The sequence below is a fragment of the Phoenix dactylifera genome, unplaced genomic scaffold (assembly GCF_009389715.1).
Source record: "Phoenix dactylifera cultivar Barhee BC4 unplaced genomic scaffold, palm_55x_up_171113_PBpolish2nd_filt_p 000759F, whole genome shotgun sequence".
Lineage (NCBI taxonomy): Eukaryota > Viridiplantae > Streptophyta > Magnoliopsida > Arecales > Arecaceae > Phoenix > Phoenix dactylifera.
In genome coordinates, this window is record NW_024068130.1 from 72,736 (window position 1) to 144,824 (window position 72,089).

Genomic DNA, 72,089 nt, shown 5'->3' on the forward strand with positions numbered 1-72,089 from the left:
GGAGGTTATTCTACATATACCTCCTCATTAATATACCCATTTAAAAATGCACTTTTTACATCCATTTGAAATAGTTTGAAGTCCTTAGAGCATGCATATGCTAATAATAATCTAATAGCCTCAAGTCTAGCTACAGGAGCAAAGGTTTCATCAAAATCTATACCTTCTTCTTGATTATAGCCCTTTGCTACTAGTCTAGCCTTATTCCTTATTACGATTCCATTTTCATCAAGTTTATTTTTATAAATCCATTTGGTACCTATAATTGGATATTCAGAAGGTCTTTCAACTAGATTCCATACCTTGTTTCTAGTAAATTGATTTAATTCTTCTTGCATTGCATTTATCCAATTTACATCTTTTTCAGCTTCTTCTATGTGTTTGGGCTCAAAATGTGAAACAAAGGCTAGATGATTATTCAAGTTCCTAAGGGATGCTCTAGTCCTAATAGGTTGAGACGGATCATCTAGAATTAATTCCTTAGGATGCCCGTGAGCATACCTCCAAGCTTTAGTTAGCCCATGATCTACTATAGTCTCTTGGCTTGATGATGCATCTTCAATTAATTTTTGATTGTTATCTTGTAATGTCATCTCATCACTCTTTTCTTCAAGAATTTCCATATCATCATCAAAATTAACTCTCTTACTAGAGGAGATATCACTCGAGTCATCAAAAACAACATGTATAGATTCTTCTATGACTAGGATTCTTTTATTAAAGACTCTATAGGCTTTACTAGTTGTAGAGTACCCTAAGAATATGCCCTCATCAGATTTAGAGTCAAATTTTCCTAGATTATCTTTTCCATTATTATGAACAAAACACCTACATCCAAAGATATGAAAATAGTTTACCTTTGGTTTTCTGTTTTTTCAAAGTTCATAAGGTGTTTTCTTTATAATGGGTCTTAATAGAACTCTATTTAATATATGACAAGAAGTATTAATGGCTTCTCCCCAAAAGTACTTAGGGAGGTTACTTTCACATAACATAGATCTAGCCATTTCCTCTAGAGTTCTATTTTTCCTCTCCACAACTTCATTTTTTTGTGGTGTCCTAGGTGCAGAAAAATTATGAGTTATCCCCTTTTTACTACAAAACTCATCGAATAACTGATTTTCAAATTCGGTTCCATGGTCACTTCTAATGGCTATGACTGAAGAATCTCTAGCATTTGTTACTTCCTTATGAAACTTTTTAAAGACTGAAAAAGCTTGATCTTTATGTGCTAAGAACATAACCCAAGTGAATCTAGAGTAATCATCTACGATAACTATACCATATTTATTTCCTCCTAGACTTGTGGTTCTAGTTGGTCTGAAGAGGTCCATGTGTAGTAGTTCTAGAGGTCTAGAGGTAGAGACACAATTTATAGATTTAAAGGAGTTCCTTGATTGTTTGTCAAATTGACATGCTTCACATATTTTATTCTTTTCAAATTTTAATTTTGGCAAACCTATCACAGAATCTCTTTTAACTAGTTTAGATATTGTGTCCATGCTTGCATGACCTAACTTACGATGCCATAACCAACTAGCATCATTATCATTAGTTTCATTAACAACTAAACATGGGTTGTGTTTGGCAAGATCCTCAAGGTCTACAACATACACATTTCCACGTCTTATTCCTTTAAAAACTAAACTATTGTCATTTGGGTTTGTTATGATGCATAGTGATGGTTTAAACATGATATTATAGCCTCTATCACATAATTGACTAATGCTTAATAAATTATGCTTAAGACCATCAACATATCGAACATTATCTATAAAAGTAGAAGGAGTAATTTGTACTTTACCTATACCAATGATGTGACCTTGGTTGTTGTCTCCAAAAGTCACAGCACCTCCCTTCTTAGCTTCAAGGGTGAAGAATTGATCCTTGTCACCCGTCATGTGTCTCGAGCAGCCACTATCCAAGTACCAGCAATTTTTGTTGACCTTGGCTGCAAGACACTCCTACACAAGCAAATCATGTAAACTTAGGTACCCAAGTTTTCTTGGGTCCTTCATGGTTAGTCATGTTGGTTCCTTTTGGAACCCATACCCTTTTAACTTTTCTTTTTGTTTTTCCTTTTCTATAATTGCACACATTTGCTTTATGTCCTACAGTTCCACAACAAAAACAGGTTATTTTCTTAGTTTTACTTTCTCCTGCTTTAACAAAGAAGTTACTAAGAAGTTTTTGCTTATTTTTAGGTTTATACCCTAAACCCGCTCTATTGAATACCGCTCGTTGACTGTTAAGTATCATATTCAATTTTTCAGAACTATATGTAAATTTTTCAACTAAAGGTTTGTATTTTTCAAGTTCTTTAGTTAGAGTTTGTTTTTCGGTTTTTAGAATGTTTAAGTCTTTTATGAGATTCTCGTTTAAGATTGGTTTATTGTTTTTAAGTTCTGAAATTTTCTTAGTTAGTTTTTCATTATCTTTGCTCAAGGTATTAGTCTTTTGAGTTAAGAGTTGGTTATTTGTCTTAAGTTCTAGATTTTTTTTGGTGATATAGTCCTTATCCTTAACTAATTTATCGCATTTATGTAGGTAAGATTGATTAGCTAGTTTTAGCTCTTTGTTCTTAAGGTTTATAGCCTTATATTCTATCATTAATTCATTAAATGCATCATACAATTCATCAAATGTAAAATCTAGATGCGTTTCGGACGTTACCTCATTTTCATTGGCCATGAAGCAGAAATTGGTCTTTTCTTCTTGTTCTTCATCCGATGATGAAGATGATGCGTCGGAGTCCGATAAGGTGGTGACAAGGGCTTTCTTCTTCTTGTACTTGCTGCTCTTCTTTAGTAAGGGACACTCAGCTCGGATGTGTCCCGGCTTTTTGCACTCATAGCAACCACTCCCCTCATTTTCCCTTTCCTTACCTTTATCCTTGCGATAGGAATTTGAGGGGCCTCTCCTTTGATGATAGGACTTCTTGTGGTTGATGAATTTTCTGAATTTGCGCACAAGAAGAGCCTCATCATCATCTTCCTCATGATCCTCTTCTTCACTGCTGCTACTGCAAGATAAGTCCTTGTTAGATGATGTAGATTTAAGAGCTATTACCTTTTTCTTATGGGAGGACTCTTCTTCGCTGTGCTGCTTCATTGTTAGCTCGTGAGTCATTAGGGATCCAAGGAGCTCTTCAAGTGGAAGTTTGTTCAAGTCCTTAGCTTCTTGGATTGCCGTCACCTTGGCTTCCCATGACCTTGGTAGACAGCGAAGAATTTTCCTGACAAGATCACTGTTAGTATAGTTTTTGCCAAGGCTTTTTAGGCCATTGACAATGTCAGTAAACCTAGTGAACATGCTAGTGATTGTCTCATTAGAATCCATCTTAAATAGTTCATACTTATGAACTAATATATTTATTTTGGATTTTTTGACTTGATTCGTGCCCTCATGGGTCACTTCAAGTCTGTCCCAAATCTCTTTTGCAGAATTGCAAGTAGAGACTCTATTGAATTCATTCCTATCTAATGCACAGTAAAGCACATTCATTGCTTTAGAATTGAGTTGTGCCTTTCTCATATCATGTTCATCCCAATCCTTTTCTAGTTTGGGTACAGTGACCCCCTCTACATAGATGGATGGGATGTATGGTCCATTTGATACAATGGTCCACATCTCATAGTCTTGGGCTTGGATGAATATTCTCATCCTAGCCTTCCAATATGAGTAATCGGATCCATTAAAGAATGGGGGTCTTTGGGTGGACTGACCCTCAATATGGGAAGATCCAAATGGGGTTGTCATTTCGATCTTTTACTCTTAGGGTAGAAGAGTTTAGGCTCTGATACCACTTGTTGCCCAGATAGACAACCCAAGAGGGGGGTGAATTGGGTTTTAAAATAATTTTACAATTAAAACTTTTGTAGATGACTAATTAATACTTTTGCAAGGTGATTAATTAGTTGCTATGTGCTGTGAGTGAAATGAGAATGAGAGAAAGAGAGACAAGCAATCACAAACACGATGTTTATAGTGGTTCGGAGCTAACCCTTGCTCCTACGTCCACTCCCCAAGTCTCACTTGGGAATTCACTATAATTCCTTGGATTACAGCCGGTTGTTTTCCAAGCTCACAACCAAACTTGTTGTTTTACGAGCTCACAACGAACTCGGTCGGTTTTCCCAGGCTCACCGACTAGAACCAACCCCGATTGTTTTTCCGGGATCACAATCGAACCCTTACACGTTGGTTTTACACTCGGCTCACCAACCAACCTCTACACCCTTGATTCAATCCCCCGATTGAATCAAGCAAAGACAATATGGAAAGAATAAGAAACAAACAGAAAAACTGAGCTTCTTAAAAAGCAGATTTGCTACAATATAAACTAGAGAGAAGTTAAGAGCCCTCAAACACTTTTGCGTTGGAGTAGAATAAGGCTTCTTGAACTTTGAGTCTCCTCTGGAACGTCTGATCGACTTCAATGCAGGAGGAGACTTCTTTCAATGCTGGGAAGAGGTTGTTGGATTGAGTTAATGGCGCTCTTCCTTCTTTTTCGTTGAAAGCAAGTTTGCAAAGAATAAATGCTTGATCTCTTTGAATGGAATGGTAGTTCTCTCCCTTGCTACAGTCCTCTGTGGCTATTTAAGCCATCCCCCACGGAAACTAGCCGTTAGACACCTATTTCTGCCCGTTCTGCACACTCTGCACAACCTGACAATGTGTCCGTTGGGGTCGGAGTCGACTCGCGCGATCAGGAGTCGACTCGGCTGTAGCGGGAGTCGACTCATGCTTTTCTGGAGTCGACTCGGCAACTGTTCCGGATTTGAATTAAAGTGCTCTTCTCGACTGGGAGTCGACTCGCCAACTTCTGGAGCTGACTTGGCATTTTCGGAGTCGGCTCCTCCCATGAAATCCGTAGATCAACTTTTCAATTTGGTCCGCTCGAGTCGACTCGACAGTCCTGGGAGTCGACTCGGCGCTCAGAGCCCGAACTCCCGATCTTCTGTCTTTTGGCTCGTCCAGTCTTGGAGTCGACTCGAACTTCCCCGGAGTCGACTCGGCTCTCAGTTTCTGAAACTTAGTCTTCTGCCTTTTTGGTGTACCGCTGCCTTGGAGTCGACTCGAGCTGTCTGAGAGTCGACTCGGCTCTCAGAGACAACAAATTGATCTTCTGTCTTTTTGGGTCGCGCTGTCTTGGAGTCGACTCGCGTATTGCGGGAGTCGACTCGAATCTCAGAGTCCGAAAATGGTTCTCTAACTTTTGCCTTGTGTTCCACTGAGAGTCGACTCTCACTTTCTTTGGAGTCGACCTGCCAACCATCGGAGTCGACTCGCATTCCACAAGAGTCGACTCAAATCTCAGGGTCGAAAAAACGCTCTCTAACTTTTCTGTCTGTAGCTTCTTGGAGTCGACTCATATTACTCCGGAGTCGACTCGGTAAGCATCGGAGTCGACTCGCGCACTTCAGGAGTCGACTCGCTGACAGGTTTTGAGTTGATGCTTTCTGTTCGTCTGTCTGTTCTCAGTCGGAGTCGACTCGTACTGGTCTGGAGTCGACTCGAGCCCGTGCCAGTGATTCTGATACGCTTGGAGTCGACTCGTAATATCCTGGAGTCGACTCAAGTCTCAGACTTTGGTTCAAACTGACTTCATACCTTATCCAAAATATCTTGAACCAAGTCTAGAAACACTTAGACACGATTTTCACTGAAACACTTAATTGAATTCATTAGTAAACATAAGATATACTCAAACGCTTTGAGCTCATCAAAATCAAATAGGAGTTTTAATCAATCACTCCACAGGAATAACACACAATTTTTCTGCACCTAGGACACCACAACAAAATGGAGTTGTGGAGAGAAAAAATAGAACTCTAGAGGAAATGGCTAGAACTATGTTGTGTGAAAGTAACCTCCCTAAGTACTTTTGGGAAGAAGCCGTCAATACTTCTTGTCATATATTAAATAGAGTTTTATTAAGACCCATCATAAAGAAAACACCTTATGAACTTTGAAAAAATAGAAAACCAAAAGTGAACTATTTTTATATTTTTGGATGTAGGTGTTTTGTTCATAATAATGGGAAAGATAATCTAGGAAAATTTGACTTTAAATCTGATGAAGGTATATTCTTGGGGTACTCCACAACTAGTAAAGCCTATAGAATCTTTAATAAAAGAACCCTAGTTATAGAAGAATCCATACATGTTGTTTTTGATGATTTTAGTGATATCTCTCTTAGCAAGAGAGTTAATTTTGATGATGATGGTGAAATTCTTGAAGAGAAGATAGATGAGATGACATTACAAGATGATAATCAAAAATTAATTGGAAATGCATCATCAAGCCAAGAGGCTATTATGGATCATGGGCTGACTAAGGCTTGGAGGTTTGCTCACGGGCATCCTAAGGAATTAATTCTAGATGATCCATCTCAACCTGTTAGGACTAGAGCATCTCTTAGGAACTTAAACAATCATCTAGCTTTCGTTTCACATTTTGAGCCCAAACACATAGAAGAAGCTGAAAAAGATGTAAATTGGATAAATGCAATGCAAGAAGAATTAAACCAATTTACTAGAAACAAAGTATGGAATCTAGTTGAAAGACCTACTGAATATTCAATTATAGGTACCAAATGGATTTATAAAAATAAACTTGATGAAAATGGAATTGTAATAAGGAATAAGGCTAGACTAGTAGCAAAGGGTTATAATCAAGAAGAAGGTATAGATTTTGATGAAACCTTTGCTCCTATAGCTAGACTTGAGGCAATTAGACTTTTACTAGCATTTGCATGCTCTAAGGACTTCAAATTATTTCAAATGGATGTAAAAAGTGCATTCTTAAATGGGTATATTAATGAGGAGGTATATGTAGAACAACCTCCTGGTTTTGAAAATCATCAATACCCTAATCATGTATATAATTGAACAAGGCACTTTATGGTTTGAAACAAGCACCTAGAGCATGGTATGAGAGGCTTAGCAAATTTCTATTAGAACATGAGTTTTCTAGGGGTAATGTAGATACAACATTGTTTCTAAAGAAGAAAAACAAAGATATGTTGTTAGTGCAGATTTATATTGATGATATTATTTTCGGTGCTACTAACAATCGCCTCTGCGAAGAATTTGCTGACTTGATGCAGAGTGAATTTGAAATGAGCATGATGGGAGAGCTGAATTATTTCCTCAGGCTTCAAATCAAACAATCTGAAGAAGGCATCTTCATCAATCAAGCTAAATACATCAAGGAGATGCTTAAGAAGTTTGATATGGAGGGGAACAAGTCAATCAGCACCCCCATGAGCTCATCATGCAAATTAGACCAAGATGAATCAGGTAAATCTGTAGATCAGAAACTATATAGAGGTATGATAGGATCTTTATTGTATCTTACTGCAAGTAGACCTGATATCATGTTTAGTGTTTGCATGTGTGCTAGATATCAGTCTAATCCTAAGGAATCTCATCTAATTGCAGTCAAGAGAATCTTTAAATACCTAATAGGAACAAAGAATATAGGGTTATGGTATTCTAAAGAATCTAGCCTAAACTTAATAGGATACACAGATTCAGACTTTGCTGGATGTAAACTTGATAGAAAAAGCACCAGCGGGTCATGTCAATTCCTAGGAGAAAACTTAATCCCATGGTTTAGCAAGAAACAAAACTCGGTTGCATTATCTACTGCTGAAGCTGAATATGTTGCAGCCGGGAGTTGTTGTGCTCAAATCTTGTGGATCAAACAACAATTGGAAGATTATGGCATTAAACAAGATAAAATTCCCATTAATTGTGATAATACAAGTGCCATTAATCTAACTAAAAATCCAATTCAGCATTCAAGAACTAAACATATTGAGATAAGACATCACTTCATGAGAGATCATGTACTGAATGGTGATGTGACACTTCAATTTGTTTGCACTGATAATCAATTAGCTGACATTTTTACAAAACCCTTAAGTGAAGAGAGATTTAGTGTGCTTAGGAGGGGATTGGGAGTGATTGATCCATCCTAGTGGTATTTTCCACTAGTTCATTGATTTTGATGATTAGATTGTGGCTAATTTAGAGTTTCTTTACAATGATCATCAAATCAGATCATAACTTAGTGATTTTTCCTCATTCGGCACGAACATAGCATGACTTTTCGGTGCGTGCCAGAGTTCGAGACGACTCGAGCAAGGTTCAGAGTCGGCTCGTAACGGGGAGTCGACTCGCACATTTACGAGAGTCGACTCGAGATCGATGGCAGCAGAGGGGAAGTCGACTCGCATTCAGTCGGGAGTCGACTCGAGGTCAATAGGCGCATAAGGAGAGTCAACTCGTGCATACTTTGGAGTCGACTCGAGGTCGAGTCGACTCGCGACTCAGAGGAGTCGACTCGCAGTCGGGATCCGATTTTTAACCCTAACTTCATCGTTTACTCAACACTTCTATTCACCGCCGCCACTGTTCACAAGCCCTAGAGCCGACTCCTAGAGCGTCTCCGGCCGACCTTAAGGTTTTTTTTTTCCGTCCATCTTCCTCGCTTCTTTAGGTTCCTTCCTCTTCCCTAGGTCAAAATGCCTCGTAAAGCCGTTGTCCGGAAGAGACCCCAACCCGCGACCGGTGCCGAGCGGCGTTCCAAGGCTCGGAACGATCCCGCGAGGCCACAACCTCCGGCTCGTTCCCCGCCGAGGGAGGTTCCCTTGAGGCCGTGCGCCGGGAAGGCGGTCTCCACCGGGAGATACGTCGATTTCGACTATCTCTCCCGGAGGGCTTAACGATAGGAGAGAGACTGCGGGCCCAGGGCTTAGTGTATTTTTGTTTCCTAGATCTCCCCACATACCCTGGCCTAATTAGGGAGTTCTACGGTACTGTACATAGGGGCGATGGGGGTATCGAGGGCACGGTAGCCGGTGTCCCATTGTTCATTTCGGAGGATATCATTGCTCAGGTCCTCCATCTTCCACAAGTAGGGGTGGCTCCCACACACCCCGAGGATAGGACTGAGGCCCTCACGGCCATTCTAGGACATCCACCTCAGTCCCCCTTAGATGAGGTGTCCGCTAGCTCACTTTCAGTTGAGATGCGGCTCCTCTTGAGTATCATCTCTAGGTCCCTCTTTCCGAAGACTGGCCGCTTCGATTTTGTATCTGAGAGAGACCTAGCTCTTATGTTCTACATCCTCCAGGACACCCCAATCAACTTTCCCAAGATGATGTATAGATACCTATGTGAGCCACTAGATAGACCTAGGCTCACCCTCCCCTATGGCATGATGTTCACTCTTCTATTTAGGGAGGCCGAGATTCCCATTCCTGAGGGGGAACCCTCTCGCGCATTGCGATGGATAGATCGCATGCGTCCGGGAACCCTACACAGGATGGGGTTTCGGAAGGTCGAGGGAACCTGGGTTAGGAAATCATCCACCTCCACACATACCACCATACCTTCCCCCAGTTCTGACCCAGACTCAGACTATCCTACCTTTCCCTCCACTTCTGCTCCCACCACCTCAGCCGGACCCTCCTCCTCAGCTCCACCTACTCAGCCCATGGTGGTCCGGATCGCTCCTGAGCAGCTCCGAGAGTTGCGGCAGGAGATAGTTAGAGATCTCCGGGACGACCTACTTAGGGAGCTCCGGGGTTCAGTGCCTGCTCCTTCTCCTGCACCTTCTTCAGAGTTGGTCCCTTCCCTGTCAGCCGTGGCTGAGATGACGGCCCATGTGCGGGAAGAGATCTACAATGTAAGGTTCCTGATCCAAGCCCAGTTCCACAGCATGAGCGAAGTCACGAGCACCACTCGGAAGATGCGCGATGACATGCGACACGACATGGGCACCACTACCCAGGGGGCCGAGCGCTTGGCGAATGTGCTCATTGCCAAGCTTGACACACTTCAGCAGTCGGTGACCGAGCTCGATACGACACATAGCAGGGCCACCTCGGCCATTATCCGACAGCTTGAGCACGTCACCAATGCAGTCACACTACTTGCAGAGCGCATGCCCCGGGGAGCCGCATCCTCCTCGAGGAAGCCTTAGATATCGTTTTGTATTTTGACATGTATTCTTTTTGCTTTACTTATTGTATTCACAAATGTATTTACATACACATCAATACAATGAGTAGACATATTCTCTTCAATTTTGTGCAATTTGCTCTCTAAATGATTGCGTGTTATACTCACTTCCTTTTTGATACGATGACAAAAAGGGAGAGAAATATTTAATAGATATGTAAATGGAATCAACATACAAGAAATCAAAAATTAAAACATAATTTGTTATTAGTGGATTTGGTACCTCGAGGCTCATTATCTCTCTGTTGGGGCTCCTAATGGAGTAATCTCCAGAATCTATTCAAGGGATATTCGGAGATTAGTTGAATCCTACTCAAGAACAAATTGACAGATTTTCCCTCTAAAAACCAAAAATTTCAGTTCAAAAACTTCAATGCATTAAAAGAAAATTCAGAGAATCAAAACAAAGTAGAATGCATATGTTGAGGGGGAGAATCTGAATTTTTAAGAAAGTCAAATCATTAAATATATATAAGCCAAACAATTGAGTGCATGACATGAAGGCTTATATAATTCCAAATGAAAGGGGGAGCTTTAACTCCAAAATTTATTGTTTCACACCTTTCAAGTTTGGATAAATTAAAAAACCAGACACTTGAATTCATTTATAGATTTCATTTCCTTGTTTATTGAGCAATTCACTTTACATATACTCAATGTTTTGTCATCATCAAAAAGGGGGAGATTGTGGAGTGATTGATTAAAACCATATTTGATTTTGATGAGCTCAAAGCATTTGAGTATATCTTTTGTTTACTAATGAATTCAATTGAGTGTTTCAGTGAAAATCTTGTCTAAGTGTTTCCAGACTTGGTTCAAGATATTTTGGATAAGTTAAGAAGTCAGTTTGAACCAAAGTCCGAGACTCGAGTCGACTCCGGGATATTACGAGTCGACTCCAAGCGTATCAGAATCACTGGCACGGGCTCGAGTCGACTCCAGATCATTACGAGTCGACTCCGACTGAGAACTGACAGACGAACAGAAAGACTCAACTCAAAACCTGTCAGCGAGTCGACTCCTGAAGTGGGCGAGTCAACTCCGATGATTACCGAGTCGACTCCGGAGTAGTATGAGTCGACTCCAAGGAGTTACAGACAGAAAAGTCAGAGAGCGATTTTCAACCCTGAGATTCGAGTCGACTCCTGTGGAACGCGAGTCGACTCCGATGGTTGGCAGGTCGACTCTCAGTGGTACACAAGGCAAAAGTCAGAGAGCAGTTTTTCAGACTCTGAGATCCGAGTCGACTCCCGCAATGCGCGAGTCGACTCCGAGACAGCGCGACCCCAAAAAGACAGAAGACTGAATTATTGTCTTTGGGAGCCGAGTCGACTCCCAGACAGCTCGAGTCGACTCCAAGGTAGCGCTACATCAAAAAGGCAGAAGGCTGTGTTTCGGAAACTGAGAGCCGAGTCGACTCCGGAACAGTTCGAGTCGACTCCAAGACTGGACGAGCCAAAAGACAGAAGATCGGGAGTTCGGGCTCTGAGCGCCGAGTCGACTCCCAGGATTGTCGAGTCAACTCGAGTGGGCCAAGTTGAAAAATTAGCTCCATGGACTTCATGGGATGAGCCGACTCCGAAAATGGCAAGACAGCTCCAGAAGTTGGCGAGTCGACTCCGGGTTAAGTCGAGTCGACTCCCAGTCGCGGAGGTCACTTTAATTCAAATCCGGAACAGTTGCCGAACCGACTCCAGAAAAGCATGAGTCGACTCCCGCTACAGCCGAGTCGACTCCAGATCGCGCGAGTCGACTCCGACCCCAACGGACATATTGTCAGGATGTGCAGAGTGTGCAGAACGGGCAGAAAAAGGTGTCTAACGCCTAGTTTCCATGGGGGATGGCTTAAATAGCCACAGAGGACTGTAGCAAGGCAGAGAAGCACCATTCCACTCAAAGAAATCAAGCATCCTATCTCTGCCAATTGGTTTTCAACAGAAAAGAAGGAAGAGCGTGTGCGGCTTCCACTGAGCCTTGATCAAATACCACGTAAATCAGATTTGCGGAGACCATCTACCCGCACAAGGTGAAGATCTGATCTTCTTAATGATTTTAAAATAGTTTAAAATAATTTAATTCTAATCTATCTACAAACGAAAGGTTTTAAAACACGTTCATGCGATGAACGGATCCCGCATAGTTTTTCCGCTGCAACATAAAAATTATTTCGAATTTTCATGGCATATGTGGGATCCTAACAGTGGTATCAGAGCCATGGTTATGTAGATTAAGATTAGAATTAAATTTTTCAAGGCATTTTAGATCTGAAATTTAAGGGATTATGCTTGCTGAAAATTAAGTATGCAGAATTTTCAGCTTGCTGTTTTTCCTGCATACTAATTAATGGATGCTTAGATTAATGATTCTAATGCATTAATAATGTGATTACAAATGTATAGAATCAAATCATGCATGATCAGCAAGTCATAAGATGATATAATCAGTTAAATTACAGATCTGAAAATAATTTTTTTATGCATGTGATGCGTATGGTGATGATCATGGATGGACCCTTTGAATGTGCTGAAATGTTCTGCGATGTTCTGTGATGTTCTGTGATGCATGTAATTTTAATTTTCAGATGCCTGCGTGCATCTTAAATTCATGTATTAGAGACCTGCGTGTCTCAATGAAAAGGGTTGTAATTTTATTTTTATTTTTATTTAATTTTTAAAGCAATCTGGGATGTAAACTGTGATGTGTGTTGCACGTCGATGGTTGATCGATATGTACATCAACAAGCTCAACATGCGCGGATCAAGATCAAGGGTTGATTGAAGATAGATCAAGGAGTTGATCACAATTGGACCTAGAGGATCAAGATCGAGTCAAGAGTTGAAGACGATCAAACCAATTGACGTGCATGTGCTTGTAAAATGACCCCATCTTGGATCCATGATCATCACCATTTAATTTTATTTTTGATAAATGCCTGGATGTTTAATGCTTATGTCTATGCGGGTAGACTTATATTTGCATGAGATGTGAATACGCGATCGAGTGAGACCTAAATCGAAACCTCCCTAATCAGTCGAGGGTGAACCAACATGAGTTAGTCATATTAGATTAATTGATCTAATTGGTGTCTAGGCAAGCCTATAAGGTGGTTACTTAATTAGGACCTTACTCTCTGAGTAAGGGGAGCCTCCCACCTGCTTACCTGGCCAATTGTTCGATTACCTCTTATGAAGAACTCAAGTTGCAAACACTAAGACTTGATTATGCAATATTAAGTCCATAGGTCTTCCACCGTAGTAGAGTTGCTAAGGTCTTTCCGGCGTTGATTTGTCTCGGCTGGACACAGTGGGCAAGTTGCATCGGGGGACTGGACCTCTCTATTAGACATGAGATGTTGTGGGGTAAAGGTGGGGTTGGGCACCAATAACTGTTAGGTGAGGACCCAGTGACGACTTTATTTCCGCGGTTATACGGTGGGTCTGACTTAACTAAGTAATGGGACCAATAACTGTTAGGTGAGGTCTTCATCACTTAGAGACCAAGTACCACTGCAATATGCTTGAGAAGCATTGTACAAGAGTTGTACACTCATCCATTTATATGTCACCAATAACTGTTAGGTGAGGCGGCATGTAAATCGGTGAGACCGCAGTACCCACTAGAAATCCTAGTCGCGTAGGGTTTTCGTTTCTCCATCAGGGGAGTATGAGGGATTCGAGAAAATAGTGGGAGCATATTTGTTTTAAAAGTCCCTAGAACAAATTAAGTTCAAGTACAAAGTCTAACTAGAATCTTTACTCTCTACAGATCACAATGTCAGCTTCAAACCCTTTGACCCGAATCCTTGAGACCAACAGACTGACCGGAACCAACTATAAAGACTGGCTTAGGAACCTGAAAATTATTCTGAATTGTGAGAAAATAGGGTATGTGCTCGAGAATGATATCCCTAGGCTACCAGCACGTCCTACTGATGATCAGCGTGAGACGCATCAGAAGTGGACTGATGACGACATTAGGGTCAAGTGCTACATCATGGCATCCATGACTAACGAACTTCAATGCCAGCATGAGAACATAAAGACTGCTAGGGAAATACTGGCTCATCTGCAAGAGTTGTATGGTGAGCAGAGCCGCACTGCATGCTTTGAAGTGTCCAAAAGGCTCTTCAAGGCAAAGATGCGTGAGGGGCAGTCTGTCCACGATCACTGTTTGACTATGATCAAGGACCTCGAGGAACTTGAGAAGCTCGGTATGTCCATGCATAAGGAACTGCAGATAGATCTGATCCTGCAATCCCTTCCTGATTCATTTGGCCAGTTTATAGTAAACTACCATATGAATAAAATTGAATGCACAAAGACCGAATTGTTGAATATGTTGGTAACTGCTGAAGGGGCCTTGAAAGGTTCAAGGGGCTCTGTTCTGGCTGCTGAGCTGACTTTTGGTTCCAAGAGAAAGTCTACTTGGAAGAAAAAGAAGCCTGCAAAGAAGCACAAGAAAGACAAAAAGCCTAAGAAGGAAGTTCATAAGAAAAGGGCTGATGACAAAGGAAAATGTTTCCACTGCAACGTCAACGGCCACTGGAAAAGGAACTGCCCTTCATACCTCGAGAGCCTGAAGAACCAAAAAGACACACCTTCTGAAGGTATGTTAGACTTGCTCGTGATTGAAACTAATCTTACGGTTTCTTCTACTTCTAGTTGGGTTATAGATTCTGGTTCTAGTGCTCATTTGTGCACTACTATGCAGGGTCTAAAGAAAAGTAGGAGGCTGGCGGAAGGTGCAGTGACCCTTCGGGTTGGCAACGGGGCAAGAGTTGCTGCTGTAGCTGTGGGCACCTACCCTCTGCGATTACCGTCTGGATTTAGTTTATTGCTTAGAGACTGTTATTATGTCCCTGCTGCTAGCAGGAATTTGATTTCTGTTTCGTGTTTAGCACAGGATGGTCATGTTTTGACCTTTGACAAAGACTGTTGTTCTATTTATTTCAGAAATAAATTAGTTGCACGTGGTTTCATGATTGATAGTCTCTATCACTTGTATATTGATGTGTCTGTGAATGTGTCTGAGCAAGTAGTGAGTGCCATAGGATCTAAAAGATCCAGAGATAAGATAAACCAGAAGTATTTGTGGCACCTCAGGCTTGGCCATATTGGAGAGGACAGAATGAACAAAATGGAGAAAGATGGGCTTCTTGAACCATTGACTTCCGAGTCATATCCAGTTTGTGAGTCCTGTCTTCAAGGAAAAATGGCTAGATTACCCTTTGTAGGTCATGGGGAGAGGACCACTGAAATACTTACCCTGGTACACACTGATGTGTGTGGCCCATTCGATGTGCTAGCCAGGGGTCGTTATTCATACTTCATTACCTTTACCGATGACTATTCACGATATGGGTATGTGTATCTTATGAGATACAAATCTGAGTCTTTTGAAAAGTTCAAAGAGTTCAGAAATGAAGTAGAAAAACAGACTGGAAAAACCCTTAAGGTTCTTCGATCAGATCGAGGAGGAGAATACCTTAGTGGGGAATTCCGGAATTATCTCAAGAAAAATGGCATAGTCTCACAATGGACACCTCCGGGTACACCTCAACTCAACGGGGTGTCAGAAAGGAGGAATCGGACTCTATTGGATATGGTCCGATCCATGATGAGCTTCACTGATCTACCTATGTTTCTTTGGGGAGATGCCTTATTATCCGCAATTTATTTATTGAATAGAGTTCCCTCTAAATCCGTTCCTACCACACCGTATGAGATATGGCATGGCAAGAAGCCGAGTCTTGGTCATCTCAAGATTTGGGGATGTCCGGCCCACGTCAAGCGACTACAGGCGGACAAGTTAGAGCCTAGGACCATAAGTGCTCGTTTCATTGGATATCCTAAAGAGTCATTAGGATACAATTTTTACATCTCAGAGGATTACAATGTGTTTGTGAGCCGACATGCCGTCTTTCTAGAAAAACAGTTTATCCTTGATAGAGGCAGTGGGAGAAAAATTGAGCTTGAAGAGAGAGTCTCTGAAAAGCAACGAGTCATGGATCCTATAGAACTTATTCATACAGAGCCAGTACACGTAGTACCTCTTCCACCTCGTAGATCTAGTAGGGTCTCCCATCCTCCCGATAGATACTTAGGTATACTAGTAGAGGACACCGAGGAAATGTTCCTCATGGGAGATAGGGAACATGTACAGGATCCCAATACCTACGACGAGGCGATATCTGATATCGATTCCGAGAAATGGCTGGAAGCCATGAAGTCAGAGATAGACTCCATGTATTCCAACCAAGTCTGGACCTTAGTAGATCCACCAGAAGGTATAGTACCTATTGGATGTAAATGGATCTATAAAAGGAAGATAGGTTCGGATGGAAAGGTAGAGACCTATAAGGCAAGGCTAGTAGCGAAAGGGTATAGTCAGCGCGAAGGCATTGACTATCAGGAGACCTTTTCACCTGTAGCCATGCTGAAATCCATTCGAACATTGCTTGCTATTGCAGCATTTCATGATTATGAAATATGGCAGATGGATGTGAAAACTGCTTTCCTGAATGGATATCTTGATGAAGATATCTATATGGAGCAGCCTTTGGGTTTCACTTCCAGTGATGGTGATCACAAGGTCTGCAAGCTGCAAAGGTCCATCTATGGACTAAAGCAAGCATCTCGGAGTTGGAACACTCGTTTTAATGATGCGATCAAATCATTTGAGTTCATCAAGAACGAAGAGGAACCGTGTGTTTACAAGAAGGTTAGTGGGAGTGCTGTCGTGTTCCTCGTACTGTACGTGGATGACATCCTCCTGATAGGAAATGATATTCCTATGCTAACCTCGGTCAAGGTCTGGTTATCAAAAGAGTTCTCCATGAAAGACCTTGGGGAAGCATCCTACATTTTGGGGATAAAGGTCTATAGGGATAGATCTAAAAGGATGCTTGGCCTATCACAAAAGATATACATAGAGGAGGTACTGAAGAGGTTCAGTATGGAAAACTCCAAGAGGGGTCTATTACCCCTTAGGCATGGAATTCATCTCTCCAAAAAGATGTGCCCCAACACATCTGAAGAGATTCAACGCATGAGCAGGATTCCTTATGCTTCTGCAATAGAAAGCCTCATGTATGCCATGCTGTGTACACGACCTGATATAGCCCTTGCTGTGAGTGTCACTAGCAGATATCAGTCGAATCCAGGTGAAGAGCACTGGACAGCTGTGAAGAACATTCTTAAGTACTTAAGAAGAACTAAATATTTGTTCTTGGTCTTTGGAGGAGCATCGGAGTTAAAGGTAGAAGGATACACAGATTCAGACTTTATGACTGATATTGATGATAGAAAGTCTACATCTGGATATGTGTTCTTGTGCAATGGTGGTACGGTAAATTGGAAGAGTTCCAAACAACCGATCATTGCTGATTCTACCATGGAAGCTGAGTATATCGCCGCCTCTGAAGCTGCAAAGGAAGCCTTCTGGTTCAACAAATTCATTGCAGAGCTAGATGTAATGCCATCGGATGCCATCACACTCTACTGCGATAATAATGGCGCCATAGCTCTTGCTAAGGAGCCAAGGTCTCATCAGAAGTCCAAGCACATAGAGCGGCGCTTTCACCTCATACGCGAATACCTCGAGAAGAAATATGTCGAGGTGCAGAGAGTAGACTCCGCGGACAACGTGGCAGACCCGCTCACTAAGCAGTTAAATCAGCAGAAGACAGAAGCCCACCTTGAGAAGATGGGACTTAGATATATGTCTAATTGGCTTTAGTGCAAGTGGGAGATTGTTAGATGTATGCCCTAGAAGCCAATCTGGCGGACACATTATTACTTCTAGGACATAAATTTGTACTTGACTTTATTATTATTGAATAATAAATGGGCATCTTTTTCATTCATATTTTTTATGTGTCTATGAATCGTCCAAGAAATTAATAAGATGATGATACATATTCTCAAGAGTTGAGAATTTGAGCCATGTATCATTGGTGATTAATTTCTAAATGCTCCTGATCAATGGATCATCACGAGGACGGTGATCGATCCGATCAGTGCACAGATCACTTTTCTTCTGGATGGACGAGACTCGAGTCTACAGTGTAGGGACACTGAAGTGATAGTGCAGGTGCTTGTTAGAGAACAAGGGTACTGAGCGTGACCAAGACAAGAAGTCACTTGGATGTCTATCCACTCGTCAGTGACTTGCTTGATGTTGCAGTAGTATGACTGGTCCTTTGACCTGCGGTGCTTCGGCTACTCACAGTGAGGTTATTGTAGTTTGACTACACGTATACATAGTCTCTAGCCATATGGGTCCTTGTAGTGTAGATTGGCTGCAGTAAGTTCACTGTAGGAGTAGGGTATGCACTTACATGGAATCTATCGACCTTGATAGAAGAGGAGTGATCCTATGTGATTTATTAGACTGAGTTCTAAGACCTTGGCCAGGGCAGTAATATAAAGTGGAGAAAGAGTTTTTCACTATCGAACTCAAGTCAAATAAATCTAGACATATGACAGACGACGGAGTTTGACGAGTTATCCATGACCTCCGGTCTGTAGGGATCCACGATAGAAGGACTGTATCATACGATTGCTGCACCTAGAGGTTCATCATTCTATTCTGCTGGGTGGCCACTACATACTGCTAGGTGTCACTGGTGGATGGTGAGACTCACAGGGATCATCTCGATGGTCGATAATCCCAGGTGAGTTGAGATGGAATTGTTTCAACCCATTGAAAGGAGTTTTCAATGATATTGTGATAGAGATCATAATATATCTCACTACCAGTCAGAATGGAACCTATGGGGTCACACACATTAGAGGTATTGACCGATCCAATGGTTGAATGTGATTAGGAATCACAAATAATCAATTAGATTGATAAATGAAAACCCGCTAAGAGTTAGTGGCTAGAAGAAGGAACAATTGCAATCGAATTGCAATTTAATTTAATTAATTAAATTTAATTAATTAGACTTGATCACGAGTCCTACTTGGAGTAGGATCTTTGGATTCCTAATTGGATTAGAATTTCAAATTAAATTAGAATCCTATTTGGAATAGGATTTCTAAAGTCCAAATTGTCTTAGGGCTGAAAATTGAACAAGTCCTGATTAGATTAGGATTTTCTTAAGTCCTAATTAATTTTAAATTTAATCTAATTAATTTCATGACTCCTAATTGGATTAAGATTGAAGAGTTCAATAGAGTCATGGCTCAATTAAATTCTAATTGGATTAGAAATTGGAGGAAATTGAAATGGGTTCATAAAAATCCTATTTTGACTAGGATTGGACTCATGCAATGGACCCAAATTAAAACCCCCTTTAATTTATTTAAATAGCAGATTTAAATGAACTTGAGGGAGGGGCCCACGCCCCTCCCCTTGGGGTGTGCGTGGGAGAAAGAGGAGGGGCGCACGCCCCTCCTTGTTAGCCAAAAGAAGAGATAAAGATGAGTTCCTAAAAAATAGGAACTCATCCTTATCTCTTAACTAATTAAAAGGGAGCATGGAATTTCGAAAAAGATGGATGTTTTTCTCCTCATTCCAGCCGTGAGCACCCTCCTCCATCTTCCTCCTTTGAGCCACAATCAAGAGAAGAAAAAGAAAAGCCTAAGACGCCCTCTTCCTTCTTCATCTTGGTTCCAAAAGGAAGAAAAAGAAAAAGGCTGCAGGGCTTTGTTCTTGTTCCTTTGGTTCTTCCTTCTTCTTCCTCCTCTCAAGCCAATCAAAGGTTGATTCAAAGGAGAGGACTTCAGCCATCCATAGCCATCTCTGCAAGGGAGCTAGCACCCCGGTGAGATCCAAAGGCTTCGATCGAGTCAGTACTTCGTGTGGATACCTGTAGAGGCCGGACGCGTGTGCGGCTTCCACTGAGCCTTGATCAAATACCACGTAAATCAGATTTGTGGAGACCATCTACCCGCACAAGGTGAAGATCTGATCTTCTTAATGATTTTAAAATAGTTTAAAATAATTTAATTCTAATCTATCTACAAACGAAAGGTTTTAAAACACGTTCATGCGATGAACGGATCCCGCATAGTTTTTTCGCTGCAACATGAAAATTATTTCGAATTTTCATGGCATATGTGGGATCCTAACACCAGCTACCTCTTCCCAGCATTTAAAGAAGTCTCCTCCTGCCTTCAAGTCGACCAGACATTCAAGAGGAGACTCACAGTTCAAGAAGCCCTTCTCTACTCCAACTCAAAAGTGTTTGAGGGCTCTTAACTTCTCTCTAGTTTATATTGCTGTATATCTGCTTTTTAGAAGCTCTGTTTTTCTGTTTGTCCTTGTTCTTTCCATCTTGTCTTTGCTTGATTCAATCAGGGGATTGAATCAAGAGTGTAGAGGTTGGTTGGTGAGCCGAGGGTAAAACCAACGTGTAAGGGTTCGATTGTGATCCCGGGAAAACAATCGGGGTGGTTCTAGTCGGTGAGCCTGGGAAAACCGACCGAGTTCGTTGTGAGCTCGTAAAACAACAAGTTGGATTGTGAGCTTGTAAAACAACCGGCTGTAATCCAAGGGGTTATAGTGAATTCCCAAGTGAGACTTGGGGAGTGGACGTAGGAGCAAGGGTTAGCTCCGAACCACTATAAACATTGTGTTTGTGATTGCTTGTGTCTCTCTCTCTCACTCTCATTTCACTCACAGCACATAGCAACTAATTAATCATCTTGCAAAAGTATTAATTAGTCATCCTCAAATGTTTTAATTGCAAAATTATTTTAAAACCCAATTCACCCCCCCCTCTTGGGTTGTCTATCTGGGTAACAAAATTAGAGTCCTAATTGGATTAGGACTAGAATTAAACAAATCCTAATTGGATTAGGATTTCTTAAGTCATAATTAATTATTAATCTAATGAATCAACATGACTCCTAATTGGGTTAGGATTGAAGAGTTCAATTGAGTCATGGTTTATTCAAGTTCTAATTGGATTAGGACTAGCATAGATTGAATCCGATTGATTCATGATTTGGTTAATCCTAATTAGATTAGGACTAAACCATAAGAATGACACATAATCCTCCTTGGAGGAGGATTAGGTTAACCATGAAGGAGGGGCACACGCCCCTCCTCCTTTTCCTTGCTTGGTGCGGCAAAGAAGAGGGGCCGGCGCCCCTCTTGGAAGTTTATCAAGGAGCTCCTACAAAGTAAGAGCTCCACATGCTATTTAAGAGGAGGCGTGGGGGCTGACCTAGGGCATTATTGAAGCCCTCTCCCTCTCCAATTCGTGGCCCCCTCTCCTCCCCTTTCCTTGGTTCAGCCGCAAGCAAAGGAAGAAAAAGAAAGGTGGCCTCTTCATCCTCCCTTCCTCCTTCCAACGCAAGGAAAAGAAGGAGGGCTGCAGGGATTTTGTTCCTTTACTATTCTTCATCCTTCTTCTTCCTCCTCTCAAGCACATTCAAGAGTGGAAAGAAAGAGAGGAGATCAGCCATTAAAAGTTATCTCTGCAAGGAGCTAGCACCCTGGGGAGACAAAGAAGCTTGATCGGTTCTTGCTTCGTGTGGATACCCGTAGAGGCCGGGCACTTGAACGGCTTCAAGCGAACCTTCATCCAACAGCACAATCATCAATTTGCAGTGATCATCTACCCACACAAGGTGAAGATCTGATCTTCTAATGTTATTTAAAAGTTTTTTATCCTAATCTATCTACGAACGGTTTTAAACAATGTTCATGCAATGAACGGTTGATCCCGCGCATGCCTCTTCCACTGCATCTGAATTTTTGAAATTTTCTGCGGCATGGGCGGGTTCCTAACTGTGGTATCACAGCCTAGGCATCGTAGATTAAGGTAAGGATTAATTATTAATAGGCTTATTAGATCTGAAATTTAAATGATTATGCATGCTGAAAATTTTCTGCATGCAGATTTTTTCTAGGGTGCTGATTTTTATGTGATAAAAAGATTATTCTAATTGCATTGTTAATGGGATTACAATGTTTAGAATCATGATTAGCATGATCAGCAACCTATGTCATGAGATAATCAATTAGATTTCAGATCTGAAAATTATAATTGCTGCATGTGGTGATGATCATAGGATTCAAACCCTTTTGGTATCAAATGTAATGACCTGCGATGTGATCTGTAATGTCATGTAATTTTTCAGATACTTGCATGCATCTTATTTGATGTTTTGGAGGCCTGCGTGCCTCTTAAAAGGGAATGTAATTTATTATTATTTTTATTTTACATCTGGTTGTATTTCTGTGATGTGATGTACGTCAACGATCAAGTTGAAGACAAGGTGGTGCAAAAATAAAACTGCTCTCCCAAGTGCAGGAGAATCGCACAAGTAATATAACTCGGGAGTCCGAGGTCGATTCCTCAGGAAACGATCTATAGATTATTAGCGTAATTTTTAGATGTAATTTTCAGTTGATTTTTAAAAGTTAAAAGCAGAGGATTAATAGATAACTAAACAGAGTTCAAGAATATAGAGAAGGCTAGGGATCCGGAATCCTCCTTGACAATATTACTTTCATCAAATAAACTTGGCGATTCTTGATTAAGGATTAATATGATAGGGTAGTCCTAATCATGGAATATAAAATCTGAAAATATGAATTAAACATCCAAGTATTTATCGTGCCGGTTACGTCTACGACAAATCAAGCATCGAAACAATCCATGCATCAATAAATATAAACCATACAAGATCTATCTAATAAATAAATATGCAAGAACCCAAAACATACCAATGGATATAAAACAATTAAAATTTAAAGTTTAGAGTGTACTTGATGAAAACAACATGACAAGGGTTCATCCATCACCCTTTGCCAAGGGACTTACAAACATCATAGACTCTCCCCTGTTACTCCTCTCTCTATTTTTTTTTTTCTTCTTTTTCTTTTCGGAAACAGGGCATCCCCTGTTTCCTTATTCTTCTTTTCCTTCAACCGCAGCAGCCGACTCCTCTATTCTTCCTTTTTTTTGTGTGGGAATGAAGGACCACCTCCCAGTCGACCCCTCCCCTGTTTTATACAATGAAAACCTCACCAAAAAACAAGATTTCCTCACAAATTAAAACCAAAATTTCCAAACTAAAGATGCTGGAATTTTGCTGGGAGGAGGAGATCGTCCGGGATGCCCATCTCGGCTGGCAGCGGGATGCCCGGTCGCCGGATCCGGCTGTGACGAGGAAATGGGTGCTGCAGAGGCGGAGGGCGTCAATTCGTGGCTGGATTTCGGGCTGGAGGTTGGCATGCGGACGCGGTTGGACGCGGTTCACGGACGCATGATGCTGGGAGGTGATCGCGGAATGATCACGGAAGATTGCTCGCGGGGGAGAAGCTTGGACGGACGCCGTGGAGGAGGCGGATGGCTGGGCGGTGATCACGGGCGTTGCGTTGCTTGATCCAGAAGCTGGGATTACGGGGAAGGAAGATGATGTGGGGTGCTGCTCGCTGGTTCCGCAGGAGAATCAAGAGGAAGAGGATGCGGTGCTTTGGGTGTTTTGGGAAGCTTCACGGGCGCTGGGATACGGGGTCGCACGCGGAAGGAGGAGCTGGGAAGCGCCTTAAACGGGCGGAAGATGAGGGCGTTGATCGCAGGATCTGGATGAGGGGTTGCGGGAGATCAAATCACAGATCCGTTGCGGGGTTTTGGATCCTCCCGGATGATGAAATTAGACCCTTAGTGGATGCATCTTGCGCTGCCTCCGGATGGCTGCCATGTGTCCCTCGGGTGCAAGTGTGCTTGACCGGGTTCAATTTTGTTCCAGTGTAATCAAGCTTGAAGTCAACCAAATGCACATTTAACTCTGATTTACTATAATCTGTGCCAAATAAAATATAAAATTAATGCAGCCCTTTTATCATTATTTGTTAGCAATAATATTAATTTAAGCAACGTGTATAATGCACTTTTATGCTCTCATCATACCCCCCAACTAGCTTATTGCTAGTCTCTAGTAATTAACGAGCAAACAATAATGAGGACACAAAAAATGTGGTCTAACTTATGACTTTTTATTGAAGCTAAAGACATAAAACTAAGATACGTACCCACTTTCGTAGGGCATCACGATTGCACTTAGCATGTGCAACAAGCCGTTAAACCCCTAGGTTACCCTAGTGGACGAGTATTGTCTCGTGAGGGTTTTCAGGGATGTTACCCACAAACATCATGAATGATATGACACGAGATCCTAAAAATATGAAATAAAGCCTAAGCTAATACACATGTAATTAATTAATATACGGCAACTTTCAAAGCAAGGAAAATATGAAAGTGTAGTGTGCATAAAATAGTATGACTTTCTCAGAGTACTAATACCTCCACCACAACATGGTACTGCTTGAATTTTAGGTGTACTACTCAAGTTCACAAGTGTTTACTACAGTTTATTAGGGCCTGATCCATCAAATTTCGGAATATCTCATGTTGTCTAAAATTGTCAAGAATGGTTTGCATAAAAAGAATGAGCTATCAATCCCAACTAAATATCCAAAGTACACAAAAGTCCAATACAATGGAGTCAAACCAGCCATTACCACATGTCACTGGGTTCAGCCCGACCAACCCTATTCATGTTTTTTTTTTTTTTTAAATATGGTGATTACAATAGTCCAACCCCCTTAGGCTCTAGCAAGGTCCATGTAGCGAGTTTTCGGCCAATGACTCCTGATCCAGTTGGCTCAAGGCATTAGGTGTAAACACCCCTCGGGCTTAATTACTCGAACCAAACTACGCCACGAGGTTAGACTTGTCATCTCCTCATTTATTTATTTATTTAATTTTTTTTTTTTAAATAGAGAAGGTAAACTGAACCATATAATGTGACTGCAACGTGACTATAGGTCAACCAAGATCGGAACATAAGGCACTTAGATGATCTAGCCGGGGTATTCAACCTCGATCTTTATGTGAAAAACCAAATCAAGAACCTTATAGTACGGACAAGGATACTCGTACTTCTTTTACAGATATAGCTTAATAAAAATGCATTAAACAAATGTGAACTCCTGAGGCCTTCCTATAATCATTAAATACATGTGCGGGGATCTAATAATAGGTCTCTAATTAGTCATAGTACGCATGTATTCTTGCCTTAATAGTTGCCACAAACTCAATATGAAAAATACATGTGCATTTGCTAAAAAAAAGAATGCAAAAACTTTTTTTTTTTTTTTTTTTTTGCAAAAATACTTCCCTCCCCCCAACTAAAACATTGCATTGTCCTCAATGTAATAGATACAAGAAAATTATAAAGAAAGACAATAGAGAAAATAATATTGGAGAGAAGAGGAATACCTTGAGCTGTTGATATCCAGAAAATAAAACCTACAAAACTAGAAAAATAATCCTAACTAATATACACATACCTTTGCCTTCATGTTCAGTCATAAGAAGGCTTCCCCCAAAAAAAGGAGTCTTCTTTCATCTGCAAAATTCTCAAAGAAAGGTTTAAGTCTGTGTCCATTACCTTAAAAATTCTACCATCCCGTGGATTCTCAATCTCAACCGCCCATGTGGAAAAAACAGTTTTTATAATGTAAGGACCTGTCCATCTCGATCGCAAACTTACCGAGGAAACAGATGTAAGCGGGAATCATATAAAAAAACTTTTTGCAAAGGTTCAAAAGATTTTTTAAAAATTGATTTATCATGTAAGATCTTCATTCGTTCTTTGCAAATTTTAGGCATTGTCATAAGCATCTCTGCGAATCTCATTAAGCTCGTTTTAATTGCAATTTTCTAGCTAGACCGGCATCTTGTAAATCAAAATTCAATTTTCTAATTGCCCAATACGATTTATGGTTCTATTTCTACGGGCAAATGACACGCTTTTCCGTAGACTAGCCGGTAGGGAGACATGCCAAGATTGGTTTTGTATGCAGTACGATAAGGCCCATAATGCATCTGATAGTTTCAAGGACCAATCTTTCCGTGATGGGTTCACCGTTTTCTCTAAAATACGTTTGATCTCTCGATTGGCTAACTCTACCTGGCCACTGGTTTGCGGATGATATGGGGGTAGCAATTCTATGGGTGACACCCATATTTTTTCAATTAAGGTTTCGAAAGGCTTATTACAAAAGTGTTTTCCACCGTCACTAATTATGATTTTAGGCATCCCAAATCGTGAAAAAAATATTTTCTTTTAAAAACTTCAGGACAGATTTGTGATCATTGGTCTTACAAGCAACAGCTTCTACCCATTTGGACACATATTCGACACCGACTAAAATGTACTCATATCCAAAAGATGGTGGGAATGGGCCCATAAATCGATGCCCCAACAATCGAAAATTTCGATAATAGTAATGGGTTGAAGAGGCATCATTTACCTACGAGTTAGGACTTCCAATACGTTGACATGGATCACATGTTCTGCAGAACTCGTGGGCATCTTTGAACATAGTAGGCCAATAGAAACCACATTGCAAGACCTTTGCAACAGTTTTCTTAGAGGCAAAGTGTCCACCGCAAGCATCAGTGTGGCAGAAAGAAAGTATGCTTTGTATATCATGATCCGGTATGCATCGTCTAAAGATTTGATCATTGCAATATTTAAACAAATAGGGTTCGTCATAGTAATAATTCTTTACTTCGCGCAAGAAAAATTTTCTATCTGTCGACCCCCAATGCTCCGGCATCCGGCTTGTAACAAGAAAATTTACAATATCTGCATACCATGGTATACTAGAAAGTGCAAACAACTGCTCTTCAGGGAATGAGTCCTTGATGGAAAACTGTGGCACTGAATCATGAAAAACTAATCGTGATAAATGGTCAGCAACCACATTCTCTACTCCTTTTTTATCTTTGATAGTGATATCAAATTCTTGGAGTAGAAGTATCCATCGTATTAAGCGTGGTTGGCTTCTTTCTTATCCAACAAATATTTTAGTGCCGCATGGTCCGTGAAGATAACAATAGGAGCACCAAGGATATAAGAGCGAAATTTATCTAAGGCAAATACTTACTGCAAGCAATTCCTTCTCGGGTGGTTAGTGTAATTCATTTGAGCATCGTTTAAGGTTTTGCTTGCATAGTAAATGACATATGGCTTATTATCCTTGCGTTGTCCTAGGACAGCTCCTATCGCATAGTCGCTAGCGTCGCACATAATCTCAAAAGGTAATGACCAATCGGTGGTCGAACGATGGGTGCAGTGCTAAGCATAGACTTTAACTTCTTCGAATGCATCTTGGCAAGTTTCAGTCCAAGTTGAACGATGTATCAAGGGATAGGAGGTTACATAATGGTCGAGCTACGACACTAAAGTTCTTGATGAAACCTCCTATAAAATCCAGCGTGACCCAAAAATGATCTAACATCTCTAACCGTCTTGGGTGCAGGTTAGCTTAGCAATTAAATCAGTCTTAGCTCTATCTACTTCCATTCCTTTTGATGAAACAATGTGTCCTAGGACAATTCCCTTTGGCACCATGAAGTGACATTTCTCCCAATTCAGTATCAAATTCTTTTCTATACATCGAGCTAAGACTGCTTGTAAATGTGACAGGCAATCATCAAATGAGTCGCTCAAAAAATGGAGAAATCGTCCTATGAAACACTTCCAAAAAATTTCTCGTTCATGTCTTCAAAGATGCTGAGCATGCATCTTTGGAATGTTGCAGGTTGCATTACACAACCCCGAATGGCATTCGTGCGGAAAGCAAATGTGCCAAAAGGGACAAGTGAAGGTAGTCTTCTCTTGATCTTCCGGTGGAAATTTCAATTTGATAATATCCCGAATAGCCATCGAGAAAACAATAGAAATCTTGCCCTGGCAACCCTCGTCCAATACTTGGTCTAGGAAGGGTAGAGGAAAGTGATCCTTTCGTGTGGACCAAATTCAGCTTTCGGTAGTCAACCACATGCGCCAACTCGTCGGGACACGAGTTGGAACTAATTCACCTTGTTTCATTTTCTACTACCGTCAAACCCGATTTCTTAGGAACGACTTGAGTAGGGCTTACCCACTTGCTGTCGAAAATTGGGTAAATAATAGCCCACGTCAAGCAACTTTGACTATTAAAAGACTAAATTAAGAAAAGATAAAATAGATCTTGATAAGATTCTTGCATAATTAGAAGTAAAAATCACCTTTATCATTTATTTGCTTTACGAGCGTTATTTTCTATCAAATGAATGTGTAGAACACACTCTTGTGTGGTTATTTCATTAAAAAGGGAGATCTATGTAAAATAACCACCATACTTAAAAATACACATTACATATATGATAAAGCAATATGAGATTTGATACAACCATCAAAAACTTAATATATAAAAAGCTTTAAGTAAACTTTTTGATAGAAAGCAATAGTGATAAATCTATGGATCAAAAAGAAGAATTTGTAATATTTTATTTTGCTCAAAGAATGCATTGATGACATCAGTTTTGGTTCTACTAATGAAGAGTTATATGAAGATTTTACTTAGCTCATGTAGGGTGAGTTTGAAATATGTGTGAATGAATGAATTAACATCTTCTCTCAAACTCCAAATTAAGACAAACAAGAAAGGGGATCTTCATTGACCAATGTTAGTCCACAAGAACACTCTTATAGAAGATTGGCATGAAGAAGGTACATCTAAGACCCCATCTTGTAGAATTTGAATAGGATGAGCAAAGTAGATCTATTGTTTAAAGTTGTATTGAAGATTGATAGAATAATTATTTCATCATACAGCTAATAGACCAGAATGTATGCTCATTATGTGCACTTGGGCAAGACTTCAATCTAACTTTAATGAATCTTATTTTATTGATAACAAATAAATCATAATCTGAATTTTTGATAGAAACAACTGTTTAAGATAAAATTGATTAAAACTTAGCTAAAATATCTTATTGATAATTATCTTAAACAAATAGAATCTAAACTAAATTATTTTTGAAAATAAGAATTGAATTAACCTTGATAAATCTTTTATTGCCTCACATGCTTGTCCTTGAACTATCTTGGTTAATGAAACTATCTCTTTAGTTCAAGTGAAATGTGCTTGCTTATATTTAGGCAATCTCTTGAGTAAAGTGATTCAACATTTGATTATTGTCATATCTTATGATTGAGTCATCTAGTTTAAATAAAAATATGTTGGTTGAATGTTTTGTATCTTGAAGAAACTAATGACCTTCTTTCAAGAAAGAAAAGGAGTTTGTTAATAATGCAGGATCCTTGAGCAAGAAAATGAGAGATCTCAACTTGAAGGATATCCTCCATGTAAGATACAATAAACATTCACATGCAAACAAGAGAGAAGGACCTTCTTCAGCCAAAAGTTCATACATAAGACATCTAGTAGGTATTTGACTGAAGAATGCAGAATGAAATGGTAATTCTAGATACTTCTCTCATAAATTAATTGAGCAAAGTCAATAACTTAAATCTTATTATGGCATGATTAAGGTCTTTAATTATTAATTGTTGATATCATGTCTATAATTGATTGAATTATACTTTTAGAGATTGTTTCATGGTTTGCCCAAATTAGAAAATATCTTTGCATATGTCATAACCATGAAATACACAAGTTTATGCTTAAAATTTTGATCTAAATAACTTGTGTGAAATTAATGAATCCATGAGCATAATGAAAATGTTGTTTGCATGATACACATATATATATGATGCACAAGATCAATTCTTTATTCTGCTCTTTCATGTAAATTACTTGAGAATAAACAAAAAGAGAGAGAGATAAAGAGAAGAAAATGAATATTATTCAAGAGGTGTAGAATCTAAGCAAAGGCAAATACTCTAATCTTAAGGAAAGGTAAAACAACATAATATATTCGGGACTTTTGGAAGGGATAAAATCCACAATTAATTACACTAAAATAGGGAGAATTTGAAGTAAACATTTTAACCTTTCTATATTGCTCATCATAGGGATGGTGCCAATGGGGAGGCTAGTGGTAGCTACCCGGCACTATTTGACCCAACTATTCGGTGTAGGGCCATATTAGGGACGGCACAAAAGGGAGGCTAGTGGTAGTACCTCGTGCCCCTTCCCAACTCCACCGGATAGGGAGCAAATAGAGTATAGAGCATAAGAAAGTAAAATGAAAGACAAAGTAAATGAAAGTATATAAGAAGAATCCAGTTTTTTTTTATCACTTGAAAACATAATTTAAGGATGAAATCAATGCAAGATAATATTTAAATAGGAAGAGTTTATTTGAAAAAGAATTGATTTTGATCCTTGACATGCATGTTCTTATTATTTTAATGTATGACTTAACACTTAATATAGTGTGCATATGGTATGATGTCTTGATTTATGGGTTCTCAATATTTTGTAATGCTCCATGCTTGGACAACTTGATTGAATGTTTGGAATATTACATAAAATTTTTGTTTGGCATTATTGAAAAGAAATTTTCAGATTGGTTGTTAACAATCATCATTAAAACCTGAAAGTTGAATAAAGGAGAAGAGAAGGATATCTCTATTTAGGGAAAATAAATTGATTCTGTTCTATCCTTCAACTTGCCTAAATTTGGTATATAATGTTCAAATTCGTACCAAAACTCAACATTTAATACAAAGATTCTGAATATGCTCTTATATGTTTGAAATATGTATTTCAATCGTAATGATTTAAGATGAGCCTATAATGTGGAAGATACATATCTCAAATTATGATTTTGAAAGCCTCAATTGAAAATCCTATGTAATTCAGAATCTGATTTTGTATACAAGCTTAAACTCAATATGATTTCTAAATAAAATCTTAATGTAAGAAAAACAGAATTTAATTCTGATGCCTTTGGTTGATTGCTCCGATACGCATCCGAAATATATCATTTCTTATCTTCAAAGTGTACTAATATTGGTCCAAATGACGTGTCTTTCGATGATCTTGATTGCAAACAAAAATTCTAAATATATGATTTTATTTTGATATTAAAAAGATTTAGTGTGTTTCATGAATACATTGGTGAAAAACTATGATTAAGAAATTGAGTTCTATAAATATATATACCTCAATGATCATCTATATGTTTTCTCTCCTACATTCTTAAAGATTTCCATCAGAATATCAATAGAGTGAATGATCTTAAAACTAGAAATATTTTAGTTCACTCAAATGACTCTAAAAGAAAGAAAATGTAAATGCTTTTGAAAGAAATTGAGCTTCAATTGAATCATTTTCTGATTAATACTTTTATACATTTTCTCTAAGATTAGGAGAAAGCATAACTTGTTCTTAAAGGATTAGAAAGAGTGATTACTATAAATTCTGAATAATTCTAGATCACTCTACATTCTTGATATTACAGAATTTCAGTGTTATTCACGTTTATCACTAAAATCTGAAATTCAACAATTTAAAATGATTAAAGAAGAATGCATCTTTTGAGGGGGAGCTTTAGATATTCAGTATCCTATCCCAAAGACACTTTATTTTGATGCATACTTTGAATTTTATGGATTGATTTTGATGAACCTCCTTATATTGCAAGACATGCTTTAGTTACCTTGAGATGAGTTCTATAAAGGTTGTCTTATCTCAAACCTTGAGTCTTATGAAAATAAGCTGAAACTTATAGAAAATATATTTTTGAGATTGACAATTTTGTTGAACATTATCTTAGGATTCTAAACTCTTAAATGGAATGACCAATTGAGGGGGAGAAAGAAAATTTCAGAAGGAGAGGTCTTATGGAACTTAATTACATGATCCTAATACTCTCCAATATGTATCATCTGAAATTTAAATCTGAAAATCTTTATGATACACCTTGAGGCGTGTTATTTGGTTAGTATATCTTATGCATCACTCATGAACCAAATTACAAATCTTAAGAGCCTCTAATTTAATAAAACAGGGGGAGAACAATGTATTAAATTTTCTTGAGTATCTCTTAGAAAATCTATTTTGAACCTCACTAATGAGTTTTAATTGGCTTGCTCTTTAGAACTTCTATTTTGTGCCAATTCATTATTTTATGTATCAAATTGTGCTTATTTTCTAAAGGAATAAAAGAAAGTCTTTAAAAGAGCTCAAAGATGTATCAAAAATTGCATAAACTCATATTTTGGTATTTGTGCCCCAATGCTCTTATTATCATAAAAGAACTTTGAAGTCATTAAGAATTAATGATCCAACATGATGATATGTTTTTCCAAATATATAAGTTTTGATCTTTTACTCTGAAAATTAATTAAATTGCTCTCATGTTGATAAAATACTTAATAGATTGGGCAAAAGGTCTTAAATGAACAAGCTTTCATACTTAGTGAAGAGAGGTTAGATTTCCACTCAGATTTCCACTCATACTTAGTGAAGAGAGGTTAGAAAACTATCTGTGGTATCAAATTAAAAAAACCTCTTGAATTCACACTCGATGTGTTCTGCTCTGATCTTTGTACTTAATGTTTCACTATCTTTTTGATGTTGTCAAAAAGGGGGAGAAATATCTAAGTATATGCTATATACTCAGAATGCTTTATTACTTTGAATTGAATACAAATCAGCTTAAAATTTAAATATGTTGATTGTGTTAAGCTGATTAAATCTAAAGCATTATCATGAAGTATATTTTTAAATATATATGTTTTCTACTTTATGCAACTTACCTATGTATTACTTCTAGAATCAATATCTTTTATATTGCATATACTCCAAGTTTTGTCATCATCAAAAAGGGGGAGATTGATGACCCAAAGATTGATTCATAGATTGATTTTGATGATCACAAAACCTTGAAGTATAGATACTAATGTTTATGTTGCAAGGAGAAAGATATTTATTTTGCAAGGAACATAGCAAGTTGGAAGAACACAAGAAGGCCTCCAAAGCTCTCAAGTTGGAAGAAAGCTACAATTTATTGGCCCAAGCTTAAAGTTCAAAGGATTCAATTTGGAAGAGTAAAATCAAAGAAAAAATTCAAAAGAATAGTCTTTGAGTCGACTCCTAGGAGTTACAGGCAGAAAAGTCAGAGAGCAGTTTTCGGGTCTGAGATTCGAGTCGACTCCAGTGGAACGCGAGTCGACTCCGATGGTTGGTAGGTCGACTCCAAAGAAAGCAAGAGTCGACTCTCAGCAGAACACAAAGAAAAAGTCAGAGAGCATTTTTGGGACTCTGAGATTCGAGTCGACTCCCGCATTGCACGAGTCGACTCCGAGACTCCGCGACCATCAACAGACAGAAAACCAAGTTACTGCCTCTGAGATTCGAGTCGACTCCCAGACAGCTCGAGTCGACTCCAAGACAGCTTCACATCAAAAAGGCAGAAGACCAAGTTTCGCAAACTGAGAGCCGAGTCGACTCCAAGGAAGTTCGAGTCGACTCCAAGACTGGACGAGCCAAAAGACAGAGGATCGGGAGTTCGGGCTCTGAGATTCGAGTCGACTCCCAGGACAGTCGAGTCGACTCGAGAGGATAAAATTCAAAATTGGATCCACGGACTTCAGTGGATGAGCCGACTCCGAAATTGCCAAGTTAGCTCCAGAAGTTGGCGAGTCGACTCCGGGTTAAGACGAGTCGACTCCCAGTCGAGGATGCACCATAATTCAAATTTGGAATAGTGGCCGAGTCGTCTCCAGTAAAGCACGAGTCGACTCCTGCAACAGGCGAGTCGACTCCTGATCGCGCGAGTCGACTCCGATCCCAACGGTAATATTGTCAGGAAGTGCAGACTGTGTCCAACGGCTCTATTTTTGTCTCTAACGGCTATATTCTTATTTCCACGCCATCTAAAGCTATAAAAACAAGAAGAGAGCTAGGGGAGAACTTATGGAAGTGGGAGAGATCATCTAGGAAAGAGATCTCAAAGAGATTGCAAAGGAAATCTCCCACAAGCACAAAAGGGCCATCCAAAACGAAATAGAGAGAAGAAGAGCATCCAAGTGAATCCGAAAGCTTCCTCTCCATCCGTGTGCTGCCTCGGGGATCCTCTACTTCATGCCAAATCAGAGGAGGATTAAGTAAAGAAGAAGCCGAGCTCCTCCATCTTCAAAACTCGTTTGAGGGCTTCTCTTTACTCTATTTGTTTATATTGTCATATCTGCTTGTTTAAGAAGCTTTGATTTGTTTTTATTCTTTGTTTTAATATCTTGTAACTTGATTCAATCAAGAGATTGAATCAAGGGGTTAAAGGTTTGTTGGTGAGCCAAAGGGAAAACCAACGGGATTAAGGTTTGTTGGTGAGCCAAAGGGAAAACCAACGGGGTTTAGGTTTGTTGGTGAGCCGAGGGTAAAACCAACGTGTAAGGGTTTGATTGTGAGCCCGGGAAAACAATCGGAGTGGTTCTAGTCGGTGAGCCTGGGAAAACCGACCGAGTTCGTTGTGCGCTCGTAAAACAACAAGTTGGGTTGTGAGCTTGTAAAACAACCGGCTGTAATCGGTAGGATTATAGTGAAATTCCCAAGAGGTCTTGGGGAGTGGATGTAGGTGCTGGGGTGCACCGAACCACTATATGTCCTTTGTGTTTGTAATGCCTCTAGTTATTGTCTAACTAACATACTTACTTACTTAGATAAATTGCTTGCTTAATTCTTATCCGCACATCTTTTAGTTGCAAGCATATTTAATCAAGTCGAAGTCTATACATCAAAACCTTGCTAAGTTTAACTTTCACTGTGTATCTATACAACTTAGCATAGTTAATCAAAAAGTCTTAGAAGTAGCATAAAAATTTTAAAAGACCCAATTCACCCCCCCTCTTGGGTTGTATCTACTGGGCAACAAAATGACATATGGCTTATTATCCTTGCGTTGTCCTAGGACAGCTCCTATCGCATAGTCGCTAGCGTCGCACATAATCTCAAAAGGTAATGACCAATCGGGTGGTCGAACGATGGGTGCAGTGCTAAGCATAGACTTTAACTTCTCGAATGCATCTTGGCAAGTTTCAGTCCAATTGAACGATGTATCAAGGGATAGGAGGTTACATAATGGTCGAGCTACGACACTAAAGTTCTTGATGAACCTCCTATAAAATCCGGCGTGACCCAAAAATGATCTAACATCTCTAACCGTCTTGGGTGCAGGTAGCTTAGCAATTAAATCAGTCTTAGCTCTATCTACTTCCATTCCTTTTGATGAAACAATGTGTCCTAGGACAATTCCCTTTGGCACCATGAAGTGACATTTCTCCCAATTCAGTATCAAATTCTTTTCTATACATCGAGCTAAGACTGCTTGTAAATGTGACAGGCAATCATCAAATGAGTCGCCAAAAATGGAGAAATCGTCCATGAACACTTCCAAAAATTTCTCGTTCATGTCTTCAAAGATGCTGAGCATGCATCTTTGGAATGTTGCAGGTGCATTACACAACCCGAATGGCATTCGTCGGAAAGCAAATGTGCCAAAAGGACAAGTGAAGGTAGTCTTCTCTTGATCTTCCGGTGAAATTTCAATTTGATAATATCCCGAATAGCCATCGAGAAAACAATAGAAATCTTGCCCTGCAACCCTCTCCAATACTTGGTCTAGGAAGGGTAGAGGAAAGTGATCCTTTCGTGTGACCAAATTCAGCTTTCGGTAGTCAACACACATGCGCCAACTCGTCGGGACACGAGTTGGAACTAATTCACCTTGTTCATTTTCTACTACCGTCAAACCCGATTTCTTAGGAACGACTTGAGTAGGGCTTACCCACTTGCTGTCGAAAATTGGGTAAATAATACCCACGTCAAGCAACTTGAGGACTTCTGTCTTAACCACATTTCTCATTGTAGGATTTAACCTTCGTTGCATTTGCCTTGTGGTTTTGGCATTGTCCTCCAAATATATCCGGTGCGTGCAAATTAAGGGGCTAATTCCCTTCAAATCGGCAATAGACCATCCTAAGGCTCCTTTATGATTCTTTAGAACACCAAGTAATTTTCTTTCTTGGTCATGATTAAGATCAGACGAGATAATTATAGGGTAAGTGTCCTCGGGTCCAAGAAAGGCATACTTGAGTTCCTTCGGTAAGGGTTTCAATTCGAGCTGGGGTGCTTGCTCACGGGATGGTACTATTTTCATCTCTCGAGGCGACAACCTCTCAAATTCTCCTACTTTTGGTCTCCACCCATTGACCATCTTGATATCCAGATTATCCACAATAGGTGTGACTGACAAATCATCGTCATCGGTTCCATTAGGACACCAATCAATTAAGCTATCATTGGATGGGTCGTTAATTGCTTTAGCTAACAAATATTCTTCTGCGATGGTTTCAACCCAATCAACCTCCTTACTCTCTTCGGAATCATTTGGTTGTTTGCACACATTAAATATGTTCAGTTCTAAGGTCATATTACCAAAAGAAAGCTTCATGACGCCTTTCCTACAATTAATCAATGCATTAGAAGTTGCAAGGAATGGACGTCCTAAAATGACCGGAATCTGAGACTGTGAGTTCGAAGCCGGATGTGTGTCCAATACAATAAAATCGACAGAAAAGTAGAACTTGTCTACTTGGACTAATACATCCTCGATAATCCCCCTTGGAATTTTAACTGACCTGTCAGCTAATTGCAAAGTGACGGAGGTTGGCTTCAACTCACCTAAATCAAGTTGCTCATATACAGAATATGGCAATAAATTCACACTCGCCCCTAAATCTAACAATGCTCGCTCTATCCTAAAGTCACCTATGATGCATGAGATGGTTGGGCAACCTGGATCTTTATATTTAGGGAGAATGTTGTGCTGCAAAATAGCACTCACATTTTCAGTTAAAAATGCCTTCTTCTTAACATTTAATCGGCGTTTGACAGTACACAAGTCCTTCAAAAATTTGGCATATGAGGGTACTTGTTTGATTGCATCAAGAAGAGGTATGTTGATTTTTACTTGTTTAAAAAGCTCAAGAATTTCAGAGTTAGGTTCGAGCTTTTGCAACGGCTTTAACCGTTGTGGAAAAGGTGGAGGAAAAGGACATTCAACTTTCTTAGTAGAAGTTGGGACCTCAACTTCTTCTTTGTCCCTTTCATCAACTTTGGGAGCATCAGAATTAGAAGTGACTTGCGATCTCAATTGGACGGTTTGATCAATGACTTTCCCATTACGCAAAGTCATGATGCTTTTTGCATGCTCTGTATGTGAACTAGAGGAAGCCGTATTATTACTACCGTGCACTTGTGGGTTAGGTTGGGGTTGAGCTGGAAGCTTACCCTTCTCTTGGGTACTTAGGACGGTAGTCAACATTGACAATTGGTTCCTTATGTCTTCAAAATTTCGAGTATTTTGAGCATTGATATTAGCTTGACCTTGTAGAAAAGTTTGTATGGATTGCAAGGTATCCTCGATATTTGGCTTTTGAGAGGGTGGTGATGCAAAAGTAGGATGTGCAGGTGAAGGAGCTGAATGGTGTGACTGTTGAGGATGATCATTTCTCCACCTAAAGTTCGGATGATTCTTCCAACCAGGGTTATAGGTATTCGAGTATGGATCGTTATAAGGCTTTTGGTAGGAGTTCATAGCATTTGCTTGATCGTGCAAGACTTCTTTAAATGCCGGTATGGTGGGGCAATCTGTAGTGGTATGACCCGACATATCGCAGATACCACAACACTCGTTTCTAACCTCTATAGTTTTGACAGGCTCAGCCTTCCTAAGCTCAATTTCTTCTACCTTCCTAGTGAGGGCTGCCATTTTAGCATGAAGATCATCCTCAGTTCTGAGGTTGTAAAGGCCTCCCTGTACAGAGCTAGTAGGCTTAGGCAAAGACTTGTTGTTTCTATCCCCGTTATCCCAAAGTTGGGCAGTCTCAGCAAGGGAATCCAAATATTCCCACGCCTCATCAGGGTGTTTTTCTAAAAATCTACCATTGCACATGGTCTCTACAAACTGTTTCAACTGGGGAGATAAACCTTCATAATAGAAACTAATGGTTCTCCAAGTTTCGAACCCGTGATGAGGACATGAGAGAAGAAGGTCTTTAAATCTTTCCCAACACTCATAAAATGTTTCATTATCTTTTTGTTGGAAATTGCTGATATGTCTTTTCAAAAAGTTGGTCCTTTGCGTGGGGAAGAACTTCTTTAAAAATTCTCTCTGCATATCTTGCCAAGTTCTTATTGATCTAGGTCGCAACGAGTTTAGCCATGTTTTGGCCTTATCCTTTAGAGAGAAAGGGAACAATGTCAACTTGAGGACATCCTCGGTGACATTTGGCACTCTAAATGTAATGCTCAATTCTTCAAAATCCTTTAAATGAAGATACGGACTCTCGGACTCTAACCCGTGGAACTTGGGCAGCAATTGGATTACCCCGGGTTTGATGTCAAAATGTCCTACATTATCAGGAAAAATTATGCATGAAGGTTGACTAGTCCTAGCCGGTTGTAGGTATTGTCTTAGGGTCATAACATTGGGTTCTCGTTCTCGATTGTGGTGACTTCCCGCATCTTCATTTAAATCAGCCATCTCACAAGGTGTGAGATACTGCGAAGGAATTTCAAGGGTATGTCCTAAGGGATGATCTAAAGTTGTACGACTTAATCGACCGGTGTCGTCCCTATTCCACTTTAGCATGCAAAATATTTTCCTTTTTTTTTCTTTTTTAAATATAAGTACTAACTAAAGATACCCTAAAACAAAAGTCTATTCACAATCAAACATGCAACAAAACATTACACCTCAATTTCTAATGTTTTTCTTAAATTTCTAGACAGCTCCTAACTGGTTTGAAGAGGACACCTAAGCCTCCAATCCGGTCTAATGAACCGAGTTGACCAGGTAAGCTCCCAGGTAAGTGGAGGGGTCACGATGCGTTCGCAAAGGTCCCACTTAAAACCCACTTGCCTCGAACAGATGAACTGTCTCCCTTATACGGACAAAGCTTGCCTAGACATCAACTAAGCCACAAAGCGAAATTGGTGCAACTTTCGGTGGTCTTCGTCCTATTGAGCTCGAATGTCCTTAGGGGCCAACATCTAGTTGATTTTAGTTAAGCTTAGGATATTTGTGCACTGGAGTGATTTTTGGGCTAAGGACGAGTGATGAAATCCCGACCTTATCTTTTTAAATGGGTTCAGCCCTTAGAATATTTTATGCTGATGCCTTATACTATATGCAACAATCAAGAGATTTTTTTTTTTTAATGTTTTATGACATGACATTAAATTTCATTGAATAGGTGATCAAGCAAATTAATTATTTTTTTTAAAAATTTTATGAGTTGACGTTTGAAATTTGAATTCTGAAATTTGAAATTTGAAATTTTAGGTTTTTCCTCTTTTTTTATTTTTGAATAATCACCCTTGATCTGTTCTTAAGGTTTCTTTTCTTCAATTTTTAATTAGCAACAAGGGTTAATGAGATATAATAACAATATAATTCTGATTCTAAAAAAAATAAATGCAGAAAATTTAAAGTAGAAAGCAGCAAGGTTTCGTATTAATCTGATGGTCTTAAAAATGTCAGAATGTCAATCAGACCGTTCCGATTATCTAACAATGTGTCTTGCACTAGCTGACCAAATTTGAGTCAAATCAGACGGCTAATTTCTATGATATCGGAGTTTGATGCCAACTATGTAGGGAATTAAAAATAGTAGTAAAGATGCAATTTTTTTTTTTTCAAAAGAAAAATACTAACTACTAAGGTAAAAATTAAATCTAAAATTATGCTAATAACTCAGCCGTTCCCCGGCAACGGCGCCAAAAACTTGGTGCAAAAATAAAACTGCTCTCCCAAGTGCAGGAGAATCGCACAAGTAATATAACTCGGGAGTCCGAGGTCGATTCCTTAGGGAACGATCTATAGATTATTAGCGTAATTTTTAGATGTAATTTTCAGTTGATTTTCAAAAGTTAAAAGCAGAGGATTAATAGATAACTAAACAGAGTTCAAGAATATAGAGAAGGCTAGGGATCCGGAATCCTCCTTGACAATATTACTTTCATCAAATAAACTTGGCGATTCTTGATTAAGGATTAATATGATAGGGTAGTCCTAATCATGGAATATAAAATCTGAAAACATGAATTAAACATCCAAGTATTTATCGTGCCGGTTACGTCTACGACAAATCAAGCATCGAAACAATCCATGCATCAATAAATATAAACCATACAAGATCTATCTAATAAATAAATATGCAAGAACCCAAAACATACCAATGGATATAAAACAATTAAAATTTAAAGTTTAGAGTGTACTTGATGAAAACAACATGACAAGGGTTCATCCATCACCCTTTGCCAAGGGAATTAGCAAGCCATTACAAACATCATAGACTCTCCCCTGTTACTCCTCTCTCTATTTTTTTTTTCTTCTTTTTCTTTTCGGAAACAGGGCATCCCCTGTTTCCTTATTCTTCTTTTCCTTCAACCGCAGCAGCCGACTCCTCTATTCTTCCTTTTTTTGTGTGGGAATGAAGGACCACCTCCCAGTCGACCCCTCCCCTGTTTTATACAATGAAAACCTCACCAAAAAACAAGATTTCCTCACAAATTAAAACCAAAATTTCCAAACTAAAGATGCTAGAATTTTGCTGGGAGGAGGAGATCGTCCGGGATGCCCATCTCGGCTGGCAGCGGGATGCCCGGTCGCCGGATCCGGCTGTGACGAGGAAATGGGTGCTGCAGAGGCGGAGGGCGTCAATCCGTGGCTGGATTTCGGGCTGGAGGTTGGCACGCGGACGCGGTTGGACGCGGTTCACGGACGCATGATGCTGGGAGGTGATCGCGGAATGATCACGGAAGATTGCTCGCGGGGGAGAAGCTTGGACGGACGCCGTGGAGGAGGCGGATGGCTGGGCGGTGATCACGGGCGTTGCGTTGCTTGATCCGGAAGCTGGGATTACGGGGAAGGAAGATGATGTGGGGTGCTGCTCGCTGGTTCCGCAGGAGAATCAAGAGGAAGAGGATGCGGTGCTTTGGGTGTTTTGGGAAGCTTCACGGGCGCTGGGATACGGGGTCGCACGCGGAAGGAGGAAGCTGGGAAGCGCCTTAAACGGGCGGAAGATGAGGGCGTTGATCGCAGGATCTGGATGAGGGGTTGCGGGAGATCAAATCACAGATCCGTTGCGGGGTTTTGGATCCTCCCGGATGATGAAATTAGACCCTTAGTGGATGCATCTTGCGCTGCCTCCGGATGGCTGCCATGTGTCCCTCGGGTGCAAGTGTGCTTGACCGGGTTCAATTTTGTTCCAGTGTAATCAAGCTTGAAGTCAACCAAATGCACATTTAAACTCTGATTTACTATAATCTGTGCCAAATAAAATATAAAATTAATGCAGCCCTTTTATCATTATTTGTTAGCAATAATATTAATTTAAGCAACGTGTATAACGCACTTTTGTGCTCTCATCACAAGGCATGAGATGAACGGCAATCTAAGCGGTTGATGGCGATGGGATCAAGAGTTTATCAAAGATCGAATCGAGGCTTGGAACCAATTCAAGAGTTGAAGATCAATTGATCGATTGACATGCATGTGCTTGTAATACGACCTAATTAGAATCCATGGTCATCACCTATTTAAAGTTTAGTTTTACTTGATGCTGCGATTAAAACTGCCTGTGATGTGCCGTTTGCATGTGATGTGAATGAGAGTGGGGTAGATAGGTTTACATGTGATGTAACAAATCCAATTGAGACCTAAATTAAAACCTCCTCAATCAAGTCGAGAGTGAACCAACATGAGCAAGTCATATTAGATTAATTGATCTAATTGATTTCTAGAAAAGCATGAAAGGTGGTTACTTAATTAGGACCTTACTCTCTGAGTAAGGGGAGCCTCCCACCTGCTTACCTGGCCAATTGTTTGATTATCTCTTATGAAGAGCTCAAGTTGCAAACACTAAGACCTGATTAACCAATATTAAGTCAATAGGTCTTCAACTGTAGTAGAGCTGCTAAGGTCTTTCTGATGTTGATTTGTCTCGGCTGGATACAGTGGGCAAGTTGCATCGGGGGGCTGGACCTCTCTATAGACATGAGATGTTGTAGGGTAAAGGTGGGGTTGGGCACCAATAACTGTTAGGTGAGGACCCAATGACGACTTTATTTCTACGGTTATACGGTGGGTCTGACTTAACTAAGAAATGAGACCAATAACTGTTAGGTGAGGTCTTCATGGCTTAGAGACCAAGTTGCACTGCAACATGCTTGAGAAGCATTGTACAAGAGTTATACACTCATCCATCTATGTGTCATCAATAACTGTTAGGTGAGATGCCATGTAGATTGGTGAGACCGCAGTACCTACTAGAAATCCTAATCGCGTAGAATTTCCGTTTTCTTACCAGGGAGTGTAAGGGATTCGAGAAAATAGTGGGAAGCACATTTGTTCTAAAAGTCCTTAGAACAGATTAAGGATCAAGTACAAAAGTCTAACTAGAATATTTACTCTCTGCAGATCATAATGTCAGCCTCAAACCCTTTGACCCGTATTCTTGAGACCAATCGATTGACTGGAACCAATTACAAGAACTGGCTAAGAAACCTCAAAATTGTTTTGAACTGTGAGAAAATAGGCTACATACTCGATTCAGATATCCCCACACTACCAACACGTGCTACTGATGTTCAACGTGAGATGCATCAAAAGTGGATGGATGATGACATTAGAGTCAAGTGCTATATGATGGCATCCATGTCCAATGAACTCCAATGCCAGCATGAAAATATGAAGACTGCTAGGGACATACTAGCACACCTGTAAGAGTTGTATGGTGAGCAGAGTCGTACAGCTCGTTTTGAAGTGTCCAAGAGGCTCTTCAAAGCAAAGATGCGCGAGGGGCAGTCTGTCCATGATCACCGTCTGACTATGATCAAGGACCTAGAGGAGCTTGAGAAGCTCGGTATGAACATGCACAAGGAATTGCAAGTAGATCTAATCCTTCAATCCCTACCTAATTCATTTGGACAGTTTATAGTAAACTACCACATGAATAAGATTGAATGCACTAAGACTGAACTGATAAATATGTTGGTAACTGCTGAGGGAGCCTTGAAAGGTTCAAGGGGCTATGTCCTTACTGCTGAGTTGACTTCTGGTTCCAAGAGAAAGTCTACTTGGAAGAAAAAGAAGCCTGCTAAGAAGCAGAAGAAAGACAAAAAGCCAAAGAAGGAAATTCAAAAGAAAAAGGCTAATGACAAAGAAAAATGTTTCCACTGCAATGTCGACGGCCACTGGAAGAGAAACTGTCCTTCATACCTCGAGAGCTTGAAGAACAAGAAAGGTGACACACCTTCAGAAGGTGTAGATTTGCTCATAATTGAAACTAATCTAACGGTTTCTTCTACTTCTAGTTGGGTTATAGATTCTGGTTCTAGTGCTCATTTGTGCACTAACATGCAGGGTCTAAAGAAAAGTAGAAGGTTGGCGGAAGGTGCGGTAACCCTTCGGGTTGGCAACGGGGCAAATGTTGCTGCTGTGGCTGTAGGCACCTACCATCTGCGACTACCGTCTGGTTTTAGTTTATTACTTAGACACTGCTATTATGTACCTGCTGCTAGCAGAAATTTGATTTCTGTTTCATGTCTAGCACAGGAAGGTCATGTTTTTACATTTGACAAAGACTGCTATTCTATTTATTTCAGAAATAAAATAGTCGCACGTGGTTTTATGATTGACAGTCTCTATCATTTGCATATGGATGTATTTATAAATGTGTCTGAGCAAGAAGTGAGTGCCAAAGGATCCAAGAGATCCAGGGATGAGATAAACACAAAAATATTTGTGGCACCTCAGGCTTGGCCATATTGGAGAGGACAGAATGAACAAAATGGATAAAGATGGGCTTCTCGGCTCATCGACTTTCGAGTCATAACCAGTTTGCGAGTCGTGTCTTCAAGAAAAAATGGCTAGATTGCCTTTGTAGGACATGGGGAGAGGACCACTGAAATACTTACCCTGGTACACACAGATGTGTGTGGTCCATTTGATGTGCATGCCAGGGGATGTTATTCGTACTTCATTATCTTTACCGATGATTATTTACGGTATGGATATGTGTATCTTATGAGGCATAAGTCTGAATCTTTTGAAAAGTTCAAGAAGTTCAAGAATAAAGTAAAACAAACTGGAAAACCTCTTAAGGCTCTTCGATCAGATCGAGGAGGAGAATACCTTAGTGAGAAATTCCGGAACTATCTCAAGGAAAACGGTATAGTCTCACAGTGGACACCTCAGGGTACATCTCAACTCAACGGGGTGTCAGAACAGAGAAATCGGACTCTATTGGATATGGTCCGGTCCATGATGAGCTTCACTAATTTACCTATGTTTCTTTGGGGAGATGCCTTACTTACCGCAGTATATCTACTGAATAGAGTTTTCTCTAAATCCGTTCCTACCACACCGTATGAGATATGGCATAGTAAGAAACTAAGTCTTGGTCATCTCAAGATTTGGGGATGTCCGGCCCACGTCAAAAGACTACAGGCGGACAAACTAGAGGCTAGGACCATAAGTGCTCGTTTTATAGGATTTACTAAAGAGTCATTAGGATACAATTTTTACGTCTCAGAGGATCACAATGTGTTTGTGAGTCGTCACGCCATCTTCTTGAAAAACCAGTTTATCCTTGATAGAGGCAGTGGGAGGAAAATTGAGCTTGAAGAGAAAGTCTCTGAAAAGCAACGAGTCATGGATCCTATCGAACCCATTCATACAGAGCCAGTACACGATGTCCCTCAACCACCTCGCAGATCTGGTAGGGTCTCCCATCCTCCCGATAGATACTTAGGTATACTAGAAGAGGATACCGAGGAAATGTTCCTAGTGGGAGATAGGGATCACTTACAGGATCCCAAAACCTACGACGAGGCGATATCTGATATCGATTCCGAGAAATGGTTGGAAGCTATGAAGTCAGAGTTAGACTCCATGCATTCCAACCAAGTCTGGACCTTAGTAGATCCACCAGAAGGTATTGTGCCTATTGGATGCAAATGGATCTACAAAAGGAAGATAGGTTCAGATGGAAAGGTAGAGATCTATAAAGCAAGGCTAGTGGCGAAAGGATATAGTCAACGCGAAGGCATTGACTACAGGAAACCTTTTCACTTGTAGCCATGCTAAAATCCATCCGAACATTGCTTGCCATTGCAGCATTTCATGATTATGAAATCTGGCAGATGGATGTGAAAACTGCTTTCCTGAATGGATATCTTGATGAAGATATCTATATGGAACAGCCTTTGGGTTTCACTTCCAGTGATGGAGATCACAAGGTCTGCAAGCTGCAAAGATCCATCTATGGACTAAAGCAAGCATCTCGGAGTTGGAACACTCATTTCGATGATGCAATCAAAACATTTGATTTCATCAAAAACGAAGAGGAACCGTGTGTTTACAAAAAGGTTAGTGGGAGTACTGTCGTATTTCTCGTACTGTACGTGGACGACATCCTCCTGATAGGGAATGATATTCCCATGCTAACCTCGGTCAAGGTCTGGTTGTCAAAAGAGTTCTCAATGAAAGATCTTGGGGAAGCATCCTATATTTTGAAAATAAAGGTCTATAGAGATAGATCTAAAAGGATGCTTGGCCTATCACAGAAGATGTACATAGAGAAAGTGCTGAAAAGGTTCAGCATGGAAAACTCTAAAAGGGGTCTCTTACCCCTAAGGCATCGAATTCATCTCTCCAAGAAGAGATGCCCCAACACATCTGAAGAGATTCAATGCATGAGCAAGATCCCCTATGCATCAGCAATAGGGAGCCTCATGTATGCCATGCTATGTACATGACCTGATATAGCCCTTGCTGTGAGTGTCACAAGCAGATATCAGTCGAATCCAGGTGAAGAACACTGGACAGCCGTGAAGAATATTCTTAAGTACTTGAGAAGAACTAAAGATTTATTCTTGGTCTTTGGAGGATCATCAGAGTTAAAGGTAGAAGGGTACACAGATTCAGACTTCATGACTGATGTCGATGATAGGAAGTCAACATCTGGATATGTGTTCTTGTGCAATGGTGGTACGGTGAATTGGAAAAGTTCTAAACAACCGATCATTGCTGATTCTACTATGGAAGCTGAATACATCGCCGCCTCTGAAGCTGCTAAAGAAGGCTTCTGGTTCAAGAAATTTATTGCAGAGTTGGACGTGATGACATCAGATGCCATAACACTCTACTGCGATAATCATAGCGTCATAGCTCTTGCTAAGGAGCCAAGGTCTCCTCTACGCGACTATGTTGAGAAGAAGTATGTCGAGATGCAGAGAGTAAACTCCGCGGACAACGTGGCAGACCCATTCACTAAGCAGCTAAGTCAACAAAAGACTGAAGCCCACCTTGAGAAGATGGGACTAAGAAATTAATAAGATGATGATGCATATTCTCAAGAGTTGAGAATTTGAGCCATGTATCATTAGTGATTAATTTCTAAACGCTCCTGATCGATGGATCATCACGAGGACGGTGATCGATCCGATAAGATCAATGCACACATTACTTTCCCTATGGATGGACGAGACTCAAGTCCACGGTGTGGAGACACTGAAGTAATAGTGCAGGTGCTTATTAGAGAACAAGGGTACTGAGCGTGACTAAGACAAGAAGTCACTTGGATGTCTATCCACTCGTCAGTGACTTGCTTGATGTTGCAGTAGTGTGACTGGTCCTTTGACCTGCGAGACTTCGGCTACTCATAGTGAGGTTATTGTAGTTTGACTGCACAAATACATGGTCTCTAGTCATATGGGTCCATGCAGTATAGATTGGCTGCAGTAGGTTTACTGTAGGAGTAGGGTATGCATCTACAAGGAACCTATCGACCTTGATAGATAAGGAGAGATCCTATGTGATTTATAAGACTGAGTTCATAAGACCTCGGTCGGGGCAGATTGCACAGTGGAGAAAGAGTTCTCCGCTCTCGAACTTAAGTCGAATAAATCTTGACATATGACAGACGAAGGGGTTTGACGAGTTATCCATGACCTCCGTCCTGTAGGGATCCACGATAGAAGGACTGTATCACATGATAACTGCACCTAGAGGTTCATCATTCTATTCTGCTGGGTAGCCACTACATGCTGTTAGGTGTCACTGGTGGATGGTGGTACTCACAGGGATTATCTCGATGATCGATTAACCCTAATGAGTAGAGTTGGAATCGTTCCGATCCATTAAAAGGAGTTTTCAATGATATTGTAATAAGAGATCACAATATATCTCACTACCAGTCAGAGTAGAACCTATGGGGTCACACACACTAGAGGCATTGACTGATTCGATGGTTGAATCGTGATTAGGAATCACAAGTAATCAATTCAATTGATAATAAGTTGAAGAAGGAACAAAGGAACTTAATTAATTGGACTTAAAACAAGAGTCCTACTTGGAGTAGGATTCTTAGAGTCCTAATTGGATTAGGACTAGGAATCCTACTTGGACTGGGAATCCTATTTGGAGTAAGACTAGAATTCCTACTTGGAGTAGGATTCCTATAATCCTAATTAGATAGGGGCTCGTTTGGTTCCGGGAAGCATTTTCCTTCCTAGGAATATGATTCCTGGGAAACAAATTCCTAGAAAGAGGATGCCTAGGAAAGTACTTTTGGCATGTTTGGTTGACCATGGGAAAGTGACAAATTTCCAAGATGCTTATGTTTGGTTGGCCATCCACTTTCCTAGGAAAGTTATATATAATTTCTATTATGCCCTTAATAAAAATTAGATTTTTAATGCCTCTTTAATGCTTCTTTAATGCTGAAGGGACTTTTTGGAAAAAAGTAAAAATGGAGTGATTCCCGCCTAATGGGAAAGTAACTTTCCCATGTTTCTCATGGAAAAGACTTTCCTATGAAATGTGGGAATCACATTCCCATGGGAATACAATTTTCCCTTCTCTCTCCTTTGAAAACTCCAACCAAACAAGAGGCATCTCATTACTTTTCCGTTGACCACACTTTCCCCCTTTCTTTTCCCGCGAACCAAACGAGCCCTAGGAGTTTTGAATTAAATTTGGATTCCTACTTGGAGTAGGATTTCTAGAGTCCTAATCGGATTAGGACTTTGAATTCAAATTAGAGTCCTAATTGGATTAGGACTAGAATTAAACAAATCCTAATTGGATTAGGATTTCTTAAGTCATAATTAATTATTAATCTAATGAATCAACATGACTCCTAATTGGGTTAGGATTGAAGAGTTCGATTGAGTTATGGTTCATTCAAGTTCTAATTGGATTAGGACTAGCATAGATTGAACCCGATTGATTCATGATTTGGTTAATCTTAATTAGATTAGGACTAAACCATAAGAAGGACACATAATCTCCCTTGGAGGAGGATTAGGTTAACCATGAAGGAGGGGCACACGCCCCTCCTCCTTTTCCTTGCTTGGTGCGGCAAAGAAGAGGGGCCAGCGCCCCTCTTGGAAGTTTATCAAGGAGCTCCTACAAAGTAGGAGCTCCACATGCTATTTAAGAGGAGGCGTGGGGGCTGACCTAGGGCATCATTGAAGCCCTCTCCCTCTCCAATTCGTGGCCCCCTCTCCTCCCCTTTCCTTGGTTCAGCCGCAAGCAAAGGAAGAAAAAGAAAGGTGGCCTCTTCATCCTCCCTTCCTCCTTCCAACGCAAGGAAAAGAAGGAGGGCTGCAGGGATTTTGTTCCTTTACTATTCTTCATCCTTCTTCTTCCTCCTCTCAAGCACATTCAAGAGTGGAAAGAAAGAGAGGAGATCAGCCATTAAAAGTTATCTCTGCAAGGGAGCTAGCACCCTGGGGAGACAAAGAAGCTTGATCGGTTCTTGCTTCGTGTGGATACCCGTAGAGGCCGGGCACTTGAACGGCTTCAAGCGAACCTTCATCCAAAAGCACAATCATCAATTTGCGGTGATCATCTACCCGCACAAGGTGAAGATCTGATCTTCTAATGTTATTTAAAAGTTTTTAATCCTTATCTATCTACAAACGGTTTTAAACAACGTTCATGCGATGAACGGTTGATCCCGCGCATGCCTCTTCCGCTGCATCTGAATTTTTGAAATTTTTCTGCGGCATGGGCGGGTTCCTAACACCAATTAGATTAGAACTTCAAATTATTAAGAGTCCTACTGGGAGTTCTACTTGGAGTAGGACTCCTAGAGTTCTAATTAGATTAGAACTTCAAATTATTAGAGTACTACTTGGAGTAGGATTTCTAAAAGTCCTAATTGGATTAGGACTAAAATTATATAAGTCCTAATTGAATTAGGATTCCTAGAGTCCTAATTAATTTTGGTCCAATAGATAAAGATGACTCCTAATTAGATTATGATTCATGTGAATCAAATAGGGAGACTAATTAGGTCCTACTTAGATTAGGATTCAATGAACCAAGGACCACCTAAATCCTAATTTGATTAGGATTAGAAGGGAGGGGCTCTTCCCCCTCCCTTCCTCGGATGCTCCTGGGATCCGCATCCCGGATGGCTGGGATGCGCGAGCCAGATGGACGGGACTTGCGTCCCAGATGCCCGGGTCGCGAGACCTGTTTTGGCCAAACTTTGGTGCGGCTCCTCCTAACTTCTAGGAGGAGTCCACGCCTAGGGCTTCAAAGAAAAAGAATAAAAAGAGGGGCAGCCCCCCTTGGGATTATTCTTGGTGGTTCTTTTTAGGCGAGCGGACTCCATCTCTCCCTTCTTCTTCTTCCATCCGCAAGACACAAAGAGAGGTAGCAAGCATGGAGTCTTCTTCCTCCTCTTGGTCAGCTACATGGAAGAAAATAAAGAGAGGAAGGTGTTCCTCTCTTCCCTCCTTCTTCATCCATAGTAAAGGAAAGGCAAGAAAGTCCTTCTTCCTTCTCCTTCTTCTTCCTCTTGGAAGCAATCAAGAGTTGATTGCTTAGAGGAGTTCCAACCATCAAAAAGGGATCTCTGCGAGGGAGCTAGCACCCCGGTGAGATCATGACCTTGATCGATCCAGATCTTCGTGTGGATACTCGTAGAGACCGGATGCTTGTGCGGCTTCAAACGAACCCAATTTACATGGTCATCAGATAGCGGTGAAGATCTACCCACTCAAAGGTAAAGATTTAATCTTTACAATTATTTTTGTAGATCTGAAAGTTAATCAAGTAATTAATTTTAATCTATCCTTTAGATGATAAGAGCACACTTCGGACCGTCCTGGAAACAGGTAGAGAAAGAGGAACTTGACCCTAACCGCGACCTGCCGGTAGAACCAAAGTTATCAAAAGAAGCATGACCCTAACCGCGACCTGCCGGTAGAACCAACACTATCAAGTTCTAATCCAAGAACAAAGGTGAAGCTCTCACATAAGAGAAACTCTCAAATTTCATTCATGCGTTCCCCCCCTCTCAAGTACAATCAGGTGCTATTTTAAGGCTGAAATGGCTTCAAAGAGAAGCAACTCCTAGGAAATTACATAGCACTACTTGTCATGCATTTTCCAAGGCTGCATTTACCAAGGCTTGGAAAAGATGCATGTTACACCTACTCCTAGAAAAGTAACCAGAACTTAGGAAAAAGATCCCAAAGTAATTATAGTGACTTTGGGAACTACAAGAAAGTCTGAATGTGACTTGGGGAATACAAAACATCATCTGAAATATCCAAAAGTATGCACGAAAATCCAAATACAATAGGAAAGTTGGCCTTCCCATGAATGCTTCTTGTCATGTGATTTGGACTTTCCAAAGTGTTGTCTTCAGGTTGGACTCAAAGCATCTTCACCCAATTGTATGAAAGTGACCCAATTAGGTGCAACCTCTATCTCACGTTGGTCTTCTTTTCTTTTGATTTTTATGATCAGGCTTTCCAAAGCTTGTTTCATCCTCTCAGTCTTGGCCCTAGTCATAGGACCTTCAATTCCATGCAAAGGATCTTTAGATGGGTTGGTTGCGTCTCTATCATTGGTTGCGTCTCTATCATTCCCTCCCTCTTCAAAAGGATTCGTCCTCGAATCAGATTCATCACCTACATCAAACAAAGATAGATCAGCCACATTAAAGGTAGCACTTACATTACCATATTCACTTGGCAAGTCCAACTTGTAGGCATTGTCATTGATCTTCTCTAGAACTTGGAAGGGTCCATCTCCTCTTGTTTGCAGCTTAGATTTTCTTTGAGTGGAAAACCTCTCCTTCCTCATATGAACCCAAACCCAATCTCCTGGTTCAAAAATAACTTTAATACGCCCCTTATTTGCTTGCTTTGCATATTGCTCATTCTTCCTCTCAATGTTGGCTCGAACTTTTGCATGCAACTCCCTAACCCCAGATCCGCGCTGTAGAGGAGCTCATCAGGTTCCATCCGAGTATCCGCCTTTTTCTTACCATCCAAATTGGTACACTCATTAGTAGGCAAAGGTAAGATGTCTAAAGGAGTCAAAGGATTAAAGCCATACACAACTTCAAAAGGAGAATAAGAAGTAGTTGAATGAACAGTTCTATTATAAGCAAACTCAACATGTGGCAAGCATTTCTCCCAATTTTTCAAATTCTTTTGAATGATAGCACGCAACAAGGTAGTAAGTGTTCTATTTACTACTTCAGTTTGTCCATCCGTTTGAGGATGTGCAACAGTAGAAAATAAGAGTTTTGTTCCTAGTTTATTCCACAAAGTTTTCCAAAAATGACTTAGGAACTTTACATCCCTATCACTTACTATTGTTCTAGGCAATCCATGCAAGCGCATTATCTCTTTAAAGAACAGATCAGCAATATGTGTTGCATCATTGGTTTTAGAGCATGCAATGAAATGTGCCATTTTACTAAACCTATCAACAACGACAAATATACTATCTTTGCCACCTTGAGATCGAGGTAATCCTAACACGAAATCCATTGAAATATCAGTCCAGGGTTGATTAGACACAGGCAAAGGTGTATAGAAGCCATGGGGCATGACTTTAGATTTAGCTTGTTTACATGCTATGCACTTATCACAGACCGATTGCACATCATGCTTCATGTTAGACCAATAAAAATGCTCATGCAATATTTCTAAGGTCCTTTTTATCCCAAAATGTCCCATCAATCCACCACCATGACTTTCTCTAACTAGCATTTCACGCAAGGAACAAACAGGCACACACAATTTATTTTTCTTAAACAAGAAACCATCATGCCTATAATAGTCCCCAAAAGCATGTTTAGAACAAGAATCCCATACTTGGCCAAAGTCAGAATCATTAGCATATAAGTCCTTTATAAACTCAAAACCAAGTAATTTAGTTTGCAAAGAAGTAAGCAATGCATACCTTCTGGACAATGCGTCAGCCACTTTGTTTTCCTTACCATTCTTGTACTTGATTACATAAGGAAACATCTCAATGAATTCCAACCACTTGGCATGTCTTTTTTGAAGCTTACCTTGAGATCTTAGAAACTTCAAGCTTTGATGGTCAGAATGAATTATGAATTCCCTTGACCACAAGTAGTGTTGCCAAGTTTGCAAAGTTCTCACCAAAGCGTACAACTCTTTGTCATACGTGAAATAATTCAATGATGCCCCATTAAGCTTTTCACTAAAGTAAGCAATTGGTTTAGAGTCCTGCATTAGTACGGCCCCTATGCCAACACCAGATGCATCACATTCAATTTCAAAAGCTTTATCAAAATTAGGCAAACAAAGCAAAGGTGCATTGGTCAATTTTTCTTTTAATGAATTAAAAGCTTCCTCATGCACTTCATTCCACTTAAACATAACATTCTTTTTAACAAGTTCATTCAAAGGTGCAGCAATAGAACTAAAGTTCTTTACAAACCTTCTATAAAAACTTGCTAAACCATGAAAACTTCTTACCTCATTTGCATTCTTAGGTGTAGGCCATTCTCTAATTGCCCTTACCTTCTCCTCATCCACACTTATTCCTTTCGAGCTTACAACAAAACCCAAAAACACAACAGATTCATGGCAGAATGAACACTTTTTAAGATTAGCATATAATTTGTTTTCTCTCAAAACATTAAGAACAACATGCAAATGATTAACATGTTCATCTAAGGTTTTGCTATAAATCAAAATATCATCAAAATACACTACAACAAATTTCCCAATGAAAGAACGCAAAACATGGTTCATTAACCTCATGAAGGTGCTGGGTGCATTAGATAAGCCAAATGGCATCACCATCCACTTATATAAACCATATTTTGTTTTAAAAGCTGTTTTCCATTCATCACCTTCTTTTATGCGAATTTGATAGTATCCACTCTTCAAATCTATTTTAGAAAACACACACGAACCATGCAATTCATCAAGCATATCATCCAATCTAGGGATAGGATATCGATACTTTACAGTGATTTTATTTATGGCTCGGCAGTCCGTACACATGCGCCACGTCCCATCTTTCTTCGGAACCAAGATCACAGGAGCAGAACACGGGCTAAGACTCTCCCTCACAAATCCTTTTTGCAGCAACTCATCTACTTGCCTTTGAATTTCTTTTGCTTCCTCTGGACTTGTTCTGTAGGCTGGTCTATTTGGGATTGAAGAACCTGGAATTAAGTCAATCTGATGCTCAATACCTCTTGTAGGAGGTAATCCATGGGGAATTTCTTCTGGAAAAATATCACCAAATTCCTGTAACAAAGAAACAACCATACTAGGCAAAGAAGAATTGAGTTCGTTAGTGAAATAAACATCCTTGTGTATGAGCACAAGTAGCTGCTCTTTTGCTAACAAGGCACTCTCAACCTCTCTTTTGCTTGCAAATGCACTCACTCGCTTTTTTTTCTCTTCTTGGATTCTGATTTATTCTTTTCTTTCATCTGCTCACTCTCATTTTTCTTATCTTTCCTCTCTTTTTCTTGAATGCTCAATTGCTCCTCTCTCAACTTACACTCTCTTGTAATTCTGATTTGATCAGCATAGGCCTCGGTTGGTTGGAGAGGTGTTAAAACAATAGTGTGATTGTTCATAACAAGAGTGTATCTATTTTTGTACCCATCATGAATAACCCTTCTATCAAATTGCCACGGACGCCCAAGAAGTAGATGTCCAGCATGCATAGGTGTCACAAAGAACTTCATCCTTGTATTTACCGATGGAAAATGAAATCATCACTTGCTTAGTCACTGATGCGGTTGGATCCACTAGACCGCCTCGGACTTAATCATTTGGTTATTTTTGCTTTTGAGTCCTTGATGTTAATTTTATTTCAGCATAGACTTGCTCGGGTTAGCCGACTTGGCCTTTATTAGAGTCGCTTTGGGTTTAGTTGTTTCTTGAATTCAATTAGATCAAGTCAAGTTAAGGGGTCCGGTAGCCACCTATAAATAGATGTGGTGAGCACCTATTTCAGTATGCAAAAATTGATTGAAAGGCTTTTGCCCTAACTCTCTTCCCTTCTCTCTTCTCTTCTTGCGACGCCTTCCTCCTCTCCCTAGGCCGCCGTCCAAGGCCGCCGCCCCCTCCTTCATCCGGCTGCACCACCTCTGTCCCGAGAGGCCAGCCACCTCCTCCCTCTTCTTCCTCCCCTCCTTGATCCCTTCCACCTTCTACAAACAACTCCTTCCCGTTGGATTTTCAGCCCGTCCTTCCCTACGCAGTCATCAGTCGGAGGCTGATATCTTAAGATCCCGATGTCATCTCTAGACCCACGACCTACCGCTGGAAAGCTAACGCGGAGATCTACAACATATCCAAAATTGAGATCAATCTGACGGACGGATCCTTAGAAATTGTGTCTGCAATCAGGTCGGAACTACCCTTCCAGAAATCAAGAAGAGTCAAGAATCTTGGGATACGGATCAAATTCTATCGGATCGCATCAATTTGGTATCAGAGCAGTTCAATCCTTGGCCTTGGAAGATGGTGAACACCCGCTCTACAACCTCGAAGCAGCAAGAAGCGGCATCTTCAAGGGGTGTCGACCCACATCAAGAAGGCTCGCGATCACCCGCGGCCCCGGCGGACCTGAGACCCGATCTTGATTCCACCGACCGTCTCTTGGAGTTCTTGTGTGGGAATCAAACAACTATGCAGCAGAGCCAACAACAATTGATGGAGAAGATGGATACCACGCAACGCCATATTGAGATGATGTTGCAACTATTGCTAAATCAGCGGCAAGAAACTCCACCGGGGGGAGCTCCGCATCGGACCCGGGTGGAATCTCCGGCCCCTACCCGTGGACGACCAGGACGGAGGGGACCCCCTCCTCGTGAGCCTCTCCTTCCCAACCCACCAGAGGAGATGCGGCTGGACCAAGGAGAAGATCGACCTAGACCTCGACCCGAGCTCATACCGATTGGCGAACGCGCTAGGGCTCGGGGGATGAGCCCGATTGGCATCGACGACGGGTCGGATATGGAGGATGATCCCATCCAGAATTTTCAGATAAGGAACCAGCGTGTGGGGGGGTACCCACGCCGAGGATATGAACGAGATCGGGACCATAATGGAGATCGAGAGGGAGGAAATCGCGGACTGACTCTTAGGCTGAAATTTCCCAAGTTTAAAGACGGCGATCCTCTCGATTGGGTGTATCGAGCTGAGCGGTTCTTTCACTACCATGGCACAGCGGAGGACCAAAAGGTATTGATCTCATATTTTCACCTAGAAGAGACCGCCCTGCGATGGTTTCAAACCGCCGACCGAGCCCGACCTTTCAACGGTTGGAAGGATTTTTCTGCAGCAATTTGTCGGCGTTTCGGCCCTACCGAGTACGATGACTTCCAGTCTATGCTATCAAGGGTCACCCAAAAGACTACTGTTAGAGCCTTTCAAGAGGAGTTTGAGAGGATCAGCAACCGAGTGGTGGGGTGGAGCGACTCCGCGCTGAAAAGCGTATACCTCAGAGGACTTCGTGTCGACATTCAAGCCGAGGTGAGGACTTTGCGGCCACAATCTCTGGAGGATGCCTTTGCCTTGGCCCTAATGGTGGAAGAGAAGATCAAGACCACTCGATCAGCGGCACGGGGCAGCTGGACCAACCCCCGGGCCGGCCAAACCGCAGGGGGCTCCATCGGCCAGCCGAGAGCGCCGACGGTTGCAGCAGCCAACACAGGGCCGAGGACCCCTCTTCGCTTGTCAGGTGACGTCAAGAGGGTTGAGCGTCCACCCGGGAGGACCTTGACACCAGCACAAGTGGAGGAACGTCAAGCAAAAGGTCTATGTTTTCGCTGCGACGAGAAATTTACACCGGGACACCGGTGTGCGCGGCCCATCGGAGCGGTGATGTTGATCGACGGATTGGAGGACGAGGCCGTGGCTGAAGATGGTGATGAGGTTGCTGAGGATGAGCCCCAAGATTTAGAGGCCAAGGAAGAGGACGTGCCACCTCAGATTTCATTACATGCCTACTCTGGATCGGCGACACCGAAAACGCTACGCGTGGACGGCATGATCAAAAGACGTGTGGTGCGTATCCTCATAGATACGGGCAGCACCCACAATTTTTTGGATGAGAGGCTCGTCAAACAGATCGGTCTCATAGCAGAGCCGACATTGGGCTTCGACGTGGCATTGGGTGACGGAGCCACGTTGAGGGCGGAGGGCATATGCCGAGGCATCACTTTGACGATCCAGGGCAGCCAATTCAAGCTCGATCTCTATCCATTGGCATTATGAGGAGCTGATTTGGTCCTTGGTACGCAGTGGCTGCAGAGTCTTGGCCCGGTTACATTCGACTTCGCCGAGATGTGGGTGACTTTCAGACGGAGCGGACGGCGAGTTAGATTGGATGGCATTCGGCCTAGCCCAAGGGCTGCACTTCAGCCCCTAGTCGGCTTGCCCGGACCCGACGCGCACAGCTACTTGATGCAGCTCTTACCTCTGTCGACGGAGACCACGACGGAGGCAGGTATACCTACTGATTTGGCTGCTCTCTTACAGGGGTTCGCAGATTTATTTGAGGAGCCTCATGGTCTTCCACCCGAGAGGGAGCACGATCATCACATAGAGATTGTACCGGGAGCAGAACCGGCGAATGTGAGGCCTTACCGCTACCCGCACGTTCAGAAGGAGGAGATCTCAAAGATGGTATGAGAGATGTTGGAGAGCGGCATCATTCAGCCCAGTAGAAGCTCATATTCATCGCCGGTGCTGCTGGTACATAAGAAGGACGGGACGTGGCGATTCTGCGTCGACTACCGGGCACTTAACGCGATCACCGTTAAGGACCGGTATCCGATTCCAGTCATCGAGGAGCTGTTGGATGAGCTTGCTGGTGCGGAATACTTCAGCAAACTTGATCTCCGTGCCGGATACCACCAGATTCGTGTCAGGCCCGAAGATGTGCACAAGATGGCATTTCGGACACACGATGGCCATTATGAGTTCAGGGTGATGCCGTTCGGCCTCACCAATGCACCAGCGACGTTCCAGGGGCTCATGAATGACATATTCAGACCATTACTACGGCGGTATGTCCTTGTATTCTTCGATGACATACTGGTTTACAGTCGTTCATGGCAGGAGCACCTAGAGCACTTAGAAGAAGTGCTGAAAATTCTGCGCGGAAATCAATTGAAGGTAAAGCGATCCAAGTGCCTATGGGCCGAGCCGAAGGTCGAGTACCTAGGCCATGTCATCTCTGCTGCAGGTGTGGAGCCGGACCAAGCAAAGATACATTGCATGACCAAGTGGCCGCTACCCAAGAACCAAAAGGAGCTGCGAGGATTTTTGGGCCTAACCGGTTATTACCACCGGTTTGTGGAGGGATATGGAAAGATCGCCGCGCCACTGACCCTGTTGCTGCGAAAGGGCGAGTTTAGATGGACCGAGGCAGCGACGGAAGCATTCGAGAAGCTCAAGGAAGCCATGACGACGGCCCCGGTTTTGGCACTACCCGATTTTGCGAAACCGTTTGTAGTCGAGTGCGATGCTTCCGGTGCCGGCATTGGTGCTGTTTTGATGCAGGAGGGACGGCCAATTGCTTTCATGAGAAAGGCGTTGTCCCCTAGGACCCGCTTGCTGTCCACATATGAGAGGGAGATGATGGCGGTCATCCATGCAGTCACAAAGTGGAGGCCGTACCTTATCGGCCGCCGATTCATCGTTCGGACTGATCAGCAGAGCCTTCCATTTTTTCTTGAGCAGCGCATACATACTCCAGCCCAGCAGAGGTGGGTGTCGAAGCTTCTCGGCTACGACTATGAGATGGTGTACAAAAAGGGCGCAGAAAATCGAGTAGCGGATGCACTATCGCGCCATCCCGAGTCCGGCGAGTTGGCGGCTTTGACTACGCCGTTTTTTCCTTTTATTTCAGACTTGAGGACCGCCACATGCCGGGATCCGGACCTAGTACAGATCCAGAGGGAGTTGGCAGCAGATCCGAGCAGTCATCCCGAGATGGAGGACCGAGATGGGTTGATTCTGGACCATGGGTTGATCCGCGTGCCCACCGATTCAGCCATGCGGCAGGTATTGATCCAGCACTTCCATGATACTCCTTTTGCTGGACACGAGGGATTTTTTCAGGACTTACAAGAGGCTGAGTCAGAGCTGTACGTGGGTAGGCATGAAGGCAGCGGTCAGAGCTTATGTACAGCAATGCGATGTGTGCCAAAGGGCGAAGGCGGATTCACTGCGACCTACGGGTCTACTTCAGCCTTTACCGATTCCTGATCAGGTTTGGGAGGATGTGTCGATGGACTTCATTGAGGGGCTGCCATTAGTTCGAGGGTACTCAGTGATCATGGTCGTTGTGGACCGCCTCAGCAAGTATGCCCACTTTTCGGCGCTCGCACATCCATTTTCTGCTCGACGGGTGGCAGAGGTCTACATACGGGACATTGCTCGATTACATGGTATGCCTCGGACTATTGTTTCTGATCGTGACCGCATTTTTGTTAGCGCATTCTGGCAGGCTTACTTCAAACAGCAAGGGACGAAGCTTGCCATGAGCTCGGCTTACCACCCGCAGACCAATGGGCAAACGGAGGTGGTAAACCGCTGCATCGAGCAGTACTTGCGCTGTATGATTGGTGATCGGCCCCGAGAGTGGCTTTCTTATTTACCTTGGGCCGAGTATTCGTACAACACCGCTTTCCACTCAGCCATAGGGATGACACCCTTTGAGGCGGTGTATGGACGAGTACCACCGATGCTGTGAGTTTATGATCCACTGTCACATGCGGACCGGACAGAGGCAGATTTTGAGCTCTTAGACCGCGATGCTGCCTTACGGCGGTTAAAGTTCCACATAACGACTGCGCAGAATAGGATGAAGCAGCTGCATGATCGGAAGCATAGAGATCCAGTATACGAGGTGGGCGACTGGGTATACGTCAAGGTGCAGCCTTATCGACAGTTGACACTGCGGCCCATGGCGAACCAGAAGCTCTCTCATCGCTTCTATGGGCCCTTTCAGATAATGAAGCGCATTGGACCCGTGGCGTATCGCTTGGACTTGCCGACTACATTGAGAGTTCACCCGGTATTCCACGTGTCGCTTCTGAGGGCCCGGCTTGGACCCAAGACATCTGTCGGCCCAATCATACATGAGCCACCGGAGGACGAGGTAGTGGAGCCGGTTCGAGTGCTGGCGAAGCGTAGAATACGAGTAGAAGGACGACTGGAAACCCAGATACTAGTGGAGTGGCTGGGGAGAGCAGCAGACCAGGCCACATGGGAGTTTGAGACTGAGATACTTGATCGTTTTCCTGACTTCCGACCTTGAGGACAAGGTTAAGAGAAGCGTGGTGGAGTGATGCGGTTGGATCCACTAGACCGCCTCGGACTTAATCATTTGGTTATTTTTGCTTTTGAGTCCTTGATGTTAATTTTATTTCAGCATAGCCTTGCTCGGGTTAGCCGACTTGGCCTTTATTAGAGTCGCTTTGGGTTTAGTTGTTTCTTGAATTCAATTAGATCAAGTCAAGTTAAGGGGTCCGGTAGCCACCTATAAATAGATGTGGTGAGCACCTATTTCAGTATGCAAAAATTGATTGAAAGGCTTTTGCCCTAACTCTCTTCCCTTCTCTCTTCTCTTCTTGCGACGCCTTCCTCCTCTCCCTAGGCCGCCGTCCAAGGCCGCCGCCCCCTCCTTCATCCGGCTGCACCACCTCTGTCCCGAGAGGCCAGCCACCTCCTCCCTCTTCTTCCTCCCCTCCTTGATCCCTTCCACCTTCTACAAACAACTCCTTCCCGTTGGATTTTCAGCCCGTCCTTCCCTGCGCAGTCATCAGTCGGAGGCTGATATCTTAAGATCCCGATGTCATCTCTAGACCCACGACCTACCGCTGGAAAGCTAACGCGGAGATCTACAACATATACAAAATTGAGATCAATCTGACGGACGGATCCTTAGAAATCATGTCTGCAATCAGGTCGGAACTACCCTTCCAGAAATTAAGAAGAGTCAAGAATCTTGGGATACGGATCAAATTCTATCGGATCGTATCAGTCACCCTTATGTCTCCACAATCATTCAGCCACTGAAGTCTATATGGATTAGGGTGCTTTAATATGGGCAAACTCAATTTTTCAACCAACAAGGTGCTAGCAACATTAGTGCAACTCCCACTATCAATGATTAAGCTGCATACCTTGTCGTTTATATGGCATCTTGTATGAAATATATGCTCACGTTGCTCCTCATTACCACCCGCCTTAGGTTGCATGTTGAGAGCACGCCTAGTAACAAGCACATCTCCAACAACAGGTTCAGCAACTTCAACATCACTACAATCCTCCAATGGTGGCATGTCATCATCACTTGAGCTCACACTCTCTATGTCTCCATTATCCAGCAGTATCATGGCTCTTTTATTTGGACATTGAGAAGCAATATGTCCAACTCCTTGACACCTGAAACATTTGATATCACGAGATCTAGAGGATGAATTAGTTTCCATTTTACCTTTAGGTGCAGCAATCAAATTTTTGGCCTTTGCATCTTCTTTTGGCTTTGACACAGATTTGTTATTTTGCCAATTCGATTTTCATGAGGAACTAGTAGTAAATTTGAAAGTACTCTTAGCTTTCAATTGCCTTTCTACTAGAATAGCTTTGTGCAGCAAATCCTCCATCTCTATATAATGTTGCAATTCTACCACATCAGCTATCTCCTTCTTTAAACCTCCAATGAATCTAGCCATAGTTGCCTCTCGGTCTTCTTCAACATTGGCTCTAATCATGGCTATTTCCATCTCCTTATAGTAATCTTCCACACTCATGGAGCCTTGAGTTAGACTTTGCAATTTCCTGTGCAAATCTCTATAGTAGTGGCTGGGTACAAACCTTTTTCTCATGACAGCCTTCATCTCATCCCATGTACCAATAGGCCTCTCCCCATTTCTACGTCTACTAGTCACCATTTGATCCCACCAAATACTAGCATAATCATGGAACTCAACAATGGCTAGTTTAACCCTCTTCTCCTCGGAATAATTATGACATTCAAACACATGTTCAACCTTTCTCTCCCACTCTAAATATAATTCAGGATCATTTTTACCTTGGAATGCAGGGATTGTCATCTTAATACTTCCCAAATGACTGTCTTTTCTTGATTCATCTCTTTGCCTCCTTCCATTACTTCTTCCATCCGAATACTCCTCTTCTTCTTCTTCTTCAAACATCCGCCCCCTCAAAGGTTTGAGTCTGCTTGGTGATTCCAAATCATTCATTCGTGCACCAAGCTTAGTAAGTTGATCAGCAATGGCTTTCATCCATAACTTCATATCAACATCTGGTTGTTTACTACCTTCACTACTCATCTTTGTATGCTGCAATCAAAAGATTAGTATAAACAGAATAGGTCCTCACACACTCCTCTCTCTGGTGGACACTCTTTTATGGCTTTTTCTTGATGATGATCTCACCCTCTCGCCTTTTACCACTTAGCTTCACCTTATGAGCTCTTAAATAAGAACCTTTTGGATGTTTCTACACAACAGGAAACAGTAAGGAGTCGATGATAACCTTAGGGAACAAGAACTCGCAAGGAACAATTTAATTGGAACCAACAAAGGGTTCAAGGAAGGTTTGAATTGAGAACAATTCAATGGAAGCGTTGAAGAACCCACAAGAAAATTAGAAGCAAAATCTACCCCGAATTTTTTCTTTTTTTTTTTCTTTCTTTTTTTCTTCTTCTTCTTCTTCTTCTTTCTTCCTTCTCTTTTTTTTTTTTTTGAAATAGCAGAACAGAAAGGAACAAGGACGATGACACAAACCGATTAAAGGAAGATGTCACCAAGGATATAGAGATAAACAACAGCGGAACACCTTTTTTTTTTGAATTAAACAAGATAAACACACAAAGGATAGATAACACCTGATTTCAGGAACCGGGCTCTGATACCAAATGATAAGAGCACACTTCGGACCGTCCTGGAAACAGGTAGAGAAAGAGGAACTTGACCCTAACCGCGACTTGCCGGTAGAACCAAAGTTATCAAAAGAAGCGTGACCCTAACCGCGACCTACCGGTAGAACCAACACTATCAAGTTCTAATCCAAGAACAAAGGTGAAGCTCTCACATAAGAGAAACTCTCAAATTTCATTCATGCGTTCCCCCCCTCTCAAGTACAATCAGGTGCTATTTTAAGGCTGAAATGGCTTCAAAAAGAAGCAACTCCTAGGAAATTACATAGCACTACTTGTCATGCATTTTCCAAGGCTGCATTTACCAAGGCTTGGAAAAGATGCATGTTACACCTACTCCTAGAAAAGTAACCAGAACTTAGAAAAAAGATCCCAAAGTAATTATAGTGACTTTGGGAACTACAAGAAAGTCTGAATGTGACTTGGGGAATACAAAACATCATCTGAAATATCCAAAAGTATGCACGAAAATCCAAATACAATAGAAAAGTTGGCCTTCCCATGAATGCTTCTTGTCATGTGATTTGGACTTTCCAAAGTGTTGTCTTCAGGTTGAACTCAAAGCATCTTCACCCAATTGTATGAAAGTGACCCAATTAGGTGCAGCCTCTATCTCACGTTGGCCTTCTTTTCCTTTGATTTTTATGATCAGGCTTTCCAAAGCTTGTTTCATCCTCTTAGTCTTGGCCCTAGTCATAGGACCTTCAATTCCATGCAAAGGATCTTTAGATGGGTTGGTTGCGTCTCTATCATTGGTTGCGTCTCTATCATTAGATTTTATAATCTTCTGAGTTAGAGAACTCCGAATTTTTTTGAAATCTACGTTCCTAGAGACGTTCATGAGATGAACGACCCCGCGCGTGTCTTTTCGCTGTGATCGTCACAACGCGTGCGGGGGTAACCCGACATTCACAAGAGCACAACGAACTCGGTCGGTTTTGACAGGCTCACCGATTAGAACCATCCGATTATTTTTTCGGGTTCACAATCAAACCCAGTTGGTTTTTTCGGGTTCACCAACCACAATCTTACACCGTCGGTTTTATCTTTGGCTTACCAACAAACCTTAGAACCCTTGATTCAATCCCCTGATTGAATCAAGTAAGAAAAAGACAAAGTTTAAGAGTTCACAGAGAAAGCTTCTAAAAAGCAAGTGTGAGAACAATATAAGCAAAGTAAAGTTAGAAGCCCTCAAACAAATTTTAGATGAAGAAGTGGGGGCTTCTCGATTTCTATGTCTTCTCTTGAATATGCCGAAGAATGGAGAACAGTAGCAGAGCCTTGAATGCGAGAGAAGCACTTTTTGATTTGAGTTGAATGCACCTCTTCCTTCTTTTGCTTGTATTTTCTCTTAGGAAGCTCTTGGTAGTTGAAATGCTTTAATGCTCAGATGGAATAGCACTCTTGTTGTCTACTACTGTTCACTCTAGCTATTTAAGTGGTTCCATTCAAAAACTAGCCGTTAGAGAGTGATTTGGAGCCATTCTGTCCCGTCTGCACATTCTGACAATGTATCCGTTGGGATCGGAGTCAACTCGTGCGATCTTGAGTCGACTCAGCTATTACCGGAGTCTACTTGTGCTTTACTAAAGACGACTCGCCCACTATTCCAGATTTGAATTAAAGTGCATGCCTCGACCTGGAGTCGACTCAGACCAAACTGGAGTCGACTCCCCAACAGTTGAAGACGACTCGGGCACTTAGGGGTCAACTCGTTCTCAGGGTTTCAGAAACTCAACTTTCTATTTTTCTTCCTCGAATCGACTCGAGTTTACTTGGAGTCGACTCAGCTGACTTGAGAGATGACTCAATACTCTCGGAAGACGACTCGTTCTCAGAGACTAAAAAATCGATTCTCTAACTTTAGAACATTTCTGCCTTGGAGTCGACTTGGACCTTACTGGAGTCGACTCGACTATCTTGGGGGTCGACTCTGCAACACTTGGAGTCGACTCGTTCACAGAGTCTCCAAAAGTGAGTCTCTGCCTTTTCAGACTGCTTTTCTCTAGAAGTCGACTCGGACATACTGGGAGTCGACTTGCCAAGAATCGGAGTCGACTCGCAACCTTTTGGAGTTGACTCGGTAATATGGTCTAAAATCCATCATTCTGTCTTTCTGTCTGTTACCCTTTGGAGTCGACTCGGGACTATCTGGAGTTGACTCGCCAAGCTTCGGAGTCAACCGCAACTTTTTGGAGTCGACTCGCTGACAGGATCTGAAAACCATCGTTCTATCTTTCTGTCTATTCTCAGTCGGAGTCGACTCGAGGAGTTTCGGAGTCGACTCGAGCTTGTGCCAAAAACATCAAACCACCCGGAGTCGACTTGCAAAGTTTCGGAGTCGACTCGCAAAGTTTCAGAGTTGACTCGTGATGCAGACTTTGGTTAAAATTGAGTCCAACACTTAACCAAATTACTTTGAACCAAAGCTTGAGGCACTTAAACAGAAATTCACACATATTTGCCTGAAACACTAGATTGAATTTATTAGTACAATATAAGATATACTCAAAATACTTTGTGCTCATCAAAATCAATTAGGAAATACTCAATTACTCCACACAAAGTCCTCACCACCTTCACAAGTCCTTGTGTTGACAGGTAGCGAAAGTAGATCAATGGGCTGTTGTGGCTTTAACCCGAGAATAATCTCAAAAGGTGACAATCCTGTGGTCCGGTTGACGCTGCTATTATAGGCAAACTCAGCATGTGGTAGAATCAAATCCCATGACTTTATATGATCTCAGAATAAGCATTGAAGAAGGTTTCCAAGGCTATGGTTTACTACCTCAGTCTGTCTATCGATTTAAGGATGATAGGCGCTAGAGAAGAAAAGATATGTGCCAAGCTTCGCCCAAAGTGCCTTCCAAAAATAGCTAACGAACTTAACATCACAATCAGATACAATAATCTATGGTAGTTCATGCAAGCACACCACTTTCCTCAAAAACAAACTAGCAACTTGGGATGCATCAAAAGTCTTTGCACACGACACAAAATACACCATCTTGGAAAACCTGTCAATAATCACAAATCGAGTCGGGTCCTCATACCAGTTTTGGCAATCCCAGAACGAAGTCCATGTTGAGATCTTCCCATCGTGAACTCGGCAAGGGCAATGGAGAATAGGGACCAGCATTAGTCTTTGACCCCTTGGCGAGTTGGCAAATACAACACTGCTTGATGACTCGAGTCACATCCTTTTGCAGGGTTGGCCAATAGAATATGCTCTCCACCATGGCGACTATCTTGTCACGGCCAAAGTGACCAGCCAGGCCTCCACCATGAACTTTTAAAATGATATGATCTTTTAAAATGATATGATCTTGAAGAGAGGTCTTCGGGATACATAGATGCATGTCACAGAAAAAAAAACTGTCATGGATAGAAAATTCTGGATGCTGCCTCTGATTTCCTGCTGAAACTTCTACATATATATAGGCTAAAAGTATACATCAGAAGGGTACAAGTTTTTCAAATCATCAAACCCTATTACCTCAGCATTTAAAAGAGTTAGAACATGTGACTATCGGCTGAGGGAATCAGCAACACGATTCTCTGCACCAGGTCTATGTTTCCGCAAAAATATAAACTGTTGCAGCACATCTACCCATCTGGCATGTCGCGCACTCAATTTCTTTTGAGAGTTGATGTACTTTAGAGAGTCGTGGTCGGTGTACATGATGAACTCCCGATGTAGAAGATAGTGCCTCCAATGTTTAAGCGTCTGGACCATGGCATAAAACTCAATATTGTAAGTGGAATACCTTCACTTGGTTTTGTTGAGCTTTTCATTATAGAAGGCAATGGGATGATCCTCTTGGCTTAGAACTCCACCAATCCCAATATGAGAAGTGATAAGTGCTAAATAATGCATAAATTCATATCTTATTCATAGCACTTATCATTATTTTAATTTACATATTTTGTAAATTTAACTAAAAAAATGTGTTACCTTCATCATTGCATTTTAATAAATTAAAGGTAATTAGTGTTTTATTTATTTATTTACTGGTCAAGTTTAATGTGTGCAGGTCGAGTCGAACAAATTGGGATGATGTCTGAACTAATGTGTGCAGGTCACGTTTGCAGCTAAACCCATGTCCACGTCACCCTTTTAAGTGCTTAGAGAACAAGCTTCCACGTCATCCCTTTCCTCCCCTGTTTTTAGTTTCAAAATAGAGTCCAGTTTTCCCAACGTCCCGAGTTCATCTCGCGTCCGCATCCTTCTCCATCCGAAACTCCATCCTCATCCCCTGTGTCCAGCTGACTTTGAGTGATTTCCGTTGTCTATACTTCATCTCCCAAGTCATTCACAGCCCTCCCGTATCTCATCTCAGCCGAGAACACCATCACCAAATTCTCAGCCTTCCTATCATCATCCAAGCATCATCCTCCTTTCTCCGGATTAACGTCATCTTCCTTCTCCGCGTTCTTCCCAGCGGAACCGATTCTAGAACTTATCCATCATCCTTCCGCATCCAAAGCATCTCCCAAGTATTCTTCGACTTCATCCTCCCAGCATCCTTATCTCCCCTTCGTCCACGTCAAAAGGAATTCCAAGTGAATCAGCTCCCCTGTTCCAACATCATCCTTATCCCGAGTCCCAACTTCATCCCGTTCGCGGAATGATTCCAGTATCCCACGACAGCATTCAGCCGCGTCCACGTTTGACCCCGGATCCCATTTTTTCCGTGATCAACTTCATCTTCATCCCATGACCAAGGAACAGAGCCGTTTGCCCCAGCCAACCACAAATCAAATTCATCTTCCACGTCATTTTTTCTTCCCCTGCTTCAGCCATAGAGGAACTCCCGGATAAACTCAAATCTCAGCCCCGTTCGTGAGATCTTCCCCAACGTTAGGATCAGATTAAGCAACGATTTCCCGTTCCCAGCAAATCCCAGCCATCCTGCCCCTATCCACGGATGAGCTCACAACCTTCCATCGTCCAAACAAAGCCACGTCTTCTTCCGGATTAATCCCAACATCCCAGCTGCCAGCCGCCCCCCTGCATCCGCGAGTCATCCTCATCCCGTGAGCATCCCAAACCCCCCAGGATCTTCTCCACGTCCACGATCAGATCTCCCGACCCATATCCTCTCCGGATTCTTCTCATTTGCGATGGCTTCTCTCCCAGTCGGATGAGCATCTCATTCAAACCCAGCCGAATCCAGATCCTCTCGTTTCGGATCATCTCCCAGCCTATCAACGGATGAGTCCACGCGTTCTTCCCAGCTCTGCTTCAACCGTTCCGAGCTTCACGTAAATCACAACCAGCAGCAACCGTGGATCGACCTCTTGTGAATCAGCATCTTCGGTTATCCTTATCTTCCCATTCGGAAGACCATATCCAGAGGAAGAAACAGAGGAGGAGGGGGGAGGCAGCCTATAAAAGGAGTCAAGATTTAAAGGGGAGGGGGCATTATTCTCTTCCATTCCTCCTTCCCCACCGGGGGGGGGGGGGGATCCCTCTTCCCCCACCGGGGGCTGCTCCCAACTCCTCTTCGGCAAGCTCTTCTCTGGCGGAATCCCACAGAAACAGAGGAGGGAGAAGAGTCTGGGCATTTTGGGAATGATTTCCCAAAGAAAGAAATCGATCTCAGGGGAATCACAAGAGGAAGAGAAGAAAGTTACGGGAGCCCGCTGCTGTGCTGCTGCTGCCGTCCATAACTCCATGGAAAGCTGATTTCCTCTCTAGGGCTGGATGCAGCCCTAACAAAGGGATAAGGGTTTTATATTTTAATTTTATATTCTTGGAGTTGTATGAACTTATTGTTTTTAATGAATATCTTCTTTTGAATCATATTTAATTTCTGTGATTTTAAGTATGATGTTCGTACAACTGTTCTTCATGATCACTAAGTAAATATAAGATAGTCCATGCTTAGGGAAGATGCAATGTGCTGCCACCTTAGATTAGGGTAGACATTTCATGCCAACTGAAGATGGATTATGCCCAAATTACTTTTGTGAATTTTTATTTAAATGCTTATTAGGCTTGTAGCCAATTTGCATGTTAATCCAAGAACGAAATAAAATATAAATAACCCTTGTTCCGATGTTAGTGGTGAATTCCTTGCCCTAGGTTTCCCTCAAACTGCTATCCTTTTAAATGCATTTTGCTTTATTAAATTCCTTAGTTTAGTTTTTTTTCTTCACAAACTCTTCCTTTTAAATATTTTATTTTATTTTTAAGAAAAACAACTGTACCCCAATCCCTGTGGATCGATACCCGTAATCACTATCCTACCAGATACGTGCTATTGCGTGGTCTTTAAAGTTGACTATCAATTTTTGGCGCCGTTGCCGGGGATGAGGTGCTGGGAACGGAACTGGGAGGGAGTTTGGATAAAATCTGTGATGATATGGATGATGTGGGAGCGTAGGTTGATGGGAAGATGAATACGGTTGAAGCTGGGATCAAACGTGGATGAGAGGATTTGATTCATGATGACGAGGAGATGATTTAGGATGCGGGAGATCGCTTCCGGCTGAGATGCGGCTGGGATTTGATTTTATCCCACGGATCATGCGACTCTATTCCAGAACAGGGGAAGACGTTGGGGAGTTCATGAGATCAAGATGGGATTCTATTCCGAAGAAGGGGTAAGGCTATCACAGACGTGGACGACAGAGTCAATCCGAATGACTGGCATGCTGCGGGATTGGTTTTGTGAGAGGAAATCTGGGATACAAGCTAGATTTGCATCTATCTTGGCTGAGAACATGTCCACTCGGCTGGGAATGAATCCAGATGAAGACGTGGCTTTGGTTGTTTCGGATAAGGAAATCATCCTTGGGTCTCGGCTCTGTTCCGGTTGTGGAGAATGTGATCCGATTGGGAACAGGGGATGCTGGGATTAAGGATGATGCGGACGGTAAAGGATGGTTGCTGAGATATTGGGATAAGGTTGATTGCAACGGGATGAAGCTTGGAGTTGGTTCTGTGATGAAGAAATGATGGGAAGATGACACGGACGGGAGAAGATATGGCTTTCGGCTGGGAATAGGTTCATGTGGCTGGAGTGTTATTTTTTATTTTTGAATGGGGAAGGGACTTGGTTTGGAAGGAATAAGGGAGTCGGTTGTTGAGCCCAATGTTGAAAGAAATAAGGAAGTTGGGAGAGTAATGAAACGGATCTGTGAGTTAAGATATTGGGAGATCAACATGGGACAGCTGGGATCAAACTTGGAGCATTAATCGCTAAGCACTTAGAGGGTGATGTGGACACAGGTTCAGCTGCAAACGCGACCTGCACACATTAGTTCAGACATCATCCCAATTAATTCGACTTGACCTGCACACATTAGACTTAATCATTAAATAATTAAATCAACTCGAATCACCTCTTATAATTATTAAAATGCAATGATGATGGTAACACATATTTAATGGTTAAATTTACGAAATATGCAAATTAAAATAATGATAAGTGCTATGAATAAAAGGTTAATTTATGCATTATTTAGCACTTATCACACCCCCCAACCTACATTTTGCTAGTCCTCGAGCAAAATAAAAAAAAACTAACTAACTTTCGCAGGAATCGCGATTGCATTTACCGTATGCAATAAGGCTTTAAACCCCTAGGTGGCCCTAGTGGACGAGTTTTGTCTCGTGAGGGTTTCCTGCTCAGATACCCACAAACTGTTGTCTCTACCTAATGAATTTGTTTTATTGCTTTATAAAATCTAATTTTAAATGCATAAGTGCCAAGAATTTTAAAAGCACACAAAGTTTTAATTACTAAGTCAGCCCAAATCCTAAATCAGTATGCAATTTAAGTTGAAGTCATTAAGTTTCTGTTAGAGAGTTGTAAGACTAATTTATACTTGGGTGCTCGGTGATATCTGGACCATACACAAGCTAAGATTTTAGATCCCCAAAATACTGCTAAAGCTAGTAATTTCCAAGAATTGGTCAGATAAGACCTAATCACTGATTCAAAATCATCCTATCTTGCAGGATTTCGAGAGTTGTGGATGTTTACTTTAATACCTCATGGGCTTTATCTGTAATATTCCAGTTTACTCGAATTTTTACAACGACGGCTTTCACACTATCGTCTTTTTCAAGGTCAATATTATATTTTTTTTTCTCTTTTTCTTTTTCTCTTTTTTTTTTGAGATTTATAAATTACGCACTTTTACTCTTGTAATGATTCCTCCGTGTAGCGAGCACTCAGTCAACACTCCCACACCAGATGGCGTAAGGTGTTGGGCATCAAGACTCCCCTACGGACCTATGCTCGGGTTCCTCATTACAAGCCCGCTGACCTTTGACAATAGGTAGCCCTTTTCGATGTACCTGACTAAATTCACCCTTTTTTTTTTAAATAGTGAATTAGATAGGTATGATTCATCAGGACTCAAGGTTGCTACCAGACTTAACAACATAATGTTGAACCTAATCCTTAGAAGTGCAGGCCATGTGTGTTGTGAAATTCCAAAGTAAAAATTATCTTACAACTCGCTAAAAGAATTTTTAATAAAAAGAACTCAAATTGACGTACTCCTGACTAGTTATTGGGCTTTTTAGATTTTATATACTTTGTGTGTTTATCATTTCAGCACTAAAGCATAGAAATTAGGTTTTTTTTTTTTGAAATTCACTTTTTTTTTTAAATTCACTTAAAAATGTGAAAATGCGAAAAATTTCTTCAAAAATTCGAATCCTATACCCCCCAACCTAGATCAGACATTGTCCTCAATTTTTTTTTTTTGATGAATTTTTTTTTGAATATTATATTATTATTTTTATTGTTTTATATATTTTTTTATTTTGGACGAAAATATGATGCATATGGAGGATAGAAGCATTTTACCGTAGTTGCATCAGTAATATGAGGGATCCTGAAAAAAATGTGACAAGAAAATATGCAAAAATAACCAACGAGAATTGGGTTGCCTCCAACAAGCGCTAAGTTTAACGTCTTCAGCCAGACGCATCAGGTGCAGTTAAGCATGCATTAAAAGAAAAACACATCAATTCCTCATGTTTGCCCTAAAATCACTAGACAGCTCCTAACTGGTTTGAAGAGGGCACCTAAGCCTCCAATTCGGTCTAATGAACTGAGTTGACCAGGTAAGCTCCCAGGTAAGTGGGGGGGTCACGATGCGTTGCAAAGGTCCCACTTAAAAATCACTTGCCTCGAACAGATGAACTGTCTCCCTTGGGACAAAGCTTGCCTAGACATCAACTGAGCCACAGAGCGAAATTGGTGCAACTTTCGGTGATCTTCGTCCTATTGAGCTCGAATGTCCCTAGGGGCCAACGTCTAATTGATTTTATTTAACATGATAGCTATGTGAGAATTGATTCACCTAATTTGGGCAAGAATCTGGTGATGAAATCCAGTTCTTATCTTGTTGGGGTGATTGCCCTTACTGTTAGAAGTATGCCCTAGAAGCCAATTTGGCTGACGCATTATTTTATTCTGAGACATAAATTTGTACTTGACCTAATTATGAATTTATTAAGTTGGGCATTCTTTTCATTCATGTTCTTATGTGTCCATGAATCGTCCAAGAAATTAATAAGATAATGACGCATATTCTAAAGAGTTGAGAATTTGAGGCATGTGTATTGGTGATTAATTTCTAAATTGCTCCTGATCGATGGATCATCACGAGGACGGTGATCGATCCGCTGAGATTAGTGCACAGATCGCTTTCTTTGATGGACGAGTCTTGAGTCCACAGTGTGGCGACACTGGAGTAATTGTGCAAGTGCTTGTTAGAGAACAAGGGTACTGAGCGTGACCATAGCAAGTAGTCACTTGGATGTCTATCCACTCGTCAGTGACTTACTTGATGCTGCAGTTGTATGACTGGTCCTTTGACCTGCGATGCCTCGGCTATTCACAGTGAGGTTGCTGTAGTTTGACGAGCACATAAACATGAGCCCTAGACAATTGGGTTCTTGTGGTGCAGATTGGCTGCAGTAGGTTCATTGTAGGAGTAGGGGTGCATCT

General features: G+C 41.5%; 1 non-coding gene and 1 pseudogene across 1 annotated transcript; one reads left to right on the forward strand and one right to left on the reverse strand.

Moving 5' to 3' along the window:
* Window positions 1–25,362: 25,362 nt before the first annotated feature.
* On the reverse strand, window positions 25,363–53,441 carry LOC120107083 (annotated as a pseudogene).
* LOC120107084 lies at window positions 37,832–37,940 on the forward strand. Its single transcript, XR_005509034.1, has one exon. It is a non-coding gene; the product is annotated as a small nucleolar RNA R71 (small nucleolar RNA).
* Window positions 53,442–72,089: the final 18,648 nt, after the last annotated feature.